Consider the following 54,876-nt stretch of genomic DNA (forward strand, 5'->3'; position numbering starts at 1 on the left):
GGGTCTGGGCCATCAACACAATGTCATCTGTGGGCTACGGGAGGATGCAGAGGAGGGATTAGAGAGAGAGCAGGGAGGGGGTGGTGCTCATGCCAGCTCCAGGGAAAGCCCAAGATAAACTCCTGTTATGGACAGCTCTACCTTGTTGTAGATGTAACAGTTGGTGAACATGGTGTTGAAGTCCTGCATGCACTCTGCCGCGCCCCAGTAATAGTTGTTCTCCAGGCGCCGCTTGATCGTCCCCATGTCCATGGGCTGCTTGATGATCTTGTGATAATCCTGCCAGCAGAAGAGCACAAGGGGCCAGGAGGTCAGTCACAGGGTGTGAGCCCTAAAACAAGGATCCCAGTCACGCACGCTCCCAGGCGCACAGCTCCCAACACTGTCAACACATGCTCTCCCTGTCCAGTCAGCCTGTCCCACACACTCACACTACAGCCTGTTCCAGTAGGTAGAACAGACTGACTAACCAACAGGCCTTCCCATTAGCCCAGCAGCCCCAGAACCCAGCATGTTCACAGTTCGGAGCCCAGCTTCTCCAGAACCCTCCCCCATCCTGCCTGGTGACTGCTGGGTTTACCCGGAGTGTTTAACCCTGGGCAGATGATCAGACCTCCCAACAGGGCTGCTGGCAATGGAAGCCCAGAAATACCCAACAGGTACACACATACACAGAGGGGCTGCGTAACGTCACCAACACACACAGGTCTCATTCCAGTTTCTACATTCAAGTCACCCGGCAAAGGGCAGGAGCTGTATCAGCTCAGCAAAACTTGCGAGGGTGCCTGCAGCATTCCAGCCAACGCTGGACTCAGCCTCACATACAAAGAACCTTCCTTGTGCTTTACAGAGCAGAGGTCAGCTCTGCTGGGGGAAGCCCAAGCTATGGGGGACAGCTGGTGACCATGAATGGCTGTGGTCCCAGTGTCCCAACAGCCTGGCCTACTCTAGTCCCAAGCAGCATGTGGCAGGGATTGGGAGGAGGCTAAAGATAAAGTAAGAGCAAACCTAAGTGGAATTTACCTCTGGGCTTTAAATCCTTGAGGCTACAGGTGCACAGGGGGCTGGCGTTTAATATTGGGGTCACGTGATGTCTTCTACAAATTCATGGATGGGAATCTGCAAAACGCATTCAGGGCACAAGAGATTAGTGGGAAAGTGTCCGGGTTCTGTGAAAGCGGCCGCATCACCTCATCCATACCTTTGTAGGGAGCAGTGAGGGGCGGCTGTTCTGGGGAAGCTCCCAGGACACGCCAAGCAGGCCAGATATACAGGGACCTGGAGAACCTCAGCTCTGGGACAGCATGGAACCAGCTGAGAACACCACAGGTCGGGAGGGAGGAGTTGGGGGATGGCACAGCCCAGGCACCTGCAGCTGCATCTTTGTGGTAACCCTAGGGTGGGACAGTGCTGTCCCTGGAACGGCCCGGCTAGAGGGAATACTGTAGGTCAAGCCACACGGCCAAGCAGTATTTGAATAATGCAACCTAACACCCCTGGAACTGCTCGCACTATCCCAGCCAGCTGGGAGCAGTGCAGACAAGCACACTATCCCAGCCAGTAAGGACCATCTGGGGACACAGACACACGCACCTCCCACGCTATGGGCCTCAGACACTTCCCACGCCCAGCCCGCAGGGCTCATTACTGGCAGGCCCAGCTGACAGCATCCACGGGCTGACGGAAGGGCCAGGCGAACTGGTGTTTCCACAGGGCCTTCATCACCACCTTGTGGAGATACTGCAGCTGGTTGGTGACCCTGCCTGGCTTTTGGGGTTGGACACCTCCGGTGGTGGAGGGTTCACCTGAGGCAGGTGCAGAGCCGGCACCGATGCCATGGTAGGGCTCTCGAAACCCTCGTAGAGCAGTGATGGCTTGCGGATCCGCTTGCCTGGGGTCGACTCGGTTGCCAGGCCCATGAGCCCAGTACTGCCCTCCCCCAAAATCCTGAAATGGGAGCAAAGACACCATTAGAAGGGCAGCTCTAGGACCAAGGAATTTATGCCATCCGGCCCAGGGCAACCACCACACAGCACCGTTTAGAGCAAAAAGGCCTGCAGACAACACAGGTGCAGGATACAGGGAAAGAGCCCATGGGAAGGACTTCTGAAACATCTCCCCAAGACACATTACTGAAGCAAAGCTGAAAGGTGTCTGTGCTATTTATACCCACTCCTAGAACACAATTAGGGCAGGGAGCATTGCTCTGCTTACCTTTTAAGCTAGAAAGCATCCATTCAAGAACAAGCAAAAGGCAGAGAGAAAAGTATACAAAGGGAATCTGTTTCTCAGGGATGGGTGGGGGTGAATTCTCCGTCACACGCATGCCCAGGAAGAGGCCATGAACTCTAGCTAATTGCCACTTGCCCAGGGCTGCATTCCCAACTGTTTCTATGGAAGCATGAACCAGTCCTTTCTTCGCAGCCTAGTGACCCCAGAGATCTTGCTGTCTAACACCAAAACCAGTGTGTCACCCATGAGTGTGAGTAGCTACAAAACCACACCACAGGCACCAGAGAGATTCAAGGTTCTGGCACAGATCCCGGTTATGTCTGGAAACAAAGGGTGGCAGATTAGATCTGTGAAAAGCCACATCTAGTTCTATACCCCCTGGACAGGACTGCCCAAGGTCCCACGCAGAAGATACCTAATGCCACAGGGCAGGGTCCTCTCCTCAATTAGAAGTGGAAGGGACCACTGATGGGGACTACACATAGGCAGCATTACACTCGCATAAGGCACCGGTAGCACAAGGAGACCTCACACTGCATGGAGGTCTCCTGCTGCTCCGCAATCTAGCATGGAAGGAGCTATAGATTCACTCAGAGGTTAAGGCCAGTCTGACATCCTGCACATCACAGGCTGGTACATTTCACCCATTTCCCTCTAAGGAACCAAGTAAGAGCGGTGCTGTGTAAATTAGCCAAGACAGACAATGAATACACTCAGGCAGACAGTATACCCAGGGCCAAACTCCAAGGAACCAGACTTCCACCAAGGTACACACAGGAAGGGAATGGCAGGGGGTGTACTGTGTCACCAGGTTGCTATGGGCCCTACTCACAGCCCTGCAACAACCATGGGAGCTAAGCAGGTGTTACAGTTCCAGCTCAGAGCTCATGTCATGCTAACAAGGAATCCTGGGGAGCCCCCTGGCTCCACAGTGGGGAAACCTGGGCTTCATAGCACTGGCAACCAGCCAGAAGTCAGGCATTGACCTTGGGATACTGAGACACCCACCCCCCAGTGTATCTCTGGGAAAATCCTCCCCTTCCCCCCAGACATGGCCTTTGTATAGGCTGATAAAAGGTGGAGGACCAGCCCATACGAGCCATGAGTGGGTGAAACTCTGCCAAAGCAAAGCAGCATCAGGTGCCTGTATGCTGTCACCTGGAGAGAGAAGATGTTTCCCATAACATTTGGGAGACTCCTAGCGAATATCACAACTTAAATCCCACCATAAGCAACTACTACTCAAATCCAGGGCAAGCGGTCTCTGTCAGGTGACTAGTTCTGAGAATTCCTGCCTTCCCTGGGGGCCCAGAGGCCTGGGCAGTCTAAGCTGACAAGTCAGGCCCATGTAGCTGTTAGCACAGCAGCAGCATCCTTTCAGACATCAGCCATGGACAGGAGGCCATCTGGGGGAACCCCAGGCTGCCTCTCAAATGCCAAGGATGTAATAAAAGCCAGGCAGGGAGCAGGGACCCTCCCCTGCCCATCTCAGTGCCTGCTATTAGCCAGGAGAGTAATGATGACAGGTCACCGGAGGGGTCACTTTCCATCTCTCTCTCTCACACACACACACACACCCCTACCTGGGTGTGGCACAGACAGAGGGTCAATCTGTTCCAGCCAACACACCACCCTGCTCCACACCCTCTGCCTGGAGAGAGCAGGAAGCTAGCTGCTTCCATCCTTTACTTCGCAATGGCAGAGGGAGTCACTAGAGCTGAGGGGAAAACCACTTAGGAGACCCAGCCCATACATGAGAAGGCCAAGGGATTTGAGTCACCCCACAAGGCTGCATGTGCTTGTGTTTGGATTGGGTTCAGTGTCAGGTCCACCCTGGCGGTCCCCTTGGAGATGGGCTGCAGGGTAAACCATCCCAAGGGGATGCAGGGATCACAGAGCATTCTCTGCCTGTATTGTGCAGCTCAGACAGACTCATAATGAACCCTTCTTGCCTTAAGATCTGTGAGCCCATGAATCCACCCCCCCAGCTCCACAGACTAGGTGCAACCTCCCTTCCCTCCCAAAGGGGCAAGCTAGTGAACAGTGGTGGGAGCAGGCACACAGGACTGACATGCCTGACTCACACACACTGCCACCTGCCATCCTCTGCCCAAGCATGACTGCACAGAACACTCACCCCCAAGCCATGACCCAGACCTGACTCCAATGACCCTGCTGCAGGGACAGCCCAGCGCTCTCAGTGCAGGCTCCCCAGCCAAACACCCCCAGTGACTGGGCTGTTCCTGAGGCAGAGAAATAGCAGTGCAATGTGAAAAGCACATTAAACTGGGGCGGGTCTCCGAGTACCCAGGCACAATCATAACTGCAACACATGGCAGGTGCCGATCCAGCACCCTGCCCGCCAGAGGCAAATAAAGGCACCCAAACACATGCCATGACAGCTGTGGCACCAGGAGTGCAAAAATAAGGGAGCCCCAAATAAATAGTGTGTGATGGAAATGGATTTGTCTACGTAAATAAATCCAAGTCACCCAATGCACTTGCAGAAGGTGCGAATGGAAACACATACATAATGCAGGAACCCCAGGGGCAGCAATCAGCACCCCCATTTAATGCACTGCTCAGGCAAACCATCACCACACACCTGAGTAGCTCCTCCACATGCCCTGACATCAGCCGGCACGGTGCGTATCTGAACCAGAGGGGCTGGGCCCTGCTTAAGCAGTGCACTGCAGAAACACCAGGCACCACAACAGGGGGTACCTCCAACCCCACCAGCGCATACACACACAGCACCCAATTCCTTTCCGTGGCAGGGTCCAACCCTCCCCCATCACGAGCAGAAAGGACTCCTGAATCCAAGCCTTCCTGCTCCACACAGTGACACTGGGAGCAGATACACCTCCCCTCCTCCTGCCCATGCAAGCCAGGCACAGGCCCAGTCCCTCCCTTCACCCAGGGCAGGAAAGCGACCCTGTGCACATGAACCAAGCCCCTAATGCATAAGATGGGCCTGTGCAGACACACCAGCCCCCCACTGGTAAGACAGCGCTGCACAGAGCGCCCCAGCAGTGCACACCGGGTACCCACACACCCGCCCTGCAGCCCGGCCAGGCTCCCCTGTGCACACCACAGCCAGGCCGGGCCGGGCCGGGCCGGGCCGGGCCGGGCCGGGCTCCCCGGGGAGCGGCGCGGGTACCTACTTGTTGTGGGGATTCACATTCTGCAACATGCCTGCAGCTGCTGCTTTCCAGGGTCCGCCTCCGCCTCCAGATCCTGCGTCCTCGGCCGCTCCCCCCACTTTGCCGGGAGCGGGAGCAGACGGGCCGGGATCAGCGACACATGCCCGCGCCGCACCCGCCGCTGCGCATCACCGAGCGAGGGCAGGCGGCTGGCCACACAGCGGACAGCGGGGGAGGCGCTGGGGAGGGGACTAGCCCGACGCCCCCCTCCCCTCCCCGCCGGCGGAGTAGAACCAGGCGCAGGCGCTCAGGCTAGCCGAGCCGGGTGCCGGGCCGTGCACAGCTGCGGACAGATGTGCTCCAGCTAGGCAAGCGGCAGCACCGGCACGGGGGGTGGGGGCGCAGCAGCCCAAGGAAGCGGGGACCCCGGCACCATCCACCGGGATTTACATGAATGGAAGCAGAGAAAATGGCGGCGGCGGCTGAAGGGAGGGGGATGCGGGGTGGGACCCCTCTTCGAGCCCCGACGGGCTCCAAGTCCTGGCGGATCCGCCCCACCCCAGGGCCCGTTGGCTCCTCGGAGCCTCCTCTGTCCGCAGAGGCCGGTCCCCGGAAGGATGGCTCCCCGTCCGGGAGGCGGATGGCACTGGATTGTACTGGGATCACCGGCCCGGCTCCATCTTGGCTGCCCTGCCGGGGGATGGGGGCGTTCTACAAGCACCCTCGAGGCCGCAGGCAAGGGTCTCTACGAAGCCGGGGGGTCCTGGGAGCCCGTCGGTAGCACGGAGGCGGGGCTGGGGCCGCCCGGCGGAGGATGGATCCGGATTGAGTCCGCCCTTCGCGGACCAGGCCTCGACCAGCTCCTTCCTCCGCTTCAGCGAAATGGCGCTTTCGGCCCGCCCCCGGCCAGCCTTATATAGACACCAGCTTGCCTCTGATTGGGTGGCGGCAGTCTGGACATCATCCCGTCGTCCGGGCTTGCCCCTTCGCCAGCTCATTGACGGAGGCTTGGGAGGCGCCGCGTTCTGATGGGTCTCCATTACCGTCAGTCACGTACCCCCTCCACCCGCCCCTTCGTAGGGCGCTCGAGCTGCCGGCCCAGGTGGCGCGCGCTGCCATTGGCCGGCGCTGCCATTCGTTGCTGGCTAACTGGCTGCCGAGTCACGTGGGGGCGGGGCGACCGTTGGAACTGGCAGTTGGATGTTGTTGTTCTGCTCCCCGCGGGGGAGGGGGAGGGGAAGAGGAGGAAGCGCCATTTTGAGCTGCAGCAGAGAAGAGGGCGGACAATGAGCCCGCTGCTCCCCTCACACCGCGCCTGGGGTGCCCCACTGCCGCGCGAAACGCGCCAAAACCCCGTCACAAAAATGCCCCCAAAACCTCGTCCCCCCCAGCCGGACGCCTCGGCGCAGACACTGACATTCCCCATCCTCCCCCACAGCGCAAGATACAGGGAACCCGATCAAGGGGCTGGCACCCAGAATCCTGTCAGAAACCTTCCCGACCGGGTGCCCCCAGAACTGCCCTGGCACTAGGTGCAGCCCCTCCGCTCACACCCAGCAGCGCCGGCTCCCCCAGACTCCCCAGTCGGGGGCCCACAGAAATCGATCCCACCAGAAAGGCATCCAGACCCCCCAATGCCAACACCCCCCAGCTCCCCATCAGCACAGATGGCAACAGCACCGGCCCCCATCTCCCCACACCCCCACACCCAGCACCCTGAGAAACCTGGGACGTCACGTCACCAAAACCCGGGTCAGAAACTCCCGCCCAGCTCCCCTACACTCAATGCCAACCCTGGCCAGCACCGCCCCCGTGCCCGGAGCACAAACCCCCCAAACAGGGACCGCTGCCCACCCCCCTGTGGCGCCGAGCACCCTCAGTGTGAACGCTCATAGTGCCATTCTCACTGACACGGGCACCACCTCACCCTAGGACCCGTCACACAACGGAGCAGGGATGCTCCCCACTGGTTAGAGCTCCCCACAGAGGGGGCAGGCGTGGGGCATCTCCAGGGCCCCCCACACCACAGTGATTAGCAAAGAGAAGCCACCAGGGATTCCCACCAGCACACGGCCCCTTCCCTCTCCAGGAAAGATGGTTTCTGGCCTAGAAATGGGTTTGGTTTTTGTTCTGTCTCCTGCCCCCCCGTTGTCAGGCTGTCTCCAAGGGTGCAGGCAGCCGCCATCTTTGGAGCTCTTCTCCACCCCCTCCGCCCCCTTTAATATAGGCAGAAAATCTCCCCAAAAGCTCTCTGGAGGGCGGGGAAAGGGGACCGATTACGGGGTGACTTGTGGGGGCGTCTGGTGGTTTTTCACCCCCTTTTCCTGCAGGCGTGGGCTGGCTCCCTCCCCCGCCCCTTGTCTCTCCACATTTCCTCCGCCCTGATCCAGTGCGATGGAAATTCCCCGCTCACGCTTCGGATCAGGGCTGAACCCCCCAGGGGAAGGGGTGGTGTGGGGGATCAGTGATGCGGGAAGGGGGGTTAGTCCCACACACAGGGGAGGGTGTGTGTATCCCACCCGTGGGGTCTGTCTGCAGCGGCCATTTTACACGGAAAGCCCTAGCCATCTTAGTGCAGGTCCCAGGCCCTCACAGCCCCCTGCAAGGATCAGGCGATGCCCCCGGGGTGGGACCAGAGGCAGACAGCAAGGCGCATGAGTCATTTCGTAGCCCCTGAAGTCACTCAGGCTCCTTGTGCGAGGCCGTCCTGTCCCACCTCCGGCTGCAGGCTCTGAGCCCCTCCCACAGCCGTGACACAGCGTTTCTACGGCCCAGCCGCCTGCTGCTGCATCTGCATCGGGAAAGGAGTTCAATATATCATCACGGGAACGGCTCTGCTGCCGTAACTGCAGCCATCGCTCCCGCGGGGCTAGAGGCGGATGTGGGGGATGACCCTAGGGAAGTGGGGTGTTTAGCCCCATCGCTAGTCCCACTGACTATCCCCCTGGCTCTGCAGCAGTGAAGAGCTGCCAAGGGCCAGGCAGAGCTGAACCCCATTTTTCCGGGTTGTTTACACTCCACTCAGTGATTGCACACTGCTGCTTTGTCCTAATATTTGGTTTTTAGGATCTTTTGTGGTTGGGCCCAGCTCTCCAGCCCTTCACCGGCACCAAATCCCGTCCGTCGCCCCCAGGGCTGCTTATCCCCCTTTGCCCAAGGTCAATACATCCTGGGCCCAGGTGAAACCAGCTCCCTCCCTTGTAACTGCACGGCCCTTCCCCGGATGGGGTGAGACCCAGATCCCACCGTGAGATAACGCTCCGCCCCCCTGGGAACCCCGCCACCAACCCTGAGCTAAGGGGACACCCTACTCGCCAGCCCCCATGGGCTTCCCAACTCCCAGTAATCCCCCTCCTGGGATCCCTCCCCACCCGCTTGTCCTGCCTGTCCCCAACCCAGGCTCTCCCTGCCCCATAGCAATTAGCAATCCCCTCCATGGTCCCTCAGCCCCCTTTGCCCCCCTGCCTGACCCCACCCCAGGCTCCCCCTGCCCCAGTGAGCCCCACCAACGCTCCCTCCTGCCCCTCTCAAGACTGGCCCCTCCGCCCCGTTTAACTCAGCTATTAAGACATATGTTAATTTATGCTAATTGCCCCTCCAAGTTGTTCAGTGCAGCACCGTGCACCCCCTACCTCCCCCTCCCTTATTCAGCCCCACACAATGGGGGTGCCTCCACTGCATTATCAGACCACGTGACCCCTCGATTAGCACGAGGCCCACCGCAGCCTTTCCGCGCCCGTCAATCACCACCATCCTCGGCCCTCATTGGCTCAGAGACCAGCACAGGGCGGGCACACGGTTGACTGACAGCCCAAACCCCACGTGGCTCTCCCCTCCCCCCAGCCCCCAAAGGGGCAAACAGCGAGCACTCACCGGATTGGCTGCCGGGCGGACGGGCAGGCCCCGGCCCGGGAACGGGGTGGCGGGGGGCCATCTCCGCGGCTCCCGGCGGAGCCCGGCCGTAATCCCCGCGGCGCCGCGGGTGGGGGCCAAGCACATCCCGGGGCGGAGGGAGGGAGCCGCCACCGACGTCACCGCCGCGCTGATTGGCCGCCGCGCTCACGTGACGCGCCGACTCGCTCTCCTCGCCCGCCCCCGCCCTTCGGGGGACGCGGCCCCCGCTCGCTGCTGGAGAGTCGCTGGGGGGCGCGCGGCGGCCGGGCCCGAGAAGCGGGGCTCGAATGGGGGGGGCGGCCCAGCCCCCCGGGCTCCTGCTTGGGCACGTCAGCATGGCGGCCGCACCAGGTGCCCACTGCGCATGTGCGGGGCAGGGAGGGGCCCGGGGAGCATGCGCACTGGGCTCCCGCGGCACAGCCGGCTGCCTCTCCCCTCCCCCATCCCCGGGAAGGGCTGGGCGGGGCTGGGCGGGGCCGGCCGCGAGCGCGCTGCGGTGGGGGGAGGGGAGGACAAAGAGGCGCGGACCGCGCTGCTCTCTGCAGGGTGCGGGGGTGGGGGGGACTGGGAGGGTGCAGTGTGCCTCCCGCACGTGACCTCTGCATTGTGGGCTGTTGCAAACACCGCGATGCAGCTGCTCTGCCCGGGGCAGGCAACGTGATGCGGGGGGGCGCGCTGCAAAGGGGGGGGGGCAGCCTCGTGTGTCGCTGCAAGGGCAGAGATGAGTAAGGCAGTGAGCAATGCGGCAGTAAATGCAAGTGAAATCCTGCAGTGCCTGTGACGGGAAACCTCTGCCGGGAGCGAGTGTGCAAAGAAATGGGGGAGCAGGCCCAGCTGGGGAATACGGGCGCGCAGGGTGTGTCACACGACAACACTAGCGGGGATGCAAAGAGAACTAAGCCCCTACTCCATCCACCACTGTCCAATAGTGCAGTGGGTGTGCAGTGCTCTGCGCTATCTGACTGAAAAGTGCAACGCGCGGGAGTGCGCTGCAAAATATCCGTTTGCTCACTAATCACTAGTGCAAAGCACAGACAGCACGAGGCCCTGGGAAATTGAGCAAATGCAGCGTGAGCTAATGCAAAGCAAAACATAACACAGCATGAAATGGTGGAAGGCAAAAGTAGAAGCCGTTTAAAATGGTTCTAGTCTCGCTGACAAATAAATACGTGATTTTACTCACACGAGTAACCAGGGCAAGGACTCTTGTGCTTAGAGTTAAACATAGGTCAGTGTTCGCAGCAGTGGGGTTTAAGCCCCTCAACATCAAGAGCCACAGGAACTCCAGCCAAAAGCCCCTGCTTAGCACAGCGGTGGCGGTGTAGCGCTGGGACCAAGGCTACTGAAGACTATGACAGGTTCAGGGCCTAATAATGCAATGGGAAACATACAGTCGTGCGGAATGAAATAATGCACTGTGAAATAATGCAATGCCGTTTGAGGCCATGTAAAGCAAAGTGAAACAAAACAAAACAATAGTCACTAATTCAATGCACCATGAAATGGTAAAATGTACCCCAGGAAATAAGTCCAGGCAATACAAGAGAAAACACATTTGTTGCCAATGCTCACCATGTTATTGCAAGTCTTGTGATATGTGGTGGTTTTCTTAAAGCCCCAGCTCCTGGAGTCATGTTGTTATGTAAGAATCTCAGCTTTCATTAAAAACCCCTAAGTGTCTAGCTCTCTTGGTGTGGAGAAAGGTTTCAAAATACAAATCTAAAAGAGAAATAAAAGATCTCAATACCTGCTATTTTAAAATGTCATTATTGTGAGTGGGGACTTGGCTGGGGAGGCGGTGGGGGGCACTGACTCATGACTTTGGAAGACTTGTGCTTGGTGATGAGTGAATTTCATTTCCCACAATGCAACTGGGATTAATTATTCATGGACTCTCAGCCAGAAGGACCCACTGTGATCCTCTAGGAAAAGGCTGCCTCCTGTGTACTCGGGCCATAGGACTGCCCGCCATTAATTCCTGGTTGAACTAGCGCAAATCTTTTAGAAAGACATCCTGTCTCGATCCAAACCTTCCCAATGATGAAGAATTCACAACAGCCCTTGGGAAGTTTTCCCATGGGTAATTCCCCTCCGTTAAAAAATGTGCACCCTTCTTTCTAGTCTGAATTCGTCTGCCTTCAATCCCCAGCTACAGGTCTTGTTAGCTCTTTGCTAGATTGCAGAGTCCTGCATTTTATCAAGTTTTTGGTCCCCATGTAGGTACCTATCGACTGCGATCACGTCACCCCATCACCTTCTCTTTGTGACGCTAACTTGACGGTCACTTGGAGTCTAGCACTGTCTGGCAGGTTTTCCAAACCTTTAATCTTTCGTGTGGCTCTTCTCTGGATTTACCAACATCCGTCTGGAACTGAACACAAATAACAGCACCAGTGCCAAAAACAGAGCGACAATAACCCCCTGTCGCTGCTCAGGATTCCTGTCTAGACACCCAAGCTTGCATTAGCCCTTTTGGCCACCGTGTGGCACTGGGAGCTCATGTTCAGCTGCTTATTCACCATGACCCCCAAGCTTTTCTCAGAGTCCCTGCTTCCCAGGACACAGCCTCCCCTTCCCCGTAAATATGGCCTACATCCTTTGTCCCTAGAGGTGTAACGTTCTAGTTGGCCATATTAAAACACACATTTGCCTGTGCCCAGTTTATCAAGTGCCCTGGATCGCTCTGTAAAAACCACCCATTCAGTGACGAGGCTCCATTTTCTAGCTAGATCTAGTTGGTTTCAAACTTTTCTAGTTGGAAAAAAATTCCATTGAGTTTTTGGTTGTAAATTTGAATTGAAACTGAAACATGAATACACGATTCAACGCACAGAGCTGATAAACAGCTTGTACCCGGACAAGCAGAGCAGTCTGAACAGTATGAACAAAGAGGAGCTGCCTCCTGCCACTGCATTTGGTCCGACAGCGTCGGTGCGTTGCTTTCGGCCACGTTGGCCGATCTGATCATTTCACCTCCTGATTTAAAACAACACTCCATCATCATCAGTTCCAAGGCCGCTGCTCACTGGTGTTTTATCACGTTTAGAACGCGGGGCCGAGAGTTAGCGCCGAATGGTGAAAACATACGGCCCACCTTCACCCTCATGATCTCACCCCTCACTGCCCTATGAATTCGAGCGCCCCCGCCCCTGTGATTTCAATTCCTAGGGAAAACAGCAATCCCCAGTCTGCAGACCCCGGCTCTGCACGGCCACGGGTTTTGTTTTGCTGAGTGGACATCCCTGAAGAGATCTGCTCCGGTTCTAGGGGTGAATCCGGAGCAGGGCTCTGGCCTAGGCTGTAATACAGGAGTGAATCCGGAGCAGGGCTCTGGTCTGGGCTAAACAGAAGTCAGACCAGATGGGGTCACTCCTGGCCTCGCCCCTCCCACGTCTCCCCTGCTCTTGGTATCCCGGCTGCCCATCAGTACCACCAGGCCCTCCGCTGGGAGCGTCTCCCCGGTAACAGGTGACGCGCGGTGGCAGGGCCCAGTCATTGGCCAGGAGGTGGCGGGGCGCCCTGGGATTGGCCAGCAGCAGGCCGGGGATGCCCCGCGCCCCGGGATGGGAGCAGAGCGCCGCCGGGCAGGGATGGAGGCGCCCGGGTGCTGGGGGAAGCTGCTGGCCCTGGTGCTGCTGTGGGGGGCGGCAGCCGCAGCCAGGACAGAGGGTAGGAGCTGCCCTGCCACGAGCGTCACAGACCGTGTGTGTGTGTGTGTGTGTGTGTGTGTGTGTGTGTGTGTGCGTGTACCATTGCACCGCCAGTGTATGTGTGTGTGTGTGTGCATGTACCATTGCATGGCCAGTGTGTGTGTGTGTGTGTGTGTGTGTACCATTGCACGGCCAGTGTGTGTGGGTGTGTGTGTGTGTGTACCATTGCACGGCAGTGCATGTTTGCATGGGGATTGTGTGCATTGCACAAGGGGATTGTGTGTGCGCATATGGGAACTGTCTGCTTGTGTGCACCTACAGGGATTGTGTGTCCAAGAATGCTTGACTGTGTGTGCCCCTGGGGACTGTGTGTGTGTGTGTATGGGGGGGTGTGAGTGTGTGTCAGGGGTTGTGTGTGTGTGGAACTGTGCATGCCTGGAGATTGTGTGTAAATAGGGTGTGTTATACTCTGTGTGCATGTGAGAGAGTGAGAGCTCCCCAGGAGTTAGCCATGTCTGCGTGTGTATGTGTGTGTGTAGGGAGGGTTGTGTGAGTGTGTGTCTGTTGTACTGTGTGTGTGAGGGAGCTACCTGTGCTCTGTCAGTGTGTGTGCGTGGGCAGTGACGGTATGTACAGGGGGTGGGGTGTTTGTGTGTAGGGGGTGTTGTATCACGTGTGGGGGATTGTGTATGCACAGTGATGGGATGTGTAGTAGTGTTATTCAGTGGAGCAGGTGTGTGTCAGATGTGTTCATGGGTATTGCAGTGTGTGAGGGGTTGCAGTGTGTGTAACCATGTACATGGGAGTGTGATGTGGGGGGTAGATTTGTGTGTGTGTGTGTGATTGTACACTCGGGAGTGCAAAGTGTGGGCTTGGGGGTGGTTGTGTGTGATTGTGTAGGCATAGAGTGTTGGGGGCATGGTGTGTTTTGTCATTATGTGTACACACAGACTTTGTGTGTATATAGGGTATTTAATGTAGGGAGAGGGAATTGCGTGTGCATGGGGATTGTGTAGGGGAGGTTGTGGCTGTGTACAGGGTGAGTGTGTGTATGGGAAGAGTGTGTTTACATCCGGGTTGTAATGTATACTGTGTGTGAGGGATAGTGTCACTGTGGATGTGTGTATGGGAACACTGTGTGGTGGGGGGCTGGGTGTGACTGGCGACGGTGTGTGTCAGTGACTGTCGTGTGGGTGTGAACGGACAATGTGTGTGTAAGGAATGTGGATGTGCCTCTGTGTGTGTGTGAGACTATGTGTGACTGTGTGTATATGCTGGTCGTGTGAGTAGAGTGTGTGTGTGCATGAGGAGTGTGTGTGAAATGTGTGTGTGCCCAGAAAATGGGGGGTGGCTGTGTGCGCATGTGTGACTGTATGTGTGCAGGGGGTGTGTGTGTGCAGGGAGAGTGTGGGGGTTGTGTGTGCAGCATGTGCATGTGCAGGGGATGCGTGTTGTGTGTACAGGGGGTGCGTGTGGGGATTGTGTGTGCAGGGTGTGCGTGTGCAGAGGGTGTGTGTGCAGGGAGAGGTGGGATTGTGTGTGCAGGGGGTGCGTGTGCAGGGGGTGTGTATTCAGGCCGTGCGTGTGCATCCCCTTGCTGACACGGGTCAGTCTCTCTCTCTCTCCCCCCCAGAACCCCCGGCCCACCTGCTGTCCCAGGTGCTGTTCTGCGAGCCGGACCGCCCCTTGCTGGGCCTGGCCGACACCTTCGACGGGGACCAGCTCTTCTGGTTCGACTTCCCGGGGGCGCGCTGGGAGCCCCGGCTGCCCGACTTCCAGCCCTGGCTGGGCGCCCAGGAGAGCGTGGGGCAGATCCGCAACGACTCCCAGCTGTGCCAGCACCTGCGCCAGATACTCAGCAAGATGTGTGAGGGCGTCCTGCCTGAGGCCAAAGGTACCGGCCCCCGGCGCCCGCGGCCCCCCAGCACCAGGGATCACTGATACTGCCCCTCCCCGGGGCCCCCCAGCGCCAGGGATCACTGATACTGCCCTTCCCGCAGCCCCCCAGCACCAGGGATCACTGATACTCTCCTCCCCGGGGCTCCCCGGCGCCAGGGATCACTGATACTGCCCCTCCCCGGGGCCCCCAGCGCCAGGGATCACTCACTGATACTGCCCCTCCCCAGGGCCCCCGGCACCAGGGATCACTGATACTGCCCCTCCCCGGACCCCACAGCACCCCCTGCACAGGTGCCTGTACCCCTTCCTGTGGTATCCTGGCCCCCCAGCCTCCCTCCCCAGGCCCCCCAGCACTTGCGGCCTCCCAGTGCCCCAGCCCCCTCTCTCTTGCGGCCCCCACCCCACATACCCCCCCGTGCTCCATCCCCCATGGTCGCTGAGCCCCCTTCCCCCGCAGACCCCCCTCACTGTCTCTCCTCCCCCGCAGGCACCCCCATGGCCAACGTGTTCACGGCCCAGCCCCTGGAGCTGGGGGAACCCAACACCCTCATCTGCCAGGTGGGCAACCTCTTCCCGGCCTCGGTGTCCGTGTCCTGGCAGCACCACGGGGAGCCGGTGAGCCAGGGCGTCAGCACCACCAGCCACTACCCCACCGCCGACCTGGGCTTCCTGCTCTTCTCCTACCTGCAGTTCACCCCGCAGGAGGGGGACGTCTACACCTGCACCGTCACGCGGCCCGGGGACAGCTTCTCCACCGTGGCCTACTGGGGTGAGAAGCCCCCCCGGACCTGATGCCAGCCCCTCCAACCTGGATTCCCTTTATACCCAATTCCCCCCGCCCCCCCTCCCCATACCACCTGCCCCGCTGCCGGGAGCCCCCTGACCTCCCTCACAGCCCTGGCCTCACCCTGTATTTTCTCCCCCCCACCCGCCATGTCTCTAGTGCCCCAGAACCCGGTCCCGTCGGAGCTGCTGGAGACCGTGCTGTGCGGCCTGGCCATCGCCCTGGGCGTCTTCTTCATGGCCACGGGGACCGTCCTGCTCATCAAAGCCCGCCGGCCCATGACCACAGGTATGCCCGGCTCCTGGGTGCTGTCTTAGCTGGAGATGGGGGGGGGGGTCCTGTGAGATGGCGAGCGGAGGAGGGGTTGGGAGCCAGGACTCCTGAGTTCTCTCCCTGGCTCTGGGAGGGGTGGGAGAGTCTAGGGGGATAGCACTGGGGGGCTGACCGCCAGGACTCCTGGGTTCTCTTGCTGGCTCTGGGAGGGATGGGAGGGTCTGGTGGGTGAGAGCAGGGGGGCTGACAGCCAGGACTCCTGGGTTCTCTCGCTGGCTGTAGGAGGGGAGTGGGGTCTGGTGGGTGAGAGCAGGGGGCTGGGAGCCAGGATTCTGGCTTCTGTCCCAGCCACTGAATCTCCTTTTTCTGTGTTTTCAACCCCAGAGTGAACCCCGAGTGGCTGGAAACGCCTAAAGCACTAGGAGGAGATGCCCCACGTTCCCTGAGCCTCTCCCCCATTCCAGCCCCCCACCGCCCTTGGGAACCGTGGGAAAGGCAGCTCCTGGACCAGCCGCAATCAGTTGGGAGCTGAGACCGGACGCACTCACCACACACGACACATCCGTGGGAACCCGGCGTTGTGCTGCAGTGACAGCATCTCCATTGGGGGGGGAGGGGAGCAGCGCTCTGCCCCCTACAGAACACCAGCAGTGCTGCGTGCCCAGGAGCAGACTCCGACCCCCAGCCCGTGTGAGGGGTCGCCCCTGCTCGGCGTATCGGTGCCTTATCCTGCCTCCTGCCAATAAAGGCCTATTTTCTGGAGCTGTCCTGCCTGTCTCCTCTGTCCCCCCCCCCATGCCCCACATCCCCAGCGGGGTCCCTGCAGGACAGGAGGGGGTGAGAGGGGAGCTCGCACGCTGTGGCCAGTCCAGCCCTCAGCCAAGGCTGCTGGCAAAGGGGCCGGTCACTGCCCATGCCGGGGGCACCTGCCCCGCTAGGATCTGGGCTGAGACCCAACAAATTCATTACATGGATCAGAACCCCATTCCCCATCCCCTGAGCCAGCCAGTGCCCCCAACCCTGGGGCTGGATCGGGACCAGCGCCCCTGGCAGGGCGAGGCCCCATGTCCCGTTCCCTGCCTCCCCTGAGCCGGCCAGACCCTTCTGGCTAATCAATCCTGCGTCTCCGTCAGCGAGGAAGTGAAAGTGTCTCCAGCCCTGTCACTTCCTCCGCCCTTGAGCCCAGCTGGTTTCAGGTCCCCTTGCAGCCGGGACAGGCGCGGAGATCCTAGGGCCAGGCCCAGCCAGAGGCCTGTGAAGTGCCGGGCTCCACTTCCCCATGGCGTGGGGGCGGGCTAGGGGAGATGTGTGGGGGGGGTGTTGCAATGCAGCCGACACCGGGCCAAGGGGAAGCTGGGCCCAGAATAGGGGAAGCAGCAGAAAGGGGGTTTCAGCCACGCCTGGGCCAGTCTGGCCCGCGGGGGAAGTGAAATCCCCAGGTTGGGAGACACGGGGGGGGGGGGGGGACCCCTGTCCTGGCTACGGCAGCCTCCCCCCCAGCTGCCCCCTCTACCAGGATCCCCACCCCCTCAGCTACCCCCTCTGCCAGGATCCCCTCCCCCAGCTATCCAGAACCCCCCCCCGCCAGGATCCACCCCGCCGCCCCCGTCACGCTTCCCACCCCCATAGCCAAGCCCTCAGCCACACGTCTGGCACCGTGCCCCATGGCCGCGCCGTGCCTCAGTTTCCCCACCTGGAATGCGGGGGCGGGGTATCACTCGCAGAGCCCCATTCACGGGAGGCCCGGGGAGATCAGCCCAGCACAGAGCGCGGCCCGCCCCGAGGCTGCGGTGATAGGCGGCGGGCTGGGCGCGGCGCAGGACACATCTCTCGCTCAGCCTCCGGGCTCAGCCCTCTCCACCCAGCGACTGATGACGCAGGCAGCGGCGCCGGCTGCCATTGGCTCCAGTGCGGCCGGGGCGGGGGGAGGGGGTCCGGCACCAGGCGCGGGGCTCGGGACACCGGGACCCTGCCTGTGGAGCCCGGGAGCCAGGGAGAGAGCTGCACCCCCAGATCCAGGGATCCAGAGAGAGCTGCACCCCCAGATCCAGGGATCCCATAGAGAACTCTGCTCCCGGGACCCAGGGGATCCTGCAACAGACCCAGGGATCCAGAGATCCCCCTGCAGAGCCCAGGGATCCCAGCGAGAGATCTGCTGCAACAGCCCCAGGGATCCCAGAGAGAACTCTGCTCCCGGGACGCAGGGATCCACTCACAGACTCAGGGATCCCAGCGAGGGAGAGATCTCCTGCAACAGCCCCTGAGATCCCAGGGCCCCCCATCACGCCAGGGATCCCCATTACCGGATCACCCCGAAGCGCCTGGGATCCCGAAGCAGAGCAATCCGCAGCCCAGCATCCACAGCGACCTTCTCCCGGAGCACCTGGGATCCGGTGTATCTCCCCCGCCCCCCGTGGAGCCGGGATCCCACAGCAGAGCCAGCGGAGGGTAGGATCCCAAGCGATCGTCCAGCCGGATCCCCGGGGCGGGCGGCCCCAGCACAGCCCCGGAGCTGGAAAGTTGGCTTTAGGAAGCTGAGACCCAGCGAGCTGAGACCTGCCCTCCGGCACCGAGCCGGGGATCCCGAAGCGCAGAACTACCCTGGACCGAGAGGGGCCGCCATGAAGCTGGTGCTGTGGCTGCTGTCCCTGGCTCTGAGCCACCACGCAGCAGGTGAGGGCCCCCGTCAGTCACACGGGCCTTGGGGGAGCCATAGGTCTCTGCCCCCTTCAACACCTCCCTGGGGTTCCCTGCTTCAGGGACCAGCCTCGATGGGTCTGACCACCACGTTCCCAAGCGCTGCACCCCAGGGGTCAGCACCATGCTGGAAATGTCAGGGTAGGGCTTAACCCCCATGAATAATCCTTAGCGGGCAGCGTTTGTGTGTGGATGGGCTGTAACCCTCGTCTGTATCTCTAGCGGGCTGTGTCTGTGTGTGGGTGGGGGTCTAACCCCAGCCTATAACCCTGGGCGAGGGGGTTGTATCTGTATGTGGATGGGGGTATACCCCAGTATCTAACCTTGGGGGGCTGTGTCTGTGTGTTGATGGGGGTCTAACCCCAGCCTATAACCCTGGGGGGCTGTGTCTGTGTGTGTGGATGGGGGTTTAACCCCAGCCTATAACCCTGGGGGCTATGGCTGTGTGTGGACAGGGGTATAATCCCAGTTTATAACCTAGGGGGCTGTGGCTGTGTCTGGATGGGAGTTTAACCCCCATTATTCCCAGCACATACGCCCAAAGCAGGGCTCCGCAGTCACAGAGGAACCACCTGGTTGGGGTTTAACCCCCACATTCCCTGGTCTACACCCTGGGGCCTGGCCTAGTGTGGAACCAGGTCCCATTTGTCCCCATCACGCCGACGTCCTGCCCTCCCTGAGCCAGCCCTCCGTCACCCCACTCCTGCCCCCCGATGGCCACTGTCCCACCCTCCCTGTCCCCATATTCCCGGCCCCCCATGTCCCGCCCGCCCCGCCCCTGCCCCGAGTCCCCTCCTGACGCCCCGCTACCCGCAGGCGGGTTCCTGATGCACCTGGCCAGCGAGTGCCCCCTGGCGGCCAACGGCTCCGTGCTCTGGTTCGGCTTCTCCTTGGTCTTCAACAAGAACCCGTTGGTGTGTTACAACGAGCAGGACCGGCTCTTCGAGGCCTGCGACATGGGCCTGCTCAACAAGGTGGCCCAGAACATGACCACCTTCCTCAACCGGGACCCCGGCTGGCTCCAGCGCATGGCGGGGGGGCGCCAGGCCTGCCAGAGCCAGGGCCAGCGGCTGTGGGGCCAGACGGCGCAAAGGATGAGTGAGTGGGGGCTGCGGGGCCCCTGGCACCGGGCTGGGCTAGGGAGAGCAGGCTGGGGGCCCATAGGTCAGATGGGGGGTATACCAGGCTGGGAGGGGCCATGGGGCTGATGGGGGGCAGGATCTTGGGTTGGGAAGGGCTGTGGGGTTGATGGGGGGATACGGGGCTGGGAGGGGCCGTGGGGCTGATGGGGGGGATACGGGGCTGGGGGGCCTGTGGGTCTGTTCCCAGTGGGGGGGGCAGGTGGGGGTACCAGGAACCGGTCCATACACTGACCCCCTGCCCCCCCCCCGCCGGCAGCGCGCCCTCACGTCCGCATCGTCTCCACCGCCCTGGCGAACCCCGCGGGCGCCGGGCGTCTGACCTGCCACGTCTGGGGCTTCTACCCGGCGGCCGTGCGGGTCAGCTGGTGGCACGACGGGCGCCTCGTGGACCCCCGGCAGGACAACCTGACGGCGGCGCTGGCCAATGGCGACTGGACCTACCAGACCCACGTCACCCTGCTCATCACCCCCCAGCCCGGGGACACCTACGCCTGCCGCGTGCAGCACCCCAGCCTGCCCCAGGACTACCTGGAGGAGTGGCGTGAGTCCGGGCGGGCCAGGGAACCGGGGGGAGGGGAGGAGCTCATGCAGTGGCAGTTCAGGGTGGTTGGGGGGCAGCAGGAGGGGGTGCAGGGGAGGAGAAGGGGTGCTGGGGGTCAGTGGTCTGGGGCAGGGATCTGGGGGTGAGGGCCTGGGGTGAAGGGGATCTGGGGGATGGGGTGTCTGGGTAGGGCTCCGGCTGCAGGTGCAGGGGGACTGTGGGGGCTCCCCAGTCCAGCCCCTTTAACTCCCCTCTGATGCCCCCCAGGGCCCGGCCTGTCCCCAGGGCTGACGGTCAAGGTCAGCGTGGCCGTGGTGGTGCTGAGCCTGGGCCTGATCTTCCTCATCACCGGCATGGTCTACTGGTACCGCGCGCCCGCCCCGGGTAAGGAGTGGGGGGCCTGGCATGGGGGGCGGGGGCCACATGTCCCTCGATCCTAGGGTCCCGAGCCCCCAACCCAATCCCCCAATGTGGGGGATGTCCCCAGGGTTCCTGAAAGAGATGGGCACCCAGGGACAACGTGAGGTGCGCGTCCCGGGAGCCAGGTGTGTGTGTGTGTGTTGTGTGTGTGTGTGAGGTGCCTACCTAGCGCCCCTGCTGGCTGGGCAGGGTACGTGCGGGGGGCAGGGTACGTGCGGGGGGCAGGGTACGTGCGGGGGTACGTGCGGGGGGCAGGGTCCCCTCTGACTAACTGTTTCCTTCCCCTTTCCAGGTTATTCTCCCCTCCTAGGGCACAACTATCCCGGAGGTAACAGCTGTCTGTCTGGCTGTGTGTCCTGTCCCACATCCCCCCTCCATCCCGCCCCCACACCCCTCCCGCTGTCCCTTCATCCGTCTGTCCCCTCATGGACCCCCTCCCTCCGTCCATCCCTCCATCCGCCTCTCCCGCTGTCTCTGTCTCTCCATCCGTCCGTCCGCCGCTCCGCCACGTCTGTCTCTCTCTCTCTGTCCGGTCCGGCTCACTCACGCCCCCCTCGCTGTGTTTACCCTGCAGGCAGCACCTAACGCCCCTGGGCACCGCGACCCGCCGCGCCAATCCTCCCGCCCCGTGGAGGACCCTGGCTCATCCTCACCGTCACCCACAGCTTCGCCGCCCCACCCCCGGAGTCGGGATCCGTGTGACCGAGGGGCGTGGCTCAGGACCAGCTGGGCACCCCAGCGAGGACGGCTCGGACCAGATCCCCCCATGGAGCCCGTATGGACCAGCACCTCCCCCACTGCTGTATATCCTGGGGCCTATACACGGCTATAGAGCCCTCCCCTTCCCCAGCTCAGAGTCCCTGATCACGTAGGACAAAATAACGACACAATGGCCTGATAACTGACCTCAAGTCCCACCCCAAATCAGCCTGTCTAGTCTGTATAGACCAGCGGGCCAATACAGAGATATAATGACCTGAATACAGGCCCCTTCCCCCGTTCTCAACATCTCCCCGACTCAGAGCCTGAGTCTATGCAGCCCCTCCCAACCACGCGCACACACACGCCTTGCACACCTGGCTGTGTATGCTGTGGCCCATAGATGGAGATACAGACCAGATTACAGACCCCCACATCCCTACCCCCCCCGACTCAGAGTCCCTGAGCCCCCCAGGACTGCCCCCCCGCTGTGTATACGAGGGCCCATAAAGTGATAGAGGACCCCCAGTATAGCCCCCCACCCCCACAGACACTGCCCCCTCCATCCTCTACAGACCAGCGATCAATACAGGGATATAATAACCTGATCCGACCCCTGCCCTCGCCTGCTCCCTCAGCACAGGGGGTGGGCCTGATTCCCCACGACTTCTAGCCCTCCCCCCCGTACAATCCCACTCACCCCACCAGGGGTCACCCAAGACCAGGATACCCACCTGAGACATCACATGATCCCCATTACACCCCCGCCCCCCCCCGCCAAGCCTGGGGCCAACCCCCCCCCCGGCAGGCAGAAAATTCTCACACCCTCCCCTTAGCCCCCCACCCCCAGCCTGGCAGCAGATCTCCTGTCAGGGGAGCGGGTGCCCGATCGGGGGGGGGGGGGCCGAGCACGTGTGGGGTGCATGGACAGGATGGCTGGTGTGATCTGTAAACCCCCCCCCCACTGAATAAAGATCCTCGCTGGTGCAGTACGGACGGCTCTGTGGGCAGCTGCCATGCCCCCCACACGGGGGGGGGGGGGAATTTGGAGAGGGGGCTAGGAATGTAGCACTAGATCCCCCGCCCCCAGATATCGAACCCAGGAGTCCTGGCTCCCTGCCCCACCCCTGCTCTGACCCACTAGACCCCCATGCCCGAGTCGGGGAGAGAACCCAGGAGTCCGGGCTCTCAGCTCCCCCCAGCCCCAGTAAGGAGCGTGTGTTTGCAGCCCCTCCCTGCACGCTCTGGCTGTGGGGCTCCAGGTGGCGTGGCCACTAGCGAAGAGTTTCTCAAGGACCAGTCCCCGGCCTGGCCCCTGTCCCCGAGATCTCCCTGGCACAGCCAGTCCAAGCCGGTCCCTGGTACCGCCAAGGCTAAGACACGCTGCCAGCGCCCCCGGTAAGATCCCCTGCCCCGGGCCGGCCTCCTGGCGGTGTGAACGGGGTGTTTGCATTTTCCCGCTGGGGCGGCCCTGCAGCGACGTCACCCCAAAAATCCAGGACTCCGAAGAGCTTCAGTCCCCAGCAGCTTTATCGGACAAAACCCGGGCGCCGTAGGCCCCGCTCTGAGCTGGGGGTGCCCCCCCCCCGCGGCGCGGGTCCCAGCTGGCGCGGGTACAGGTGGGGACGCCGCTACGTGGGTACGTGACCACCGCCGCCAGGACCGTGCAGCCCCCCCATCGCTGGCGAGATCCTGCTTTGCCAACACAGGCCCTGCTGCGTAAACCAGCATCACGCCCCAACGAGGAGCCCCAGCTTGTACGTCGCCCTCGTCCCTTTGCAAAGGAGGGCAGCTCATCCCCCATGGCACAGATGGGGAAACTGAGGCACGGGACAGGGATGCGGCTGGCCCAAGGTGACCCTGCTGGCCAAGCTGGGAATAGCACCCGGCTGTCCTGAGTGCCAGTTCAGTGCACTATCCCCTTGTCGCCGGCACCTAGCGCTTCCCAGGTGCCAGCTGGGGTGCTGGTGAGGCCAAGAGCTCGCTGAGCATCACGCTGGGCTGCGAGGAATACAAGTCCCCATGCTCCAGGGCATAAGTAGGTGGCTACTTGATGGGGGAGGGGGTTAGTGCCCCTGGGGATGGGTCGGCCCATTTATTATGATTAACAATGCCTCTGCCCCTCATGCAGCTGGCGCTGACTGTGGTGGCGCCCAGAGACTGGGCTAGATGGGTCCCCCGCAGTGAGGCAATCCCTTGAGTCCCGCCTTTATTGACTCTTTAGGCTCTCACCTGGCTCTGGTGACGCTGGTGGGCAGAGGGCAGGCGCGCTGACGAGCTCTCCATGCTGACGAGCTCTCCCGACCAGCGGAGGCATCCGCCCCAGATTGTAACATCCGGCAGCAGAGCGGGGGGCCCCTGTACCTCGCCGTGGAGGCAGGCGCCGGTCACCGCTGTCCGTGCCTGGCTGGACGAGTGGCTAGAGCTCAGCCCCACCCTGGGCGAGGGGCAGAGTGGAGCAGGGCACCTCTCTTTGCCTGCGGGGCCAAGCCCCCTGTCCGGAGAGAGGCTGCGGCAGCGGTACCAGCAGGTGCGACGGTTCCCCCGTCACCGTCAGCAAAGCCCATGGACGTTCACAGCCCTGCTCCCCTAGAACCATGCCCCTGTTGACCAGCAGAGGGAGTCGTGTGACTTACGCTGGGAGACACCCGCCCCCCCCCCCGGTTCCCCAGGGCCTGTGGAACTCCCTGCCCCATGAAGTGAGACCAAGCGCTAACCTCACTGTGTTCACACCCTGCTGCCTCGCCCGGCGTCTCTGGGGCCAGTTCTTCACTCTCACACATGTACAGACGCCCAGGCCCACACCAAGCTTCAGTTCTTACATGCCTGGGAGGTGCCTGGATACTACAGTGATGGCCACAGAAGGATCTAGATTGATACAGAAACGCCCAGGAGAGAAGCGGAGGTGAAGCCCTGGCTGGAGAAGGCTCCTGCGACCGGGGACTTAGAACCAACACGCTGCAGGCGAGAACACAAACCCGCAATGCAGGAGCCGGGGCCCCAACTCCCAGAGGAGGAAATTGCTGTGACGATTGTCCCTGAGAGCAGGGGGAGTCAGGGGACAGCAGCTGGGCAGGGTCTGTCTGCGCTCAGACCCCGGGGTTCTGCCCCTGAGCCAGAATCTTCCCCAGTTGCTGCTGTGGAGAGAAGAAAGTCCCAGCTCGACGTCTCCCTGGCCAGCGAGGCGGCTGGTCTGTGCCTGACCAGCTGGGGTGGGGAGAGAGACGACCTGTGCTGGGAAGTCACCTGCCCCCGGCTGGCAACGGACACGGGGATCGAACCCCAAATGCAGCCTGTCACCCTGGCCTGGTGGGGGCGGGGGAGGGGGAGGGGTTGTGTGTGCCCCTGACGGCTCTGGCTTTTCCTCACACTCCGGCAGCTCCCGGACGGCTGGTCCAGCCAGTAACGTGCCGTTGGAGTGATGTGGGGAACTCATGCAGCCCAGCGCGACTCCCTGGGGGAGGGGAATCGCTGCCCACAACCAGTCAGTGCTGGGTCCCTTCTCCCCTCATGGGGACCCCCCCCCCGTTACACTTATAAAATAAACAGCAGGATCTTATTCAGGGGATAAGGCAGTATGCCGCGTTCATTATGAATACAAAAAAAGAAAAAACATTTTAAAAAGCAATTGCCTCACTCACTCACTCACTCACACACACACTCACACACACACACACACACACACACACACACACACACACACACACACACACACACACACACACACACACACACACACACAGTTCTGCAGGAGGGGTATAATTACCAGTCCCTGCGTTGCCCGAGCTGAAATCACTGGCCAGGTGATTCAGACACGAGGGTGGAGCCGGGCTCTGTCGGTCGTGACACGATGCTCCTTGGGGTTTTGCAGAATGAGCCCAAAGTCTAGATTTCTTCACCCCATTTTTATACTTATCCATCCCCAGTTGGGTCTATGGATCCTGCCTCCTAGTTTGATGTAATCATCAATGACGTTTGGTATCGCACGTGTGACAGCGTTCTCATCATCCCTTCACTCCTGTTTCACACTTTGTTCCTGTCCGTGGGTGTTAATCCCCTGTTTTCCGGGGTTATCTTGATCTTCGGCCATCTGGGTTGTAAAAGTTCTTTAAACAAGAGCATCTTCTCTCCCTCCTGCCCTTGAAGGTTGAGAACTATTATCTCAGCAATTACTTCGCTGACTCAAACTGCATTCACTCCTGATTCCTACTTTCTAAAAATCATTACCTGCGTATCCCATTACATTGGCACCCCATTGTATACTCACTAACATCATAAAATCCTTACACCAATTCTATCAACAGTAATTATACTAAATGAAAAGACAAGAAATCTCACTTGCCTTCTCGTTGCCCCATGATTCACAAAGCAGCCACATTCCTGACACGCGCTGGGCACTTTCCTCCCCTTGTAAATCGTCACAAGTGGGTGTTCCCAAACAGAAGTGCTCCAAGACCCCCGGCCCCTGCGATCACAGAGCGTGCTACCCCGGGTTCTGTTTATTACCAGGGGCGGGTTTTGCACCGTTCGGGCTCACATTTTGGGGCTCTTCTGCTCTGCCTGCGAGGGCCAGAAACTCACATTAGCTCGTTCCGTGCTCCCAGGACTCCAAGAGCTGGGCCCTGAGAGACACCCCAGATGGTGGGATAAAGTCAGGCGAGCTGGCAACGCTCGAGCTGCCACCAGCCCTTTCCTGATCTCCGCGCCCTCCTCCAGCCAAGGCCCGAGCCAGCAAAGCACGGCCTGAACGTTACGCAGAGTCACAGAGTTCAAGGCCAGACGGGGCCGTTCCGGTCGGCTGGTCTCAGCTCCTGCATAACCCAGGACCCCCTGATCTCTGCATCCAGCCCAGCACCCCGGCGCGGCTGCAGTGTCTCTTTTACAAATGTACCCTGCCCCCTCACAGCCCAGCCAGTGCAGCAGGCCTTAGCGGGTGTGACAAAGCGGGAATTTTCTGGCTGTTTCATCTGAATACGGTGTGTGCCTCAGTTTCCCCTGTGTGCTGCACAAGTCTAGGTAGTGGGACAAGAGTGTGTGTGACCCTTGCAGATACACCCCCCGGGCAGCCGTAGGACGCGATTTCCAGAGGCAAGCGTGATCCCCGTGTCCGGAGCGGGAGGAACACTCACCATGCGTGCGATTGTTCAGACGCATCCAGTGGCCCGTTGCCACTTTAGAATTTTTCTTGTGCTGCAGGAAATCCTGGGTCTTTTCCTGGAAATATATCGCACCCACGGCCTCTGCCATCCACGCCTGGGTGGGCTTCACGGCCCGGCTGGCCGTGCTGTAATCCATCATTCTCAGGTCGCCCAGCCACCCCACCATGGCGTACCCATGGGACCCGTCCTCGCTGGTGCTGGCTCGGACCAGCACATCCCAGCGGTGGGAGCCTGCAGCTGCAGACAGAGGCGAGGTAAGCGGCAGAGCCCCTGGCACAGGAACAAGCAGGCCTGGGAAAAGGTTTCTAGCTGGTCTTCCCTCGTCTGCCGTCCCTGCCCCTCAGTGCTGCTAGGACAGCTTGTGCCTGACCCCCTTCGCCCGTCTCTACTCACCACCAGCCACTGCTGCCCCCAGCACCGCCCCAAGGCAACACCCAGGGCCATGGATCCTGGGCTGGGTCGGGGGGTCTCCCCCCTCCAGAAAGAAGAGCCCTCCCGGACTGCGACTCCAGACATGGGGCCTCCCCCGTTGCTTTCACCAATCAGCAGGAGGGAAGGGCTCTCGCCTGGCAGCGTCTGTCTGGCAGAACCGGGTCCCGTGGTTTCCCCCAGCATCCAGGAAACGCCGCCAACTCCCCTGGGGCCCCAGGTGGGAAGCGCCTGCAGAGCCTCCTTTGCATTGAAAGCAGGGCCGCGGCTCCAGCAGGGGTTTTACTTTCATCACTGACGCAGCCGGGCCAGAGGCGCCGCGGCTCTGAAGTGCCAGGCCCAGAGGGGCCGGGGCTCGGCCCTGGCACAAACTAAGTGCTGCAGGAGGGACCCAGTGCCTAGGGGGTTAATCCCCATCTGCACAGCCTCCTGCCGGTGGGCTGACCTCTAACCAGGGGCAGGGGTGGCAGGGTCGGGGTCCGCGTGGCTGGAAGCGGGAGCGGCTGGAGACTCGTGTCGCCCACGCTCCTGGCTTCCCCGCCAGCCTCGCACTGGTCCTTAAAGCCCCAGCTCAGGGAGTCCTGGGATAGGGGGAGACCCTTGGAATTTGTTTTAAAACTGCAAGTTTCCAGGCTGAGATTGTGGAGAGACGCTGGAGCCCACGGCCGGCGGGTGATCGAAAGGCAGCGCGAGCTGGAGGCAAAGCGAGGAAACAACTCCCCACTTTATTGTATTTTTATAAAAAACGTCACAAGTTGTAGGGCCTGACGCAGGGCTTGTGACACGGGGGGACTCCGCACACTGGCTAGTGCAGACACAGCTCTCCTCTAGCCCCCCTGCCCTTCGCACGCCCTGCTAGCTGGTGGGGGGGGGCTGCCCCCCAAGGGCTTAGACCCCTCCCCCGTGTGCCTGTTGATGGATTTGGGCGGGGGGGAAGGGGGAGGCTGGGATGATGGGAAGCAGCCCAGGGACGTCCCGCCCTCAGCCAGTTCCATGCGCAGCTCTGGCACGGTGCCCGGGGTTCTCTCGGGCTGCCATGCGGCTCCCCCCAAACAGAGCCCGGCTGCCCCTGGTTCAGGGCCTTTCCCCGTGGCTGGCCAGGAAGAAGGGCAGTGCCGGGGCGAGGAGCTGTGCAGCAGAGTTCCAGCTGTGTGTGGGGAGCCCCTGGGAGTCAGACCCACAAACTCGCCCCGGCTGAGCCCCCCGGGAACGACACTAGCCCAGTGAACTGCGGGGAGCCGAGGCGGCCCGAGAACAGCCAGCAGCCCTGGGCAGTCGCTGGGTCAGGTGAAGGATCCGTGAGCCTCGTCCCCGGGTCTTTGCGCTGGGTGATTCCTGGCAGGCCAGCGGCTGGGCTCACAGAGTCGTAAGTTCAAGGCCCAGAAGGGGCCCAGCACAGGGCAGCGAAGGGCCCAGCACAATTCCCACAGCCGAGCTCTGAGAAAACAGCCAGTCGTGATGTGCACCCGGCCCGGGACGGAGACTCCACCGGCACCCCGGGGAAGTTGTGCCACTGGTTACCCCCCGCACGGGGGACAATGCAGGCCTTATTCCCAGTCTGCTAGGCCGGGCGGCCGGCCTGTCACACGGGCGTGGTCTGACACTGGCTGCAGGTGGGATCTGCTCCTGGGGAGACGGAGGGAGGTTTATTCCATGTTCCCAGATTTCACGATGTGACCCCCCCCCCGCACACCCCAGCAGGGCTTCCCAGCTCCTGGAGCCCCAGACCGAGTCTCGGGAGCCCTGCCGAACGGACGGCGGCTAAAGCCGAGCCCAACCCCAGCCGGCCTGGAGTCGGGGTGGGCACAGAGGGACTGGCCACCCCTGCTGGGCAATAGGGAGGCGTCTCAATGGGGGAGGGTGAGCTGGTCCAGCAGCCCGGGCGCAGGGCCTGTCTCAGGAGCCCCAGCCCCTGGGTGGCGGCCGGGTGCGGACGTGCTGGGGTGGGAGAGCCCACCTTCAATCAGTGCTGGGCTCCGCCCCACTGGGACCCCCTGTGTACCCACAATGCACTGGGGCGGGGCAGTCCCAGGGGGCAGGGATTGGGCCCCGTGTCCCTAGGGGTCACTCACTGGCCGTCGGGGCGTAGCTGCTTCTGCTGGAGTCTGAAATAAAAGCAGAGCATGTGAGTGGGTCACGACCAGGCATGGGGGGAGCTGAGCTGAACTGAGCTGAGCTGGGGGTCCCCCACTCCAGCAATTCCTACCCCCCTCCCCATGACCCATCTCCACGCACACCCCAGCCAGCCAATGACACCCCCTCCCCGGCGATCCTGACCCCACCTGCCCCAGCCCAGCTCATCACCCAAGGTCTCTGCCAAGGCAGGATCCAGCCCCATGGCATGGCACCAACCCACCCCCCCAGGGGAGACTGTCACCCTCTCTGCCTCTCCGTGCCCCCCCCCCACCACAGGCTCTGCCCCCTCCCCCGTCTCTCCCTTTACCCGGGTGTGTTCTCCGCCACAGCATAACACCAGCCACCGCGGCACCAGCCACCATCAGCGCTGTGAGGATGAGGGCGGCCAGGATCCCGGGGGCCAGGCCCCCCGTCTCCCCGGGTGCTGCGGGGACGAGCAGAGACGTTACTGGGGTGAACGGGGGGGGATTTACTGCCCGGCTGATGCTGGCCTCTCCCCGTCTGTGTCGCTGCCTTGGGGGCAGAGTTGTCCCCCGCCCCGGAGCAGTTTGGGGCAGGCTCCTTTCGGGGGGGGGGGTGAGACGTCTCATTCTCTCAGCTGGGGAGCAAATCTGGCTGGTGTTGGAGTCCCCGGGGGGCTTGGCTGTGGGGTGCCGCCAATGGGGCGAGATGGGGGCCAGGGGGCGGAGGCCCCCCCAGTTTGTCACCTGGCTATTGCTGCCACGTGGGTGGGCATCGCTCAGGTGCCCAGCCCGGGGAAGGAGATGGAGCCGGACGTGCTCAGCAATAGCTCACGCTACAGCCCGCTTGTGGGGCGGTACCAGCCGGGGTCCCACGGGGCGCTGCCAGCGGGGGTCCCCACTCCCTGTCCCCCCCGGAGAGGCCGTTACCTGGGGTCGCTAGCGCCTCCTGCAGGCCGCGGTCCTCAACTCGGCAGGAGTAGCTGTGCCCGTCTCCGCCCGGCTGCGGGATGGCCACGGATCTCTGGAGCTGGAACGAGTCACTGGCGGCGGGCAGGATCCCGCGGGGGTCCACGGTCGCCGGGGTCTCCTCCCCGTCCCGCACCCAGGAGATGCGGATGGGCGTGGGTGAAAGCCCTGGTGCGGCAGGAGAGGGTGGCGGAGCCGTCGGGGGCATCGCTGCGGGAAACCGAGACCTCGGGGAAGACTGGTGGGGCAGGGGGGAGAAAAGGTGACACCACAAGTTTATTCTGCTCTGAACGGGACGTTCTCGCTGCTGTTTCGGTATCGAAGGGGACGAGCCGTCTCCACCCCCAACTCCCCATGTCATCCGCTACGGGACGCGGGCGTATTTACACCCACGGGTTAGAAAGGGACACGGCCCTGCCGCCTCCTCGCTGACCAGATGCTCCAAAGGGTAACTCCGCCCTGCGGCCACGAGCCAGGCTCTGCCCCGCAGCCCTGGGCAGCCCAGTTCCTGCCGGGCTCCCTCGGGGCCCCAGAATTGGAGGTCGGGCCCGACTTCCCCATTTTTAGCAACACGAGGTGAATTCTCCGCACCTGCGGCGTGGAAGCAGATACCAGTCAGAGGAGGAACCGGTGACGCGGGGTCTCGGTGTTTGCAGAGTGGAGTGTTTTCACACCTCTCCCGGCACAGAGACGGTCACCGGTGGCACCCAGGGAAACCCTCTGTCTGAAATCTCAGCCCCGCTGCCGCTGGCCACTCCCAGCAAGGAACTGTCCCCAGGCACTGACTCCAGGCAGAGAAACTGAGGCACAAGGGAACTCCTGCTGCCGGCACCAGCTCTGCCGAACAAACCCGGAGCAGCGCAGCCCTTCCTCGCAGGCAGCTCAGGCCGGACGCTCACGTGCGGGGTTGTGAGCAGAGGCTTCGCGTCAGACAAACTCCGGCGGCGGGGCAGGAATCGTGTCAGCCCGTTGCTGATGTCACGTGGGTCTGTCATATCCCGCGAGGTGTGTGTGTGTGGGGGGGGGGGACGACACACAAAACGTGGAGTATTTAGGTGCACGGAAAGTCTGGGGTAGGAGGGCAGAGCGCGGGGCGGAGGTACTGCCCCCGTGCCCCATAGCCGGGCGTGTCCCTGATTCGGTGTGACACCCCATGGTGACTTTCCCCACAACATCACCACAATATAAACACTGGCAGAGGCACCAGCCAGCCACTAAAGCCGCCCCACGTACCCGGCCGGCTGCTGCCCAGACCGGAGCGTAGCTGCCACCGAACCGCGTCACAACGAGCGGGTCCAGACACCTGCCGAGGTTCTCCGAGCACAGCTTTGCTGGCACCCGGGTGAACCGATCGGCCGCGGAGAAGCCGCTTCTTGCGCGGACTCCCCACGCGGGAGCGACAGAGGCTCCCGGGCCGTCCTAGACACGAGCTGCCCGGAGAGCAGCAAAGGTTAAACCAGCGTCAGGACGTCTACACCGGGGGTTACCGGAGCGGATTTGCAAACTGACCCGCTCACACCGGTGAGAGTGTGCAGCTGTCCGGTGCAGAGCAGGACGAGATGGACAGGCTGCAGCCCGCCAACTCCCGCTGGGCACTGGCTCGCAGGCAGACATCCCTGGTGACTGGGACGTGGGGCCCCTTCGCCATTTGCCCTCTGACCCGTGCTGAGTGTGGGCTCCCCCCGGCTGCTGTGCTCCACCCGGCAGGCGTAGCTGTGGCCCCACTGCGGGGGGATCTCCAGGGACTGCCGGATCTGGTAGGTGCTGTCGGCGTTGGGCAGGATCCCGCTGGAATCCGCGGGCACCAGGATCTGCTCCCCGCCCCGCACCCAGGAGACGTGGATGGGACGTGGGTAGAAGCCCCTGGCACGACAGGAGAGGGTGGCGGAGCCGTCGGGGGTGTCTCCGTAGGTCACGGAAATGCCTGTGGCAGGGAGGGGAACACGTCAGCCGGGGGGAATCAGCTCTGACCAAGTGCGGAGCAGTTCGCAAACCCCGAGCACCAAACCAGCTCCACAAGCAGCCGGTCCTCAGCCGCGGGGCCGCGGGGCCGTGGGAAGCTGTAGCAGCAACGCGCTCACGGAGCGCGGAGGAGAAGGCGCCGAGGAGGCTCCGTTCGCTTGTTCCCAGCAGCCGGGCGCCCGGGCACGGAGGTGCAGGAACCCGAGCCTGCTCGCTCAGTGCCGTTTGCACGGTTCGGTTTAGCCGGCGGCCCCAGCTCGGGCCGGGTTTGCACGGTTCGGTTTAGCCGGCGGCCCCAGCTCGAGCCGGGTTTGCCCGGTTCGGTTCTTCCCGCGTTGACACGGCCCCGGGCGGGTCTCGCTTCTCGCGCCGTTCCCCGCCCAAGACAAACGCAGCGCGCGCGCTCGCTCAGCCAGACTCCCGCCATCAACGCCGCCGGCCGTTCACACGCTTCGGCCCCGAACTCGCTTCCGGCCCAACCCCCCACCGAGCTCCTTCCCCTCCCCCACGAGGCCCAGCCCCCCTCCAGCCCTGGGGCAGCGGGCCCCACACCCGGGGCGGACCCTTTCGCCCTAGAGCCAGCAGAGGCGGCACGTGGTTGGCGTGGGAGAAACCCTGGTGGTTTTCTCAGCCCCTCCGTTCTCACAGCAGCCTCTGCCCCACACAGGGAATCCAGCCAATCAGCGACCAGGGGCTCTGGCACCCCAGGGGGGAGGTCTCGGGTTGTGATCGCAAGGAGACAAGCAGGTGTCGGACCCTCAGCGCGGCCGGACGCTCCCCCGAGCTGGGGAAAGCGCCGTTGCTGGGAACAGGAGTGCTGGCGTACAGGAATGTACATCGACGGGCCCGTCTACCCTGGTATCCAGCCTGCCCCGTCCCCCCTGTGCTGGATTACAACGGGCCCATCTACCCTGGTGGGGAGAGGAATGGGGGGACCCTGGTATGGGGGGAAGGAGACGCACAGAACCCCAGGTATGGGGGAATTGGGGGACCCTGGTCCAGGGGAATGGGGCACACAGAGCCCCCAGTGGGGGTGGTGTGACATTCCCCCCCTGCAATCCAGACTGGTGCGTAGCTGTGTCATCCCAATTCCTCACTCCTGGGCCCCCATTTACCCCACTTTGCTGTGTGAACCGCCCACTCCTGGGTCGGCCCAGGCCCAACCTCCTGCATGTAATCGGTCCCTCTCCTAGCGAAGGAGCCCGTCTGGCCAGCTGCTCCTGGGATACACCCCAGCAAACACCCTAGCCCCAATGCAACCCCGGGAAGTGCCATCTGGCAGGGTTCAGTGCTGCACCCTGCACACTCATTTACGCCTCCGTCAATTTATCAAAGACATGGATCTAACCCAGCTCCGTCCCTCTGCACACACCCACCCACAGGTGCCGTGGTATCAAAATAAGTTTGATTGTAGCAAGATTTTAAGTGAATCCGAGTCAGATTATTAATAAATCCGGGAGCTAATCACAATTAACTACTAGATAAGGTGCAGTTTAACCACAGATTAACACATCAGTCTGCATTCAGTTCACCACACATGCTGGGGGCGATGTCTCCTGCAGCCAGGCCCCGCTCCCTGGGGGTAGATTCTGTCTGTGGGGTTGCTTAGAAGATGGATTCCAGGGGACAGCCTGGGCCACAGCCGCCTCCGCTTTTAACAAGTTTCCCCAACTCCCCCTGGCTTGATCTCTCCCACCTGAGCCGAAGTGCTCACAGGTGCCAGGCCAGCCTCTCGTTCCTGTCTGCAGGTCTCTGCGGGTGTGGGGTAAAAAGCCGTGTGTTCAGCTGCATCCCTTCAAACCCTGTCAGACACACCTCCGGGGATATGGCACGGCCGGGTTTCATATCTGCACATGGGTGTGACACGGCAGGACACACGCGGCCACCACAGTAACGTTCAGTGTGCCGTGGGCATCCTCGAACCCCTGACACGGCACACGCTGCATCGTGCCATGCACAGCTGCACTGTCAGTGTGAGCACGCATGACACACGGATCACACCATAAGGGTGTACGGGGGTACGGCGTGTCACAAGTGGGTATTGGGGGACCCCGGTATAGGGCAAAGGGGCACACAGAACCCTGGTGCAGGGAGAATGGGGGATCCCAGCGGGGAGGAATGGGGGGCCCCCGTGGGAGGGAAAGAGGCGTACAGAACCCCCGTGGGGGGGAAATGGAGGCGGGGAGTTGGAGCAATGCCGGGAGCCCCGGGGGGGACGGGGACGGAGGGACGCTGTGTCCCTCCAGTTGGCTGTTGGTGTGCAGGGGGGATCAGTGCTGACTTGTCCACCCGAGATCCACGGCTTCTCCCTGGCAGCCCGGTCCGGCCCGGTTCCACCCAGCACAGGGGGCGATCCCCGCCTGCAGCCCCACGAGTGATGGTGATGGGCAGTGCCCCGCTGGGCTCTTCTGCGCTGGCCGAGCCCGGCCCAGGAGCCACGGCACTGGCTCTCGCCCTGGGACTGTGCTGGTGGCAGTGGGCAAGTGGGGTGGGGGGTATCGGGTGTGGGGGTGGGGTGAAAGTGCTGGGGGGCGCAGAGTGTGTGGGGTATTGGGGCTGGGGGCGCAGGGAGCACAGAGGGTGTGGGGCAGTGAGGGTGGGGGGTGCAGACACAGGATAGCCAGCTGGAAGCCTGGGAAATAAACACCCCAAGAGCCCCCCCAGACCCGCCAGGGCCCCTGCCCGGCTCCGCTCGGTTGCGGGGCGCTGGGGCGCTGCAGGAGAAGAAGCGCAGCGGGCCCGGGACACTGGGGAGCCCCCTCCCCACTGCCCCCTCCCCGATCTGCTGACACCTGGAGCCAGTCCGCAAAGCAGCTCCTCCAGGAGCAGAGCGTGGACACGCTGGGGGCCTTGTGCTGGGGACGCCTGGATACACGGGTGGCAGTGAACCTTCTGCTCTCCCCCGCACTGGGGCCATGGTGGGCAGGTCAGTTTGAAATCCGCTCCGGTAACCCCCGTGTAGACGTCCTGATGCTGGTTTAACCTTTGCTGCTCTCCGGGCAGCTCGTGTCTAGGACGGCCCGGGAGCCTCTGTCGCTCCCGCGTGGGGAGTCAGCGCAAGAAGCGGCTTCTCCGTGGCCGATCGGTTCACCTGGGTGCCAGCAAAGCTGTGCTAGGAAACCTCAGCAGGTGTCTGGACCCGCTCGTTGTGACGCGTTTCGGTAGCAGCTACGCTCCGGTCTGGGCTGCAGCCGGCCGGGTACGTGGGGTGGCTTTAGGGGCTGGCTGGTGCCTCTTCCAGTGTTTGATATCGTGGTGATGTTGTGGGGAAAGTCACCATGGGGTGTCACACTGAATCAGGGGCACGCCCGGCTATGGGGCACGGGAGCAGTACCTCCGCCCCCCGCTCTGCCCTCCTACACCAGACTTTCCACGTTTTGTGCCCCCACCACCTCCACACACCTCGCGGGATATAACAGACCCACGTATCATCAGCAATGGGCTGACACGATTCCTCCCCCACCGCCGGAATTTGTCTGACGCGAAGCCTCTGCTCACAACCCCGCACGTGAGCGTCCGGCCTGAGCTGCCTGTGAGGAAGCGCTGTGCTGCTCCGGGTTTTTTCAGGAGAGCTGGTGCTGGCAGCAGGAGTTCCTTGTGCCTCAGTTTCTCTACCTGGAGTCAGTGCCTGGGGACAGTTCCTTGCTGGGACTGGCCAGTGGCAGCGGGGCTGAGATTTCAGACAGAGGGTTTCCCTGGGTGCCACCGGTGACCGGCTCTGTGCCGGGAGAGGTGTGAAAACACTCCGCTCTGCAAACACCGAGACCCCGCGTCACCGGTTCCTGCTCTGACTGTATAAAATGTTATGTAACACAAACAATAGAAAGGGAATGCTGTGCACTCTGTATTCTGTGTTGTAACTGACATAAAGATATTTGAAAATGTAGGAAAATGTGAAATATGTATAACGAATTTCAATTGCTATTTTGTTATTGTTAACAGTGCGACTCCAACCGCGACTAATCACCATTCATTCTTTTAATTGAATTACTGCGTGTTGAGTTCATCGCTCACGTTAACTGCAATGAACTGACAGCCCCCGGAAGAAGTCGCCCAGGACAGACGGTGTGACCCCGAAGATGGAGTCTCTCTGGTATCGGTGTGATTCACCCAAGAGTTCTGCAGGAACCCAGATGTGAAGTTGCAGAGTTACTCACTCTGGCACGAGACCTATTCTATCAGCGTCTGGAGCAGAGAACTGGAGCGTAGCGAATGTGAAGCTGATTTTTCAGAAAGGCTCCAGAGCAGATCCCGCAATCACAGGCTGGTCAAGCTGGCTTCAGCGCCAGGCAAATTGGTTGGAACGACGGACGCGGCGGGGGACACACCAGCGGACGCAGCGGGGGACACACCAACGGACGCGGCAACTGCTGAAGCATCGGATCTAATGAGGGACGCACCCATTTGTATGGACTTATTTGCTCTCTTTGTTAAAAACACCCAGAAGTAACCCACAGACATACTTAGTAACGTTCCCCCATTCCCATATATCCCCTTGTATCTCTAATCGCCCACACCATCACCACCCATCCAGGACCCCTCAGCTTATCCCTTGTTATTCTCCCCAGACTTTCAATCACTCCCCATGCCTCCCGATAACCTGCATATCGTCCCTGGATGTTGTATAACTTTGCCCCTTTAACTCTATGGGTTACCTGTTTGTTATTTTTTGAAACATTTACTCAATAAAAAACTTTAAATCTGTAAAGGCCAGAGTGATCCGACACAGAGACAAACGCAGCGTTTTGTTCTCAACAGCCAGGCCCTGCAGACTCCGCCCGGCGCAGCAGCTCTGCCAATGGCTCTCTGCATCCCTCCTCCAGCCTGGTGCCTTAACCTCGCCGAGCCGGTTCTGCCCAGATACCGATGACGAACATCCTCTGCCTGCGTCCGGATTGGAGGCCCGGCATAGACATCTGCAGCACTTTGGAAAGTGAAAGTCATATTGGGTCCCTCTGCTCTGGAGCTCCCAGGATCTCCCGTCTCAGCTGCCCTGAGCCCCCCGGGTGGGGTGACCAGACCTCTGGATATCCTCGGGATAGTCCTGATCTGCGGGGCTTTGTCTTACACAGGCCCTATCGCCCCGTACCCCATTGTTCACAGCTGCTGTCCGGTCACCCCATGGCGTGGGGGCTGCTCCTGGCGCTCTGCGGGGCAATCCTGGCACCGGCCATGGCTGACGGTGAGTACGAGGTGGGGCGGGGGCTGCAGGGTGACCCCTGGCTGGGGGTGTCACCGTAACAGACAGGAGGTCTCGCTCTAACACAGCGGCGCTCAACCTTTCCAGACTACGGTGCCCCTCTCAGGAGCCGATTTGCCTTGTGTAGCCCAAGTTCCAGCTCACTTAACACGGGCTTGCTTCCAAAACCAGCCAGAAAAACACCGAAGTGTCACGGCGCGGTGCTCCTGAAACATGGCCGGCTTTCTCCTTCCTACCCTAGAACTATCCAGTACATCAGCTGCAGTGTAAATGGTGTATGTGCATTGTGTGTCTAGCACAGAGAGCAGTGTGAACAGAGCACCGTGTGACACTGTGCTTTGTACTGACTGCGCCAGTGCTTCTTATGTAGCCGGATGTAAAACTAGGCAAATATCTAGATGAGTTGATGTCCCCCATGGAAGACCTCTGTGTACCCCCAGGAGTATATGTACCCTTGGTTGAGACCCACCGCTCCAGCTGGGTGCGGGGACGGCGGGGTGGCACCCCACGGGATGGCTGTGCAGGAGCTCTGGGGTGTGAGCTCCTTTGGGCCGGGAACGTCTCTTCGTTCTGCGTTTGTACAGCACCTGGCGCAACCGTGTCCTGGGCCATGAGGGAGGCTCCTAGGCACTACCCTAATACATATACAGAATGATTCCTTCTGGCCTTGAAATCTATGACTCTCCAGCCCATCCCCTTGTTCTCTCCCATGGGCCTTAGCCCCCCACAACCCTTCCTTCCTTCTGTGGGGGAGGTCTGCTAGAAATCTCCAACATGCTGCCCAAGGGCTGATGTAAAACCAGGGTTACTGAGCACAGGGCAAGGAGCCAGCCCACCCTATGGGAGCAGAGGAGGCACCGGCACAGGAACCTCGTGGGCAGTGGTGTCGTGGTAAAAACAGCAGTGGGTGGGTAACCTAACCTCAGCTAAACTCCGTGTTCCCCAGGGAGAAGCGGGTGAGCTCCGGTTACTCCTGATACCTCTGCTCAGGCAGTTCTGGGCAGCCGCTAGGGAGGAGGCATCGGGCTCAGCTAAGGTGGAAACAAAAGAAAGCAACTTGAATTTCCAGGAGCAAACTAGCGTCCCATGCTCTTTCCCAGCCTGTCCTCCTTGGCCATCTCACCACCCCAGGCCTTGTCCTCTGGCAGACATCCTTTGGGAACCTTTGGGAGCTGCTTCCCCTGCAGGGTGGGAGGGTTGTGATTGTTCTCTGCCCCGGCACAAAAAGGGGGCTGCTTGTATGACCCACTGAGAGCCCCACATCCCTGCAGGACTGGCCTGTTTAATTCCTGGGAAGAGCCACACGCACGCACCCCAAGACCCTTTGTTTTCAGAGTTTATTTTGTTTAAATGTTCCTTGGAATTTATCTGTGTTTATTACAAAACATTTTAAAATGAGTAATAATCTGTGCCAAATATTAACTGCCCAGTTTTCTGGGTCATTATCAGGGTTAATACTGGGGGACAGGAGGACAGAAAAAAGCAAGAAATAGGGACAAGTCTGAGTATTGAAAGTCAGAGGAGTTTAATGCTCTGGTTAATTTCATGAACTGCACATTAACAGTGTGTGTGTGTGTTTGTATTTTCCTCCCTATTGCCTTACATTAAAAGACAACCCTGTGTTTACACTTAGACTAGTGTATTATGAACATAAACACATCTATATAATGTCACGGGTTGGATTTTCTTAACATAATCAGTATTTTCATGTACCTGAATTAGCCAACATTGAGGTGAAAATCAGTAAAAAGTGAGTAACAGCTTCTGTGAAACCTGGGCATTGTTCAGTCAAAAGTCAGTTAAAACTGATAACAAAGTGCATTACACACCCCACAGGTAGACATCACACACCCACACCCCACCCCACAGACATGCACACGTGCCACACACACCCCAGGTTCCGCTGTAAGCAGTTTGTGCATCCACCCCTCCCATCCTCAGGGCGTTTGTCCATGGGGGGAGCTCTTGAGGGGGCAGCGAACCTCCCACCAATGTCTGACCCCCCTAAATAAGCTGCTGGCTTTCAGAGGTGGGGGCTGAGAATCGTGATTCCGGCTCCCCCTTGGCTCCGTGCAATGTGAGTTACTGACAGATCCCAGCTCGTCCCTCGCCCAGGATGGGGTGAGGGCAGGGGGACATGGCAGGGGGCGAGAGGTCTCTGCTGGTCCCACTGGGTGACCCTCCTGTCCCCTGAGCAGCTCGACCTCTCTCCTGTTGCTTTAGGGCACCACAGCCTGGCCGTGCTAGTCACAGCAGTCATGGACGAGGAGGGCACCAATCGCTTCTTCATGATCGCCCAGCTGGATGATGTGAAGATCGGGTACTACAGCAGCGACACGCGAGAGATCAGACCCACCCACGATTGGGCGGCACAGGCCGTGGGTGTTGAGTATCTCCAGGAAAAGACCCAGCAGTTCTGGGGGCATGAGGAGGGCTCTAAAGTCGAGACCAGATGGTGGATGCAGCTGCACAACCAGACGGGTGGTGAGTGTCTGACAGATAATATTATTAATGGACATGAGAGAGCTGCCCGCTCAGAATCAATCCCACTGGGGATTGGGGCCATGGTGATCTAGGTGCTGCCCAAACCAGAGCTGGCTGGAAAATGGAGTTTTCTTCCCACAGAAAATTTGGTATTCCCAGAAGTGTTCTCATTCCTGTTTGGAAGAGAAAGTCAGAAATGGGAGGTTTCCATGGGAAGAAAATTTCTCAGAGATTTCATCTCAGTAGTATCCAGGCAGGGAGCCGGACAGCCTTGAAAGTTCTTCCTTTCAACTTCCCCAACATAAAATCAACATTTTCTGACCAACTTGAAATTTTCTCACAAAAATTATTATTTTTGAGAAACAGCCTTTTCCAAGGCTAACCGAATGTTGGGAGCCAGAAGATGGTCACAGGTATGGCATGGAGAGACAAAAAGACTAGAAAATAGATGACTAAGAGGATGTATGACAGAGGTCCATAAAATCGTGATTGGTGAGGAGAAAGTGAACAGAGAAGAGTTTTTTATGCTTTCCAACAATAAAAAACCAGGGGTCGCTGATGAAATTAATCAGCAGCAGGTCTAACACAAACAAGAGGAAGTCCTTTTTCACACTATGCACAGTCAGCCTGTGGAACTCATTGCCAGGGGACGTTGTGAAAGCCAAAAGTATAAGTGGGTTCAAACAAGGGCAGGAGAAGTTCCTGGAGGATAGGCCCATCAGTGGCTGTTAACTAGAACGGTCAGGGATGCAACGCCATGTCTGGGGTGACCCTAAACTTCCGAGTGCCAGTACCCAGGAGGGGAAGACAGTGTGGGTCACCCCAAAATTGCCCTGTTCTCTACACTCCCCTGAATCTCTGGTGTTGGCCACTGTCAGACCTTGGTCTCCCCTGTATGGCAACTCCTCTGTTTGCTGGTGGAGAGTCTCCAGGAGCTCAGGAACTGTCCGGCAGGATTCCAGCTCCTCAGACCTTCTCGTGGTTCTGCTCTGAGCCCTCCTGCTTATCAGCATCCTCCTGGGGTTGTTAGCTAGCTCAGATTGGGGCCTGCCACACGGTCAGAGACGGTAAAGTGCCGGTGTCACCGTCCGTCCGAGCGCCACTCTGAACCCACCCACCCCACAGACACATTTCCCAGATCTCAGTGCACAGTCTGAGCTCTGTCCTTCCCCCGCAGGGATTCACACCGAGCAGGCTCACGTGGGCTGTGCCCTGAGCAGCCAGGCCCCCGTGGACCCGAAGTTCCAGTATGCCTATGACGGGAGGGACTTCATCAGCTTTGACAACCAGACGGGGACGTGGGTCGCTGCCGTGCAGCTGGCCTTCCCCCAGAAGCAGAACTGGGAGATGAACAAGGCCTGGACTCAGTATGTTCGGCAGTACCTGCAGCACGAGTGCCTGGGGACCCTGCGGAGCCTGATGCAGCAGGGGAGGGCGGTGCTGGAGCAGCAGGGTGAGTGAGCAGCGGGGAGCTGTCATGGGGAGTTGGCATTGGGGCACAGTGACTCCAAAGGGGCTCAGGTGTGTCTGGAAGGATGATGTGGCTTAATGGAGAGTGCACTGGACTGGGACTCAGGACACTGTGGTTGAAGTCCCTGCTCTGCCGGTGATCTTGGGTGAGTCACTGCCCCTTTCTGTGTCTCAGTTTCCCCTTCTGTACAATCAGTATAACGGCACCAGCCTCTTGTAAAGTGCTTTGAGATCAACCGATCACAAGAGTTTGATGAGAGCTACGGGTCATTAGTGGATACAGATTATTAGCCAGAGCTGCCAGCTCTGGCTATCTGGTGTCTCCATTCTGCAGGGCCCATCCTGCTGGCTTCCAGCTGCCTCAGCCTTCCCTTTTCAGGCTCAAAGGTTCCAGCTCTGGGCTGAGAGTTGATTTTTGGCATGTCTGAGCCGATAAAGGTCCCAGCCGTTTGCGAGTGTGCAGGAGGCGGGAGGAGCCGGGGCAGGGGCTGCACGTTGTCATTATACGAAGACAAAACTTGTTTTGAGCTTCTTTTGCCAGCGCTGGCCCCTCAGCAGTGGAGGGCAGAGACATGGAATGTGACAGGGCCTCAGGGCATGTGACAAAGGGATTTAGGCGCCTGAGGATGCAGAGAGCGGCTGCTGGGATTTCCAAACGGAGGTGCCTGACTCCTTGTGAAATCATCTGGGCTAGGCACTGAGGGGCGTTTGGAAATCTGGCCCCCTAAATCCCATGTGTGTTTGGATGGTCCAGTGACAGCCTACCTGGATGTAGCCATGTTACAGTGTAGGATAGTACGCAGTGAAGGAGACCCGGGCCCAGGCCTGCGCTGGTAATCTCAGAGTTCAGCTACACCAATCTGAGCAAGGATTAGAGCAGTTTAAATGGCGCTGCAGAGGCAATTTACACCAGAGTAACTAGCTCCATTTACATGTCAGTGTAAACGGGTGCAGCCCAGATCCCACACTCATATGAGTACTTGAATTCAAATTGGAACAGGTGCAGAGAATGGTGACTAGGCTGATCTGAGGAATGGAAAACCTGCTTTATGAGAGGAGACTCATGGACCGTGGCTTGTTTAGCCCGACCGAAGGAAGGCTGAGGTCGCTAGGGTTGCTATAAACACGTCAGAGGAAGAAATCCCAGGGAGGGGGAGGAGTGGTTTAAGTGCAGCGCTAGTGTGCACACTAGAACAAAGGGACAGAAACGGGCCATCAACAAGTTTAGGCTCGAAATTAGGCGAAGGTTTCCAACTCTCAGAGGAGTGAAGCTCTGGAACAGCCGTCCAAGGGGAGCAGCGGGGCAGAAAATGTACCTGGCTTCACGCCTGAGCGTGACAGTTGAAGGAAGTATGGTCTAACGAGTCTGCCTACGTTAGCATGTGGCCCAAATGCAGCTGTTAGCAGCAAATCTCCCCACGGCCGGTGCTGGACACTCGATGGGGATGGCTCCGAGTTACTATGGAGAATTCTTTCCCCGGTGTCTGGCTGCTGGGTCTCACCCACATGCTCAGGGTCTAACAGATCGCCATGTTTGGGGTCAGGAAGGAATTTTTCTCTGGCTCAGACTGGCAGAGACACTTGAGGCTTTTCACCTCCCTCTGCAGCATGGGGCCCGGGTCACATGCAGGTTTAAACTAGTGTCAGTGGTGAATTCTCTGTAACGTGACATCTTTACATCATGATTTGAGGGTGTCAGTGACTCAGGCAGGGGTTCGGGGTCTGTGACAGGAGCGGGTGGGTGAGGTTCTGTGGCCTGCAATGTGCAGGAGGTCAGACGAGATCAATGTTTCTCAACCTATTTGATAACAGGGACTGCTTTGGACTGGCTTGCAGCCTTTCTGAACTGCCAAGGAGATCTCAGGGACCAGCGCCGGTCCACAGACCGATAGTTGAGAAACACTGGACTAGATGATCATGATGGTCTCTTCTGACCTTAAAAGTCTATGAGACACGCTGCGAGGCCTTTACCTCCTGTCCGTTAAATGGTCCCAGCCCCTGGCATGTGGCTCACACGCTGTGTCTTCCTTGCAGTACCCCCCGAGGTCTCGGTTTCCTACACAGACTCTACAGACGGCTCTGTCACCCTCTCCTGCCACGCCAGGGGATTTTACCCACGTCCCATCCACGTCTCCTGGGTGCGGGATGGAGAAGACATCCTGGTGGAGAAGCACTCCAGCGGGATCCTGCCCAACGCTGATGGCACCTACTACACGCAGTCATCCCTGGAGATCTCCCCACAGCAGGAGGACAGGCACCGCTACGCCTGCCGGGTGGAGCACAGCAGCCTGTCAGAGCCCACACTCGCCTGGGGTAAGGGTGGGGTGACTGGCAGGGCCCGGGATTGGGGGCACAGCCCTGTGGGAATCACAGAGATGGGGTGAGGTCCTGCAGCAGACGGGTCAATATCCCTGCCCATCGTCAGTGTGAACTGTGCTAGTCTGGGTATTCGTGTGACCCACAGAAATGGCCGATCCCTCAGTGAATCTCATTAAATTCCTGGCTGTGGTGATATCCTGTGGCGGTGAGTTCCACAGGCTGATGTTACAAGGGAAGGGACTGATGGCTCTGTGGCGGGCAGTGCCTGGCAGAATGCCCGCCCTCCATGACCAATCCCCATCCACCTCTTGGCTTGGTTTTCCCTTCTCCTGGAGGCCAGGTCTCTGCAGGGGTGTTTGGGAGACCTTCAAGTCAAAGGCCTGTGGCTGCCCCAGGAGGAAGGCCCCAGCGGGTGCTCCCCTTGGTGACCTGTGCCCTTCTCCATCCCACAGCCCCTGGGAAGAAGGGCCCCCTGTCCCCTGGGGTCCTGGCTGCCATCGTCCTGGCCGTGCTGGTTCTGGCTGGAGCCATAGGGGCCAGCGTCATCCTGTGGAGAAGGAAATCAGCAGGTAGGAGCTGGTCCCCGTGGAGCCGGGATGTGGGGGGGTCTGGGGAGTGGGGCGGCCCAGCCAGCCCAAGGGTGAATGGCTCCTGCCACTGCCCCCAAGGGAGGCCCATGGCCATGGGGTAGGGCTGATCACCATAGCCTGGTCCTGCTGGGGGCAGAGTGTGCTCTGTCGTTGGCCAGGTGCTGTGTGACCTGCTGGGGGGGCACTGGGTCGGGCTGGTCTGGGTGAGATGCAGTGAGGGGTCACAGGGAGCCTGTGTCTGGGGAAGGTGGGGTCGGGGTCACAGTGGGGGAGGGGTTATTTTGCTCCCCTGCACTGATCCTCGTTCTCTGCTTGTGTTTCAGGCACCCCCAAACCCAGCTATGCTCTGGCAGCCAGTGAGTAAATCCTGGGCACATGCCCAGAAGCCCCAGTGAATTGTGGGCGCGGGGGGAGAGGGGGTCCCATGAGGGGAGAAGGGACCCCAGCAGTGACTGGAGATGGGCCCCGATCGCTGGTTACTCTGTGTCTGACAATCCCTCGGCCTGTGGAAATCTGCGAGGCCGTCACCAGTCGTCGTCCTGCCCCGGCTCCCCGGGATTCTCTGACCCGCGCTGCCTTCACTCAAACCCAGGGAACCCCACAGAGCATCCCAAGGTCATGGCTCAGAGCGGAGCTCAGTGAGAGTCCCAGCATGCACTGGGCATCCCTTTGCGTGGCTCTGGTGACAGGGCTGCAGGCCTGTACCTGGAGCTCCCAGAGACAGTGCGTAGGTTTGTTACGCTCCCTCCTGGAGTCCTGTGTCCATTGTCCCATTGTCAGGCCCAGGGGTTTCTGTGCACAGTGCCGTTTGGGGTTTTTAGGGGGCATGGCGGGGAGAAGCCCAGAGCAGAATTCCCATCCCCTTCCCTAGCTGGGATCCCCCACAGCTAAAGCTGCCTCTGAACCATTGTCTTCTCTCCCTGCAGCAAAGACCGGAGAAGATTCTGCCTCCAGCTCTTCATCCGGATCAGACACCCAGCGTACGGGACCCCGGAGCTAGGTGCAGAGACCCTGCCCAGCTGCCGAGCCCGCTGCCTGGGAGATCTGTCCTCTGACTCCCTTCAGCTCTGTGGGGATTCTGGCTTGGTTGTTATAACAATTTCCTCCTGTGGGGGTTGGGTCTTAGGCTCTTGTATAGCTGGCTTTACATTTTTTCCTGCAGCATGTTCATCCCAAGTCACAGGTCCAATGGCTCTTCTCTAGTTAGTGCTTTATCTCAGCTTTGCTCCGAAAGGTCTGGCACAATCCAGTCTCCCTCCCGTCTCTGCCAGTGTCAGAGACGGGGCAGTTCCTCTTTTCCCGGAGCAGGAGCCGGCACAGGGTCAGACAAACAGGCAAAAACCGGGGTATGTGGGGTATTGTGGGATTGTTGGCCAAAATCTTGTTTTTAAAATGTATGTAAGAACAGAGCCATAACACCGCCACACCTTTTTCTACTAAAAGGCACTTCATTCTAAATCAAAAGCTAAAACCTCAAACTGACTCTTACTGTTCTATTTGTATAATTTTAAGAGGGTTTGTGAATGTCTGTACTACATCCACTGGCCATTTTACCTATTAATGTTAAGTCTACACTGTGCAATGTGACAAATCTATCTAATTGTGAAAAACACTGTCAAATATAAAATAATGTGTGCCTTAAAAATAACATGTAAGCTAGGAGTGTGCACTGAGTGATTGGAGTGTGAATGGCCGAGCAATTGAGTTGGGTGTAGACAAATAGAGTGATTAAACAATTGGTCTGAGTGAGGGATATCGAAACAGGCATGAAGAAAACACCAGCCTCACCCAAAACGCTTGAGGGAAGAAGAAAGGAGCAAAGATGATCAAATGGCGGAAGAGGAGCCCACCCTGATAACTTTGGAGCCAGCCCACTTCAAAGGACAAAATCTAATCAGGCTTGCAACAATGTGGGTGATTGGAAATCACACCAAGGGCAGTTGCAGCAGGACAGAGCAAAACCTGTAGACTGACATGGGGTCTCTTCCCTATAAAATGGGACAGAAAGATGAAGGCTGGAGGTTGAGGTCTATAACATCACACCAGCCAGGAGTACCGGTGCCATCGGCAGAGACTTGCTCCTCACCCTCGTGCTGCAGTCACCTGGCCAGTGACTACCACCAGCACCAAGAGGCTGGTAACTAGAACATCTGTGGGACCTTTATGTATGTTTGTCTGTCTGTCTGTCTCCCTGTGTGTGTATGTGTGTGTATGTGAATATGAATGAAAATATCCATTGAAACGTGTCAACAAAGAATATTTTATCAAACAAAATCTCTGTAAAATTAATACAATGTTAATACTGTTTCCATAGTGGTTGCATTATTGATACTGTTTCTTTAAAAGCACAATATTGATGTTATTGCAGTGTTGATTCTTTTCTTTGATACTATCTACAGAAGTTTCTGTGCTCACAATAAATGCGGCTTTTTGCCTTATCCCCTAATAAGATCCTGTAATATTTGTTATTTGGGTAACAGGATCACACCACCTCTGTGAGGCAGATGGGCAGGCCTGGACATGTTGAACCCCAAATTGGAATTTCCTGCCCAAAAAAAGAGTCTCTTTGCTCTAATGGAGTTCAGCTCTGAGCTTTCACCCAGATTTTGGGTAAAAATAAAAATTGTGCTCAAAACTGAACTTCTGAGTCTCAGTATGTGAAAGAGCAGCTACAGAGCACGCGTGAAGCAGTAGCCACTGAACTGTTCCCCTCTGGCATGGCTGAGGAAATGCCTGAGTGGGGCTGTCCTGCTATTTCTGGTCCAACTTAGCCTCTTTTTTTTTTTTTTAGTGATTTTAAAATGGATCCTGTGTTTTACCTCTTTTCTATAATTCTGTAATACACGTTCTATACACGGATTTCTTTGTTTGTTTTTAAATAGACAGCACTGCACATAGAGACAGTCTAAAATATAAATCAATACAGGTGTTACCCTGGCCTTTGGATCAGCAGGACCTATTCCCTCCCCTGAGAGCTCACCGCCTGCAATTCAAATTCCCTCCCCGCCCCCCCCAGCTAATTGAATAGACCCCTCAGATTCCCTCCCCTGAGGGCTCACTGAATAAAGGCTCAGGTAGTTTTCCCCAGTTTCCCCAACCCTGGAGGCTCCCTGAGGGAAAACCTGCCTCAGTTTCCCAATCCGGAGGGCTCCCTGAGGACAGCTGTCAGTTCCTCTCCCCTGGGAGCTCACTGACTTAGGTTGAGAAAGGAGTTAGCGGGTTTCAGGAGAGCACGGCACAGCGGTCCGATTTAGAGAGTGCAGTTTATTAACCTATTGTTGTACAATCACCAAGCATGGATGAGACAAGCGATCAATGAATACAGCAGTACAGCTATAGCTCACCAAGCGGTGTTACAATCTCCAGGTGGATCTTGGTGGCCAATCAAGGCTCTGCTCTGGAGGGGGTCTTCTGCTCTGCACCTTCCTTCAGTACAGGGTGAGGTCGGTCTTCCAACTTCAGAAGGCTCTTTTCCCCCCCCTCCACAACCAGACCGGCCAATACTTAGATGCTGTCTTTTCATTAACATTTTCAGTAGCAGTAGCAGCCTATTTCCTTATTGCAAGCGGGTCATTGGAAGGGGAGGGGGAGGAAGGAGGCAGCACACCCGGACCAGATCCCCTGCACCTGCAGCCTTGACATCCCTTTTTGATTGTTCTTAGAAGTCACCCACAACTTGTTACCCTGGCACCTCTCATATTCACTTCGTTGTGCTTAAGTTGTTGTTCAGGCGTCTGTAACATCTCGTGGTTAAGGTTCTTCAGGCAGTTTTACTATATTTCTCAGACACCCCCAAAAGGTCGTTTTCCAGGTCCCAAAAGGCCATGCCACGTGTCATGTCTGTTTACCATTTTCTTATACTCGACTCGATTGCTGGCGAAAGTTGCTAACACCCTCTACACAGGTGACTGTAGATCTTACTGAAATATGTCGAATCTGTTTGGCTCACACAAGGTTGCGCTCAGGTGTATGTGACTCTCCTGTGTGACAAGGCCGGGCATCACTGTGCTAAGTAAAAGAGCAGAGGTGCTGGATCCCTGTGCAGTGTCTGTGTGTTTCTGCTGCACAGCGCCTTGGGTGAGATTCTGGGCGGGGAGGGGGGTGTTTACATGACTGGGCTACGTTGGGGTGTCAGCACTGAGCCCAGTAGCTTCTGGCCCTTCCACTGGGGAGGGGATCTCCCCAACTAACAGGCACTCCCCCCAGCACGAGGGCTCCCTGCTCGTCCCCTGTTCAGAGTATCCCAGGCTCACAGACACCCCCCTCAACCCTTTTTTTAGGCAAAAAAATCCCCCAGATTACAGACCACCCAGACCTTTGGCCCCTGCCCTTCTCCTGGGGAGGGGATCCCTGTTCTCACAGACCCCCCAGCTTTGGGGCTCCCTTTGTTAATTTCATCCCACCGCTCCGGGAGAGCCCAAGAGGAAAGTTGAATTGTGACTAAGGCACTGGACTGTAATCTGGGAGCGCTGGGCTGAATTTCCAGCCCTGTCCCAAGCGCCCCAATGTGACCTGGGGCCCATCCCTGTCATGCTGGATCAGACCGATTGGCCTGTTTTACCTGCTGTCCCTGGCCTCCCTGTGTCAGACCGATACATTCGTCTGGCTTGGTATTCTGCCCCCATCCCCACGTTATAGCCCAGCCCAACAGGCCCATCTAGCCAGGTCTCCCCCCTCCCTGCTGCCCCACACCAGCCAGCTGAATATGCACCAGAGATAAATTGTGGCCATAGACAGCAGGGTGGAGATAAAGCTGTTTGGACCTGAAGTTCAGTTCTCAGCACAACACCACCTCCTGGCCCTGTTATGGAGCTCCAGCTTGTGGTTATGTTCCCCTTTGCTGGGCACCAGGGTTCTAGTCCTGCTCTGGGAGGGTGGCGGGGTTAGTGGCTTGAAGTAAGGGGTGGGGGGCTGTGGTATTTCTCCACAACAAACCATAACTGAACTTCAAAAGGGAACTACACAAAAATGAGGAAGTTAGATAATCAGAAATGAGAAGGAACAGTCACAAGAGGGAAATGCCTGCAAGCTGCATGGAATCCTTTAAAAAACACCATTATAGAGACATACACTAAATGGCTACCCCCAATAAAAAAAAATCAGAGGATCAAAAAAATACCACTTTGGTTAACCAGCAAATAAAACAGGCGGTTAGCCGTAAAAGGACATCTTTTAAAAACGAAGTCAATTCCTCCTGAGGAAAAGAGGAGCCGCTGGCACGCCAGCTGACACGGTACAGTGAGACAAGCCAAAGAACAACCTGAAGAGCAACTCGCAAAAGGCCCGAAAACTACGAGCAATATTTTTTAAAGTACATCAGATGCCAGAAGCGGGGCAAACAATCACTGGGGCCACTGGCCGATGGAGGTGCTAAAGGAGCACTCAAGGACGACAAGGCCATTGTGGAGAAGCCAAATGAATTTGTTGCTTCATTCTTCATGGCTCAGGATGTGAAGGAGATTCCCACAGCTGAGCCACTCTGTTTCGGGGACAGAGCTGAGGAACGGTCCCAGACTGAGGTCTCAGTTGAGGAGGTTTTGGAACAAACTGATAAATTAAACATTAATAAGTCACAAAGACCAGATGGTGTTACCCTAAAAACAGGTTTTGGGGTGCCCACAGAATAGCCCACTTATTGCCCCCTTAATCTGTTCTTCCTTTGGCATGGGGGCTCCACCCTGGCTAAGGAAATACTTGGGGGCACGGATCCAGCCTTCCGATACATGATGGACACAAGCCGTGTTCGTTCCAAACAAGGCACCTTTTATTGATACCAGTAATAACAGCCCCTGACACCACGACAGGCCAGACACGTCCCTGGTAACACGGCAAAGCCCTTCAACCCCCATTGCCGGATGGTGTGAAATGACACTCGGGGGCTGTTCTGCCTCCGGGGCTCAGCGACTGGCAGGCAGCGCAGAGGAACAGTCAGCTGCTCATTGGTTTTACAGCTCCACATCCCTTGCACAATCAGTGCACACACACACACATCTTTATTAAGCCACACACACACTGGCACGCTGCTGTGCTGTAGCGAGCGCTAACAGACACCGTGTGTGACACGCTCAGCGAGCCGCCTGCACAGCCTCTGCTGCTCTTTTCCCTCCCCTCCGCTCGCTGCGTCTGCGCCTCCTTCGCGCCTCCCCTGCCTTGCATACCCTGCTGCTGCCAGCGTGCAGCCCTCCCTCAGTCCATGTGGCCAGTATTTCCGTTAGCTGTCAATCATTCCATGTGGCCGGTATTTCCGTTATCTGTCAATCATTCCACCTGGCCGGTATTTCCGTTATCTGTCAATCATTCCACCTGGCCGGTATTTCCGTTATCTGTCAATCATTCTTGTTTACCACCGTTTTCCCGCCAATTCTGCCCGGCGACCTTTCCCCCACATTCCGTTCACCTCACACAGCTACGCTCCGGGGCCCCTTTTCCCGCCAATTCGGGGTGGAGGCCGTGTGCCCGTCAGCCTCCATTTAAGGGGGGGGAATGCCTCTTGCTAATGTAAATGGGAGCCAGGGACCCAAGATGGGGTTTGTCTGGGACCGGTGGGTTCCCCCCAGGGCTTCTGAGGCAACTCAGCTATGAAATGGCAGAGCTACTGACTATGGCATGTGACGCTCGCTTCGATCAGCCTGGACCGGAGAACCGGAGCGTAGCTAATGTGAAGCTGAGTTTGTAAAGGGCTCCAGAGGCGATCCCGGCAATTACAGGCTGGTCGGCCTGAGTCCAGTGCCTGGCACGTTGGTTGGAAATGTTGTAAACACCAGAGTGATCAGACGCGGAGATGAACACAATATTTTGGGGACGAGTCAACGGGCTTTTGTAAAGGGAAATCCTGCTTCAGCAGCCAAGCAGGACTGAGAAAAGTTCAGAAAATGATGGGATCCCAAGTAGCTGTTACCACTCAAGACCGAGATCTTGGAGTCACTGTGGACCGTTCCCTGAAAATGTCCACTTTATAGGCAGTGGCAATCAGCAAAGCTAACCCGATGTTAGCCGCCATAAGGGAAGGGATAGAAAATAAGACAGAAAATATCATAATGCAGCTATATAAATCCTTGGTACGCCCACAGCTTGAATCCTGCCTGCAGTTCTGGTCACCCCATCTCGAAATAGATATATTAGGACTGAGAAAAGTGCAGAGAAGGGTGTGACCCGTCCCGTGCCCAGGGCAGCGACCTGATAATGCCAAGGTCAGGCAGGCTGTAAAAAGAGAGCGGATTCACCCCGCGCTGGTGGGTGACACTGAAGTCAGACTTCCCAGCCAGCCACGAACTGCGCTTCTGATTCCCCCAAACCAGTGATCTAGGAGCCAGCGCACAAATAGACACAGCTCCCTTTACACAACTGCCTTCACACGCGCACACACACACACACGGGCTAGGATCTTGCTTGTTACACTACAAGAGCAGAGTCTCCCTCTCCCATGAGCACAGGACTCCAGGAGCAGGGGCTTTAAGACCAGGTTCCCGGTCGTGCAGGCGGGATGTGCTGCTAGGAGATCTGCTCTAGCCCAGCCCGCAGTGATGCTGTGACCTTTGCCAGGCGGGGGGCAGACAGACAGACAGACAGACGGGTCCATCTGGCCCGGAGCTCTAGGGAACCGGGAGAGTGGGCAAGGCCGGTCCCCCAGCTGCAGCAGGCTGGGGGTGCTGGGGGCTGACCCCGGGGCGCTGGGTCCCCCCCGCACAGCAGCAGCGAGCAACGCCTGCCTGGGACGCTGCCGGGACTCGCCCATTGCTCCTCGCCCGGCTCTGCTGCAACCTCGGAGAGCAAAGTTTGCCTGGATACTGTGACGTCACATCCCGTCCGGTGTCTGATTGGCCGCACGGCCTGTTCTCCGACCCGCGTGGGAAAGAGAAAGTAACGGGCTCGTGGGGGGGGGGCAGGCAGCGGGGTTGTGGGGGGTTTGCTCTGACCCAGCGCAGAGCCATGGCCCTGGGTGTCGCTCTGGGGCTCTGCTGGGCGCTGCTGGGGGCGGCAGCGGCTGCTGGTGAGTAGCTGGCGAAGGGGCGGGGCACAGACGGTGCGGGGGGGGGGGGGGTGCAGACAGGACAGTGCGCTGCAAACACTGGGGGGAGGACACAGACGGTGCGGGGGGGGGGGGGGGTGCAGACAGGGCAATGCGCTGCAAACACGGGGGGGGGCGGGGCACACACGGTGCGGGGGGGGGTGCAGACAGGGCAATGCGCTGCAAACACTGGGGGGGCACAGACGGTGCGGGGGGGGGTGCAGACAGGGCAATGCGCTGCAAACACTGGGGGGGCACAGACGGTGCGGGGGGGGGGTGCAGACAGGACAATGCGCAAACACGGGGGCGGGGGGGGTAGAAATGACTCGCCAGCGAGAACTTCCTGCAGGGCCTGGTGAACTTGTATTCTGGTGCCCAGATCCCAGGGCTCCCCACAGGCTCCCAGCACCCCAGGGCCCCGCTCCCCCCCCCCAGTGCGTGTTGGTGTTGAAAGAGGAGCCCCAGCACCCATGAAGCACTGGCTGGGCAGCCGCAGAGTGGCAGCTGCTGGCTGGGTGCCCAGCTCTGCAGGTAGAGAAGTACAGGTGGTGTGGGGTGTGGTGTGTGGGGTGTGCTGTGTGGTGTGGGGTGTATGGTGTGTGGTGTGGTGTGTGGGGTGTGCTGTGTGGTGTATGCCACCCGTTGTGCTGCTGCTGCTGGCAGCGCTGCCTTCAGACCTGTGCGCCGGGCACCACCTGCCGCTCTCCGGCCAGCCAGCTCTGAAGGCAAAAAGCAGAGACCCGCCAAGTGATGAGACATTTGTCACACTGCGTCACGTCACGTGATCTGGGTAAAAAAAATTAGACTTCACAACGCTGTACAGAATAACGGATCTTTTCGTGTACGGTGACAGACGCCGCTTCCTACAGCTTGTCTCTTCTGTCTGCTCTGTCTGCCTGGTTTAATACAACACCGTGAGTAAGGCTCACATTATGTCACTTTATGTCACGGAATCCATGACTTCCAGAGACCTCCGTGACATTTTCCACTTCAGCCCGGGTGGCGGGGCTGGAGCTCTCAGCTGGCAGGAGACCCTGCAGCTCCCAGCCGTGGGCCCCAGAGCTCTGAGCTGTGGGGGGGCGCCCTCAGCTCCGAGCTGCTGCAGGCAGCAGGGACCCCCCGCAGCTCTCACCAGCGCATGTGGTGGGGGAGACCCTGGAACTCTAAGGCTCCCTGGCCATCTGGGGGACCCTGCAGCTGCAGCAGTGGTGGGTTCTGGACCCTCCTGCCACACCAATTTTGTCACAGTTATTTTTAGTGAACGTCAGGGACAGGTCACGGGGCTTACATGAATTTTTGTTTATTGCCCGTGACCTGTCCATCCCTTTTACTAAAAATAACCATGACAAAGTCTTAACCACAGCCATGAGAAAACCAAACCATAAATGAGCCTTTCTTTCTTGCTGGTCTGTTAATATTTTAAAACAAATAGGATAAAGACTTATTTACCTGTTTTGTTTTTGTATTTGTAATTTTTAAGGAAAGGAGGAGGGAAGTAATCTAAAACAGAAGGTCACTCTTGCATACATTCCAGTAAAATAGGATGGACACTGCATCATCTACTACAGGAATTTCCACTATCCATAGCTCTGGAATTGGCATCTCAAGAAATGAAGGCTTAAAAACATATTCACAACACCCAGACAAACAATACAGAACACACAGCATGTGCTTCACCAGTGCTCTGCTGTTATAATTATATAACTTAGCAACCACTTAGCAACTTCTATGTTAGCTACGAAATAAAAAGAAATAATAAAAATATATAAACAAGTGCAAGAACCTGGCATAAGGGGTATAAATTCTGGACTTGGACACCTGTCGTCTGTCTGCTATTAAACAGTCTTTACAAAAATAATAATTGTATCAGTTCCAGTGCTTATTCTGAAGAAATGATCTTTATTAGGAATTAATTTGTAGGGAAATTCCTCCTGTGCAAACCGACACATTCTAGCTCTAACAACACGACACACCTGCCATGTCTGTCTCAGAATCGGCAGGAAAACATGCCTTATCTCTCACAGCACGTGCTGTATCTAGCCATCAGGAGTCTGGCACCTGTGATTTTACTTCCGGATGCAAAGACTGTATGGTAGAACATAGAATCGTTCTTTATTCTTCATGGCAGCAGCAAAACATTTAATGTTTGCAGAGAAATCAGCAAAAACGTGGTGCTGCTCCAAAACTGAACTGCTGCACTACAGAAGGAGCTGCGGACAGATCCTGCAACCTTCATGAGTTCAATGAGATTCGGTGTATGAGTAAAGAGTAAAGGTTTCAGGATCAAATCTTTGGCTCCTGCTGGTAGGTTTCTGCCGGCTCTCATGAATAAAGTAAGGGAAGGAGAGAGAGAACTCAGGCAGACAGGGGGAGATGGACCCATCTTGTGCTGGTGCAGAGAAGTTGAGAGATGGTCGACAGTGATGAAACTGAGCATGATTTCAGGCATCTAATATGAGATGCAGGTCTGAAATGGTTTGTAAAATACACAATGAATGAATGAATAACACCTTTGCTTCTAGCCCCTGCTCTCCCCTCCTGTGCCCACCCGGGGAAACTGACCTGCATGCACGGAGCGGCTGTATTGCTGCTCGCTGACCCCATGTACACTGCTCCACTGTGCCCCCCGAGGGCTGGGGGAGCGAGGAGCAGCATCAGGGCTCCCTGCATCCAGGTCACTTCCCGCAGTTGGGCTGCGTACGAGGAGGGCAGAGAGCAGCAGCTCCTGGTGCTCACCTCACAGCAGTGCCCAGGTGGGGAAAGTGGCCTGGATGCAGGGAGCCCTGGCATTGCTCCTCACTCCCCCTCGCAGCCTC

General features: G+C 58.9%; 3 protein-coding genes, 1 long non-coding RNA gene and 1 pseudogene across 5 annotated transcripts; 3 read left to right on the plus strand and 2 right to left on the minus strand.

Moving 5' to 3' along the window:
- Window positions 1-6,404: 6,404 nt before the first annotated feature.
- LOC137166026 (uncharacterized) lies at window positions 6,405-9,399 on the minus strand. The gene is made up of 2 exons (XR_010923535.1): window positions 9,249-9,399; window positions 6,405-6,637 (listed from the first exon to the last, which is right to left on the minus strand). It is a non-coding gene; the product is annotated as an uncharacterized lncRNA (long non-coding RNA).
- Window positions 9,400-12,859: 3,460 nt separating this feature from the next.
- Window positions 12,860-16,637, plus strand: LOC137166025 (class II histocompatibility antigen, M alpha chain-like). Its single transcript, XM_067567588.1, has 5 exons — window positions 12,860-12,938; window positions 14,553-14,813; window positions 15,306-15,587; window positions 15,762-15,890; window positions 16,260-16,637. Exons 1-5 carry the CDS (start codon window positions 12,860-12,862, stop codon window positions 16,262-16,264), a joined length of 756 nt encoding a protein of 251 aa, XP_067423689.1. The 3' UTR covers window positions 16,265-16,637.
- A 1,529-nt stretch (window positions 16,638-18,166) lies between these two features.
- On the plus strand, window positions 18,167-22,054 carry LOC137166021 (HLA class II histocompatibility antigen, DM beta chain-like). 2 transcript variants are annotated; one of them, XM_067567585.1, is made up of 6 exons: window positions 18,167-18,548; window positions 19,389-19,670; window positions 19,971-20,255; window positions 20,523-20,639; window positions 20,968-21,003; window positions 21,250-22,054. In XM_067567585.1, exons 1-6 carry the CDS (start codon window positions 18,497-18,499, stop codon window positions 21,258-21,260), a joined length of 783 nt encoding a protein of 260 aa, XP_067423686.1. In that variant the 5' UTR covers window positions 18,167-18,496; the 3' UTR covers window positions 21,261-22,054. The 2 variants fall into 2 exon arrangements, with proteins under 2 accessions (XP_067423686.1, XP_067423687.1); XM_067567586.1 differs by lacking the exon at window positions 20,968-21,003.
- A 1,540-nt stretch (window positions 22,055-23,594) lies between these two features.
- LOC137166023 (uncharacterized) lies at window positions 23,595-36,933 on the minus strand (annotated as a pseudogene).
- Window positions 36,933-46,489, plus strand: LOC137166022 (class I histocompatibility antigen, F10 alpha chain-like). The gene is made up of 7 exons (XM_067567587.1): window positions 36,933-37,171; window positions 39,413-39,673; window positions 40,851-41,126; window positions 43,178-43,456; window positions 43,915-44,031; window positions 44,376-44,408; window positions 44,979-46,489. The coding sequence occupies exons 1-7, from the start codon at window positions 37,111-37,113 to the stop codon at window positions 45,050-45,052; spliced, it is 1,101 nt and encodes a 366-aa protein (XP_067423688.1). The 5' UTR covers window positions 36,933-37,110; the 3' UTR covers window positions 45,053-46,489.
- The last annotated feature ends 8,387 nt before the right edge of the window (window positions 46,490-54,876 follow it).

Source organism: Emydura macquarii, unplaced genomic scaffold (genome assembly GCF_026122565.2).
Source record: "Emydura macquarii macquarii isolate MOO-44397 ecotype Brisbane River unplaced genomic scaffold, CSIRO-AGI_Emac_v2 contig_2777, whole genome shotgun sequence".
In the NCBI taxonomy this organism is placed as follows: domain Eukaryota; kingdom Metazoa; phylum Chordata; order Testudines; family Chelidae; genus Emydura; species Emydura macquarii.

What these genes read in the sequence shown, in the direction of transcription:
- LOC137166022 (XM_067567587.1), top strand. Translation starts at nt 37,111, where the DNA reads ATGGCGTGGGGGCTGCTCCTGGCGCTCTGCGGGGCAATCCTGGCACCG. An exon ending in AGAGCCCACACTCGCCTGGG is followed by an intron (nt 43,457 to 43,914) that starts GTAAGGGTGGGG and finishes TCCATCCCACAG; the next exon opens with CCCCTGGGAAGAAGGGCCCC. An exon ending in CAGCTATGCTCTGGCAGCCA is followed by an intron (nt 44,409 to 44,978) that starts GTGAGTAAATCC and finishes CTCTCCCTGCAG; the next exon opens with CAAAGACCGGAGAAGATTCT.
- LOC137166025 (XM_067567588.1), top strand. Translation starts at nt 12,860, where the DNA reads ATGGAGGCGCCCGGGTGCTGGGGGAAGCTGCTGGCCCTGGTGCTGCTG. An exon ending in AGCCGCAGCCAGGACAGAGG is followed by an intron (nt 12,939 to 14,552) that starts GTAGGAGCTGCC and finishes TCTCCCCCCCAG; the next exon opens with AACCCCCGGCCCACCTGCTG. An exon ending in CGTCCTGCCTGAGGCCAAAG is followed by an intron (nt 14,814 to 15,305) that starts GTACCGGCCCCC and finishes CCTCCCCCGCAG; the next exon opens with GCACCCCCATGGCCAACGTG.
- LOC137166021 (XM_067567585.1), top strand. Translation starts at nt 18,497, where the DNA reads ATGAAGCTGGTGCTGTGGCTGCTGTCCCTGGCTCTGAGCCACCACGCA. An exon ending in GGACTACCTGGAGGAGTGGC is followed by an intron (nt 20,256 to 20,522) that starts GTGAGTCCGGGC and finishes GATGCCCCCCAG; the next exon opens with GGCCCGGCCTGTCCCCAGGG. An exon ending in GTACCGCGCGCCCGCCCCGG is followed by an intron (nt 20,640 to 20,967) that starts GTAAGGAGTGGG and finishes TCCCCTTTCCAG; the next exon opens with GTTATTCTCCCCTCCTAGGG.